The 59,546-nt window shown below is 38.8% G+C and overlaps 1 protein-coding gene across 1 annotated transcript; it reads right to left on the bottom strand.

Annotated features, from left to right (window-relative positions):
• Positions 1-6,888: 6,888 nt before the first annotated feature.
• Positions 6,889-55,543, bottom strand: LOC149084140 (very long chain fatty acid elongase AAEL008004-like). Its single transcript, XM_089234486.1, has 7 exons — positions 54,983-55,543; positions 17,662-17,852; positions 10,935-11,015; positions 10,793-10,849; positions 10,597-10,702; positions 10,338-10,474; positions 6,889-8,342 (listed from the first exon to the last, which is right to left on the bottom strand). The coding sequence occupies exons 1-7, from the start codon at positions 55,035-55,037 to the stop codon at positions 7,929-7,931; spliced, it is 1,041 nt and encodes a 346-aa protein (XP_089090612.1). The 5' UTR covers positions 55,038-55,543; the 3' UTR covers positions 6,889-7,928.
• Positions 55,544-59,546: the final 4,003 nt, after the last annotated feature.

Raw genomic sequence — 59,546 nt, 5'->3', positions numbered from 1 at the left:
TGAGCGATGGAACGTTTGAGTGAATAAGTGACTGACCGCATGAGTGACCGAATGGTTAACTGCATGAGTGACCAAGTGAGTGACTGTATATGTGACCAGGTGAGTGACGGTACGAGTGTTCAAGTGAGTGATCAAGGGACTGACCGTGTGAGTGACCAAGGGAGTTACTGAGTGATGGAACGCATAAGTGAATGTATGACCAAGTGAGTGCCTGCATGAGTGACCAAAAGATTGATAAAGTGAATGACTGCATGAGTGACCGAAAGATTGATAAAGTGAATGACCGTATGATTGACCCAGTGAGCGATTGAGTGATTGACAGAGTGAGCGATTGAGTGATTGGCAAACTGCGAGGGTGGAGTGTCTGCAAAGATGATCCTCCTCATCCCTCCCTTTTTATAGGTGGTTACGTAGCACTGAAAGACCAAGTGACTCACACTTTAATGGATTCTAAGAATTTGGAATTTTCAGTTTAAGCATAAAATATTTTTCCCAAATTTACGACTCACACCGGTGTGGTCACTCACACTATCATTCATATTTTCACTCATACGGTCACGCGTACGGTGAAGGTAGGCAAAATGACAGGGGGGTCAATTTCCGATTCACTTGATTACTCACTGAGTAACTCATATGGGTCAATCATATGGTCAGGGCAGGTGAAATGTCCGGGGATAAATTTTCAATTCAGTCGATCACTCATGTATTCATTCACTTGGTCATTCACGCGATCAGGGGAAGCAAAATGTCAAGAGTAAATGTCCAACTCACTTGATCACTCATGTGGTCACTCACTTGGTCACTTGTACCATCATTCATATGTTCACTCATGCAGTCACGCGTACGATAAGGGCTGGCGAAATATCAGAGATAAATTTCCGATTTACTTGATTACTTACTGAGTCACTCTTATGGTCACTCACTGAGTCACTCATATGGTCAGGGCAGGCGAAAGGTCAGGGCGAAATTCCCGGTGTGAAATGTCCGGGGCGAAATTTCCGGGGGCTAAATGTACCGGGGTGAATTTTCCGGGGGCCAAATGTACTGGGGACGAAACGTGCCAGGGGCGAGATGTCGGGGACGAAATGTCGGAGGCGAAATACCGGGGGCAAAGGTTCCGTGAACCTCCTATATATCTCTGGTGCGTATAGAACTACACCTACGAATGCTCTTCATGTGATCTTGGGGCTCCCGCCATTATCACTCAAGATAGAATTCCTGGCAAGAGTCATATGTCTTCTATAGCTTCACAAGCCATGTCCATTGTTAGAGGAAACATTAGTCCCGGACGCCTTCGAGCAAAAAACTATAGGCATCCTGCAGAATCTCTGCAGGCCAATCAAGTACTCCTAGACCCTTCGGAGGATGATACACCTGAGGAGAAATCCGTCGTATATTACACGGATGGCTCTAAACTGGAATCAGGTACAGGAGCTGCCTATATAAAAACCGTGCGAACGGATGTCGTGGATAAATGGGTTGCTAAACTAAAAGAAAATAATTCAGTATATCAAGCTGAGATGCTCGCTATATTTACAGCAGCTCTGGATGCAGCTACAAACAGGAGGCAGACTGTAATAAGATCGGATAGCCGTTCGAGTATCCAGGCCATTCTAAATCCACTCTCTGAAAACGCAATGGCCAGAAGGATCAGGAGTATACTTGTATCTCAACCTTCAATACGCATCTCCTGGGTAAAAGCTCGTTTCCCCACAACGGCCAGTGGGGAAACGAGCTAGCGGATGCGGCGGCTAAAGAAGCGACCAATACGGGAGACTTTTGCGAGAAACTCTTATATCCAGCTTCGTACGCCAAGTCTCTCCTCTGGAGGGACATGATAGCAAAGTGGCAACTGGATATACCGGAGGCATCAGGAAGCACCTCATGAAGTTATAAAGAAAGTTGATACTAGGAGCAGGGGCTGGTCACGCGAGCTCATCTTATTTGTCACCGGTCATGGACCTTTCCCGGTAAACTTACATCGCTTTAAAGTGATTGCCAGTGACAAATGTTCTTGTCTTGAGTCTGGCACGCCCTTGCACTACGCCACATGCTGTCCAGAAACGACACCCTATCACTTCCGTTCGCCAGCTGTCCATCTACACAGACCATGGATGCTTGGCATACTACGTCGAGAGGAATCAAGAGAAAAGATAAGAAAAATGGTGAAATTCCTTGAGGAACATCCTGGGAAGATAAGGGATCCGTCTCCTCCAACTCCGGTACCAGCACCTCCGTTAAGGAGATCGCCGCGTCTTCACCCTGACAGTGCGCTGGTGGCACTGTTTGAAGGCGGGGAGCAGGATGAATCCTAAATCTATAATGAAGTGTCTCGGAGATATTTTAAAGACCTTCAATTGTGATCAAAAGTGAATCGGACAGAGTGTACAGAACTGCCCGAGCGCAATGGGGTGCTCTGCCTTTCTGTCAAACAATCTTCGATCAATCAAATTTATTTATTCAATTTCATTTATTTAATTTAATTTCATTTATTTATTTAATTTAAATTTATTTATTTATTTAATTTAATCAAATTTCTGATTGCGCCTTTGCGATATGATTTCATACAACTTTCCATGATTATTTATTATCCGTGCCCGTTGCACTTTGACTTTAACTTGATTAATTTGATTCTTCCTTTTACATAATTTTTAATTTCTTTTCACTATATGTAATCTTTGACGTATCAATAAATAATGGTTTTGCCGGAGACGCTCTGGACCTCCCCCCTTCTGGGGGGGGGGGGCGAAGAGCTTACGTTGCTTCTTGCGACAGAGCCTGGGTATCTCGCGGTTTCTCCAGTCAATAACGCCCGACGTAAAGCGCTGTCGTGAGCCGTATTGTGCTCTGTAGGAAAACAGTCATGCTGCTTTTTTTATTGGTGAGTGGACGGCGTGTCGCGCTGGGTGAATCACGTTGTGCGCGGCAAAGGAAACCTGCTACTAGGAAAACCCGGCTTTACGCAGGCCCGTCATTTAGAGGGGGGGGGGGCAGATGAGGCCGCAGAAGGAGGGCCCCCCCCCACGGCTTTTGAAAATACACTAAAAATGGTATATATATATACATATACATACATTGAGTACATGTGCTACCCCCCCCCCCCCCGTAAAAGTTGAAATGACAGCCCTGGGTTTAAGGTTGCAACAGGAATTTTGCTGTTTTGCTGTCATCTAAGAAATATAAAATTAACTACATATCAAAGATAATAGTTTTTGATCCGATATTTCCTAGATGGCAGCACAAATTCCATATCATATCTAGGGTTGTCAGGTTTGAAACGCCGAAATGAAGATGTCCGTCCGCTTCAAACCGCTTTGGTCCGCTCTAGCCCTCCGATTAACGACTCCCTTACCTATGTTGAACACAGATGGCACTACAAAACTGAAAAAAAAAATCATAATTATAATTATATTATGAAACATCAATTTTAAATTAATACCAATTTATTTTTAATAAAATTTTCTTATTGAAATCTCCTTCCCCCTTTTTTTAGCCCATGGTCCCAACCATGGGTCTTTTTTTAATTATCATCTCGTGACCTCACAACCCTCATCCAGAAGTAGAGGCAAACGGGGGGGGGGGGGAGCACAGAGGCCTCTTGCCCCTAGTGCAGTCTTAACCACTGAGTTATAGCTCAGTGGTCTTAACGGATGGGGTCACCCGGGTGGGAAAACAAAAATTTAACGACTGAACAAAAATGTTGACATGTGAATCTGTAGACCCCTGGGTCAAAAGCGAATCCAGAAGAGGAAGGGGAAGATGATCATATTCTTCCCAAGAGGCGAATTAGGAAAAATTGGTGTTTCATAAAATACGGGACGATCGAACGAGCCCGCACAATAAATCGCCCCTTCCGATTTGTGTGTGCATCCTTTTTTACCCTTAGCTAAAGCTCAGTAAGTTTCTTTCCTTTGGGGCTTCATGGAGGGGAGACTCAACAAGTCCTCAGGCAAAGTAGGAGGGGGGGGGGGGGGTGGAGTGTTGCTCCCCGCATTAAGACATCCCTGGGTCAAAGGACAAAAATGAAATAGTTCTGTTTTGATAGAAATGACATCAAAGAAGAGAACGTCTGGTAACCCTATAAATGGCAGCATATTTTTTGGAATGTGTGGGAATTTAGTCAGAAAGGCAATTTTCGAGCAAAATTTTGCTTGACGGCGTTATCATCACAGGTTGTCAAAAGTTTTGGAAATGAATTAACCTAAAAATTGAATAATGCAAGCTGTCACCGGTTAGTGCAGGGGTTGCCAAGCCGTGCCACAATCTAGATTATTTCCCAAGCCCTGCCACTCTAAGAATTTTAACAAGCAGATCATACATCCCGTTTTTACGGGATACGAGCATCATCTCCGTTCCTGCAAAATATTGTTCGGCTGTCCTTTTATTTTCGTAAACATGTTCAGTTTGTCACTCTTTTGAGTTCTAATTGTTTCGTCATAAGTTCGATTACCGCAATGCAGTAGCGGTACGTATATCGTTAGAAAAGCTAATTTTACCTACACCGTGTTGTGCAGACACACCGAAACCTGAGAAGGACCGTTATTTCAACTTTTCCCGGGAAGACAAAGAACATACTCTCACATTACTGAACTTACTCTCACTATTTCTAGTGTATTTGCTAAAGCTGGGGGGGGGGGGCAACGGCCTGCGACCCCCAAATGATGGATCTGGAACTGTGTATGTTTGGATGCCACCCCCTCAAGAATTCATGGATATACACATTTATTTGTGTACGTCCGCATGTCCCCTTAATCTCATGAACACGAGACGACAAAAAAGATGAAAAACGAAATACAAACGTATTGAATAGAAAGTCATCAACGATTATTTTATAAGATTGCCTACCATACTAAATATAGTTCGTTTGGTAGCCCTACAAGAGCATCATTCATAAAAAAATTATTGTTTAAAAGTTGATTTTATTGAACAAAAAATGGAATAGATTTTGATTTCCGAAAAGCGTTCGCTCCAGTCACTCCTGATATCATGGTACGCGTGCCGCGGGTTGAGCACCCAGTGTTAGGTAATCGAGAAATTTTCATCGTTCTCCAATATGACAAATGTTTCTCAACTTAATTTGCTAAAACAATGTCAGATGAAGAGTCGGGGGCAAAAATACTTTGCCGATTATTTTGTCTTCGTGTGAAGATCGAAATTCAATTTGGAAAATTTTTTCATTCATTTAGCACTCATGGGGTAGACCAGGGGTTCCCAACTGGTACTCCGCGGCGATTCGAGGAAAATTATATAAATCGGTTAATTTGATAAATAAAAGAGGGGGGGGGGGCTACAAATTATATACTGGATAGGGCTTCGCGAGTCAAAAAGGTCGAGAACCGCTGGGTAGACCATTTTACTGGCGACTGTTGATCCTAGAGGTATACTCATCATAGGTGCAAGCAGAATTTTCTTGAGGGGGGTTACCTTTTTTTCCTGTAAAAAAAAACCACTAATCTTGGCTCAAGGGGGGGGGGGGGTAGAACCCCCTCTTTGCGTACGTGTACTCATGTTTCAAAAGGGGTTGTACAGTTACTAAAACAAATTTTATTCAGCCCCCGTGAAATCAAATTAGAAAGTTGCTGTTTCGCCTGATGTCAAAAAAAAATCATGTTCTAAGTGAGGGACCTGGATAAATATGCATTTTTTGGAAGGGTGGTCAAAGTAACAGAAAGCTTTTCTAAAGCAAATACTTTTGTGCCCATTAATTTAAAATGCTTCTTAAGGGTTAGTAACATATTTTCCATTAGTTTCATTCAATAAAAACATTACGTATATAGTGGTGGTGTATTAACAGTAAATTTGACGTTGGAAGCGTATATAATATTCGATTATAAGAAACGAAAAGTTCTCCGCTGAATGTTTTGTCTGTGGGAGAAATTCTCTGGTGACGGCTGAGATTTTATCTGGACTATTTGCTTACTTTTCACCGTCATCAGGCAATTGAATTTGACATTAATTCAATAACGGCCACATTCACCGAGTGTTTAAACTACAATCGCAGGTGAAAGGATTGGACAGAGACACGGATTGGTTGAATTCAGAATTTTACCAATCCGTGTCTATCTCTAATCCTTTAACCTGCGACTGTGGTTTAAACTGTCGGTGAATACGGGCATAAAGATTCAGAGGTTTTCCGACCGTTCCTGCGCGAGCCCATTGCATTTACACACCACTTTAAATAACCCAACACAACACACATTCCTGAAATCTATTTCAAACTTACTCTCCCGTCAAGGCCGCAGTCAAAGCACTTAGATAATTTGTTTCAGACATGTCTCTAATTGGAACAGAGAAAATGGGACCAAAAATAAAAAAAATTTACATATATCTCTTACATTTATACTTTTAATTTTCTTCTTTCCCCAATGTCGAATATAAAGGGTTAAAGTAAAATGAATTGCTGTTCATTTCCAGCATTAAGAAAAACGAACAGCTCAATTTGGCTTTAAAAAAATTTTTCTTCTGTGGAACTAATCACGAATATTGCATTTCTCTTGTTGGGACCTAGTTAATTCTTCAGGTGAGGTGTAGAGTTTTTCATTTATATCGGTCGAAAGCGATTACTTCATATACCAACAGATTCGTGTGAGAGGCCACAGCCAACAAAAATTCAAATATTTTCATTAAAAAGTGAATAGTATTAAAAAAAACATTTTCATTAGATATATTAAGCACTTTAATTCACATGCTTTTTGAAGATTGTAACGCGAAATTTATCTGGAACAAATGTCCGTATAAAAGTAGATTCTGCATAACAGTATTCTAAAACACCCACTTTATCTAGTATGGTGGTCTTTGCATGCGTAAAAGGATTTGTTCGACTACCAGCCGTTAAGAATCAATTGCTGTAAAAAGTAACGTGCGCAAAAATTGAAAACCAAGACGTACTACAATAAACAAGACATTTATTAGGATCCAACTGGCATAGGAAAAAATTACAATATTTAAAAAATAACGATAAAAAGGCCTCGTTGGGGGACAAGAAAAATATACAAATGTAATGTACAAAAAATTACAACAGTGGATTCTTTATTTTCAAAAAAAATTAAAATGCCACGTTGAAAAAATATATAAAGCTTATCTTGCGACGCAGTAGTTTTTCAATACATCTTAAATTTTATTTTTCCAAATTTAGTTCACATTTCATAAAGGAAAAAAAAATTGCTGTCGCGTTGAGCTCTTGTCAGTTATTTTCAACATAAATACAATTTGGGAACATTATGCAGCACATATCTTGGGAGTATATAAATAAAACAAGTTGTTAGTACTAATAAAAATAATAAAATAACAGCTAAAAACGAAGTTTTCCTTCTCTTTAAAGAACACTATAAAAAAGGGCCTAAAATACATATAACTTAAAAGAAACATCACACAGAAATATCTGAGCGAACTGTAACTTCGGTTTTAGCTGATACATTTGTTTCCAAGTGCTTTTGTTTACATAAAAAAGAATGGATAATGCAAGAGAAACGAACAAATACAAGAGGATATGGTTCGGGCAGAAAGTCTGTGTGGACTTATAACAGTCTATCATTATGTCCGGTGAAAAATAACATTCAGTCAAGCAGGGTATTTATTTCCGCCGTTTCTTGAAGGCTTATACAAGGCCTTAAACACCATTTGATACTTCGAAAAAGCGCCACGGAAGAGAATACCATTAAAGCCGGGTTTTCCCCAGGAGCAGATTTTTTCTACGGTGCGTGCAGCGTGAAAACGTTGATTGGTAAAGCTTGAAATTCGGGATTTTTGACCAATCAGTCAGTGTTTCCACGCTGCACGCTCTGTAGAAATCTGCTCCTAGGAAAACCCGGCTTAAGGTTATCATTGATGTTCCGCACTTTGAATAGTCTAGGAGCGATGCGTAAATCCTGTACAACGCATAAGTGACGTAGGTGCGTATTATGTATGCATATAGTCTTTCTCGGCTCTCAGTGTGCGGTATGGCCGTTCGTCACCTTCGTCCTGTGTACAAGTCCGTTGGAATATCCGTTAGCAACGGAACCGTTGGCGTGGCCGTTGGAGTAACCGTTCTCGGTTACCGAGTGACCGTTGGAGATTCCGTTGGTGTGGTGGACGCCGTTTGTCTTTGTGTAACCGTTCGTGTATCCGTTGGTTTCGGTCTTGTGGGTAACCCCGTTGGATTTGCTGTTCTGATATTTTGCGGCAGCTGCGGCGGCGGCAGCAGCAGCACGTTTCCTGCCGTAGGTGTTCTTGTAGAAGTCTGCGAACAAGAACCAGAAGAGAACTGCGTGGAATCCGATCCACCACATGAATCCTCTAGGATAGTCACATTCACGGAATAGCAGTTGAAAGGAGTGAACGAAGATGGCGATGAATTGAACCTGCAATGTGGAAAAAGGTTTAAAAATTAAGCGAGCATGCCAAGTCTATTTTTTATCAATCACAAGCAACCCATGCAGTGTTTATGAAACGCTGCGGTCAATTCCATAAATGGTCTGAAAAGCACCTGATAAAAAGGTATCGGATTCCGAATCGAGATTTCAAACCAATGAAGTCGTCCAGGAAAGCTGTAATGAAAAAGTTGTATAATGGGACCGATAGATGACTGCACGGGAACTTCGCATTAGAGGAGTACTCTAAAGCAGTGTTTAATCGAAAATAATTTTGAAGAGCAAGTTCATTCTTTTCCAAAATTTCTAGGGTATTTTTGTAAAAAACACCTTTTTACTTGGGCCTATTAAAAAATTGTTTAAGAGTATTTTCACTCAACGAAATTAGTAAAAATTTAATTGGATGCGTATTGGCGAACACTTTCTCTATAGATGTGGTTACAGTGTACACGTGACCACGATGGCGCGTGTATGAATGGAAACGTTCTGCACACATTAAATCAGACGAAATATACTTTTATTTAATAAAAGTATATTTCGTCTGACCTCACAATTGCTAAACTAATACCTCATTTGGAACGTTTGGTGCTATTTTAGCATTCTATGTAAATAGCTTGTAGAGATAACTTGGGATAATGAAACTGAGAATACCAGAGGAAAAAATGCGACAAAAACACGTGCCAAGGCAGTACTGACAAACAATTCAGTTTCCACCATAAAACGGACCCACTTTCCAAATAGTATTTCAGAAATTCCGGTTGGCGTCTCAAGAGCATCATGGCCCCGGGAGCATGGGCGGAGATACGGGGGCGTGGGGGCATTGCCCCCCCAGCGTCAAAGGTGGAGTCTACTGATTAAATGTATATATGAATTGACATGACCGTGCCCTCCCAAACTTCAAAGTCTATCTCCGACAATGCCCGGGAGAGGCTATTTGCTGACGCTTCCTTCTTTGCTAGCCTGCCTACCAATTTGTATGCTCACTCTAAGGTTTTAATCAGTTTTCTTTTTGTAAAAGCCCCTCTTCACTTAAAGGTTCTCTTCCTCCACTGTGTAAATCAGCCTACGCTTATGCATACACATTTCGACATGTACCGATTCGAAGATGTCACTCTTCGCTATCTATAAGGTGGTTTTCAACAGCTGGATGAATTTGGTTGATGAGTGAAGTTGTAGTCTAGTGCTCTCACCCGGCAAGTGAGGACGTGGGCCCATAAGGGCGGTTGAATTCTCTTCCCTAAATTCATCTTCGATTCAGCCCGCTGTTGAAAACCTTCGTATGCAAAGATTAGTTAGAAATTCTGCAACAGAATGTGCACATGTACAGTAAAGTAGCTGTACTTTCCATGACTGAATATAATTTAAATGTCGTGCTTGTATGAGTATGCTGGCATCAATACCCGCTTGACTACAATACCCACACGCCATGCGGATGATTTTATTGCAGTTTAATTTCGAAAATTCTTTGGTCTTTGCCGATACAGTCCCACAAAGGCATAAGCCGAGAAAACTTTGGCGGGAAGCTACTATTAAGCCACACATATACCTCGGTCATATTCCTCTGTGGACATTCTAACGAGTTGGAATGTGTGTCCGTGTTGTGAACCTAACGTGAAGCTTGTTTCTGTAATGCTTGTTACATGTGTGCTGCCATCTGCTACCTATTTTTCGAACTACGCTCCAAATGAGCACCAACTCGATAGACAATAGCCAAAAAATGCTCAGCTGGTTTTAACCCAAATGAACATCGTTGCGGGACCAATGGGTATAAATAACGACTTTTTTTTTGGATACTTAACCATGCCCAATTCCCATGCCTTGTATCAATACGTTGCGGTTTATCGACAGTTCCCACGTTATCAAAGGGCACGAGTCAACAATGGAACATTTTAACTCTTCACCATGAGAAATAAACCTGATGAAACCAGAGACCGTAATGTGAATATAGGTCAATAAAGTGATATAAATTAGATACAGCAATCTCACCATCTGGAAAGCGGTCATGTATTTCTTCCACCACAAGAATTTGTTCATCTGAGGTCCAATAGCAGCCAAACCGTAATAAAAGTACATTACAATGTGTACAAGGCAGTTGATGAAGGCGAAAAATGTGCTGTGGCCACCTATGAATTGAAATTGAAAATTATTTGCGTTTCTAGACTTAATAATTCAGTTGCCTTTCTGGACTTCATTTGTTAATGTGTGGACAAATGAGAACGGTGCGATTATATTCACTAATACTAACCTGGAGTGAATTTGACTCCCCACCAGACACTCATGGGCATGATACCGTGGTGGATAACATGAAGAGTTGAAACGTGACTGAATTTTTTCCTAAGTACGAAGAATATCTGGAAGAGACAATTCAAATTTAGCAAGATTCCAATTTACCTTCGAAATCAGACAAAAAAAAAAATTGTAACATTGTGAATAACACTTACCGTGTCGGTGAATTCAAGGAACTTTGTGAGGTAATACCACCAAGCTAGTTGCGCCATCTAAAAAGAAAATTGAAGTGTTTTAACAAGCACATCGTGTAACTAGTACTGCATTTTGATTTTGACCAATATTCGTAAAATTTACCTCTGTGGCCTCAGGACTGTCTGAATAATCAACAGGCTGACATTTCCAGTTGTATTTGCCGAACCAACCGATGATACCCAACTACAAACAAAAAAAAGGTTACTTGATGAAATGGAACTCTAATAGGTCTATCAATTCAAATCGAACCACTAACTCGAAATCAATAGGAATTTTTGGTGTTTCAAGTATGGTGGCTTAACCATAGACTTAAGATATAAATAGACCGCGCACGCTATTCATAAAACTTGTCGAACGTGAAGAAAAGATGAGCAGTATTGTCGGGGAAAGAACAGGTTCTGCGCTATTACATTTGGCGCGTTTTCGCAGAAGCTAGGATGTTGCTGTAACGAAATTTGACTCAATTCGATCAAGTTGATGAAAACTTTCCTTCATTTTTTCAATGAATTTCACTCATTTTTATGTGAAACTAGCTGATACCCGGCGACGTTGCCCGCCCTGTAAAAAATTTGCATATATATATAGCTCATTAATTATTTCTTAATCAAAAAAAATTCTGCATTAAGTAAAAAAAAAATTTACTTTTATTTTTAAATATTTTAATTAAAAACTTCAGGCAATCGCTTGTGGATACACAATATTTTTTGTTTTTCCATCTGGTGTGCAGATGTACAGATTTTTAGGATTACCAACACACGAACAGGCGACGTAAAGCTGTCCGTGTGAAAAACAGGGCTCAAGTAGGTTGATACCTGCCACTACTAACGACTGGCCTTGAGCTTTGTTGATTGTCATGGCAAAAGCTAAACGAACCGGGAACTGTAATCGCTTTAAAGTGAATGGCATTTCTTCAGTGATAATTGGGATACGTTGAATGAAGACGTCTTCTCCTTTGCCACATCCAGTTAGAATCGTTGCTTCGATGATGTAATTGTGCAATTTCTTCACGCAGAGTCTGTTGCCATTGCAGAGTATCGGTATCTCCAAATTTCTTAAAATCATTATAGGTGCTCCGACTTTGAGGGTCAAGTTGTGTGGTGGCACACCCGGAATATCCAAAGTGTTCAGAAATTCTGCAGGATACAGAACTGTCTGCGCTGTGTCTGTGATAGTGTCAACCGATTTGTAAGATGTGGAGTCTCCAGGAATAATTTTTAGGATTTTCTCGTTGATCTTGTTCACACTGTCATTTTGCGGTGCCAGAATTGCACTCTCACAAAGCCACTCATGGTTTCGGTGATTTTGCTGAATGTTTGGGAAGACTTTGTCTGCAAGTTCTTGAACTGAGTTTATATATATAATAACTGGCAAAATCCATTTGGGAACGCTATCAGTCCAGTGCTTGGGTCTACGGGAATTCTTCCATTGCCAAGTTTGATCAACTGATGTGAAAATGATAGCAGTGCTGAGTCATTTTGCAGTTGAACTCGCATGTTGGTGGATAATGATAATTTTTTAGCTTCGTGCCAGAGTGTTGATGTCCTAACAAACTCGAGGCGACCACCGATAGACAGCACCTTCACTTCCAACCCATCTCACTAATGGCAGTAAATTGCAATGTAGCGATATGGCCAGAGTTGGTGTTTGGTGAAGTAGAGTGCTGATGATTTGAGGCGAGCATTGAGTTCATCAGTTGGCGTTGAACATTTTTATTCCCAGTTTTATCGCCGTAGTTGTTGTTCTCTGTTGTTAGTGACGTCAGATGTCCAGCTTCTGCAGCGAATATTATTCAAACTCCTTTTAAGCACTTTCTAAATTGAAACTATACCTCAACGATGGGTGGTTGATGAGATAAAGGCCACATTAGCACTTACAGGACACCCTGTATACATGCAAGCAAAAATATCTGGCTCTTCCAGGGTTTTCTTCAATTACTGGGAGTATTGGAAAAGAGCCAAACCATTATAAAGGAATAAACTGTAATGATGGCAGCGTTAAAGATGTGACAAACCATTATAAAGACATATACACGTCTGAAACGCATTGTTGGAAACCACGGTAACCAAAGTAAACGTTCCGAAAGTAATTGTTGAGGCCCCAAAACCATTGTTGCCCGAAAGTTTTTTGCCCATTTCGGGCATTTGCCCAGCTCTGACGAACTTTTAAAGTAGCCTACGGTTCAATCCCGGACCTATTTGGTATATATGCAAAATCTGGCGACGATCGGTCTAAAACTGTAGATTTGTATAAAGAGCATACATACATACACTTTCACATTTATATATAAGATATTTAGGGAGTATCAGATTTGAAAAAATAAATTCTATAAAATAAACAAATATTGGAAAACGCAACAACGTATATGTTGTAAAGCCTAATTCATTTATATTTTTAAATATTCTCTTCATTCACTTTGTCGCTTTTAATTTCGAAAATTTATTTATACGAGGGGTTATTAAAACAAATATATATCTTTCCAGAACATTACAATTACTCTATATACTCATAATTAATGTATAATTAATTATAATGCATCATATTATGTTACGTAATGTAACACATTCACACTCATACCATATTCAGTCATGAAATAATATTCAAACAATAAGAAAGTTTCATTTCTAACATTCCTGAAAAACCTTTTATAACCTCATCACACAAAACTGTAAACACTTACATAATATTTCAGGATTAAAATAGATTTTACTCAAGAAAATTACAGAATCTCATCATCAATTTCTCTAAATTATAAGAATTAAAATTCCATGTATAGTATATATGTAATAATTTAGAGAGAGAGAGTGTATAATATTTTAGGATATAATAAATAAATAAAATACACACACACACACACACACACACACACATATATATATAATGTCATATAACATATGTAATCTCTTCGCTCCAAAAGTATGCATATGTTAATCTTAATTTAAGGTATTAAATCGTTTTTAGAATGATTCTTTTTCAAGATAACATCTGAGGTACACAATATATGACTTCAGGTCTTAGTACAGATATTGACTCAAAAAAATCAATTGAATAGTTAATTTTCTTGTTTGAAGCGGCAATTTCACATACAACAAACATAAATTAATGAATAAAAAAATTTCTTTTCTGTAATAGTTTTATCTCAGGTGTGAAGAGGGGTAAAAATACTAATATTTTTAGAGGTTGTTATGCATTTTTATGCAAAACTGCAATTGTCTAGGGGGGGGGGGAGTTTTCCTCACATTCTATTTAAATAGAATATTTTTCATAAATTTCTCCTCCTGAAAAGCATATTTTCTTCCAAGTTGAGCAAAAGTCGAATGAACTCACTAGCTCGCCAAATCTCGCCAAATCTTGCGGAGACGTATATTTCAGTTAAAACTTCATAAAACTCACAATTTCAATCATTTATTGCCAAAAATTCTATTAAAACATTTAATAATGATTCATGACATTTGAATTTTACCAAAACTTGGAACTTTAATTGAATTAAATCCAAAATGGAGTCGTTAAAAACTGAGATTACGTCAGAAATCCATTGCATCGTCAATTTAATATTCCAATTTTTAATTTATAAGAAGGGGAATAAGCAAAAAAGTATTCCCTTGTGAAAGGATACTGGTCCCCCTTTCCTAAACCGTTCAGAACATCCGAAAGCTGCGCAAGTGTTGGCCATTCTAATCAAAAATAAGACAGCGCGTGTAGATTGTCATACGAGTAGCCATAAGGAAAGCATTGCCAGCGAGATTCCCTGACCAGCCTTTCGACTGGAGTCACGTGACTCCGGATCTTTGCTTCACATTGTAACCCCTCGCGCGCACTCTATAGTATTATTACTCTGTGGGCTTAACGTCCCGGTTGATTTTTTAGGCTTGTTTAGATGCCCGGCAGACTAAAGTTTCCAGAAAAGAGCAAATGAATTTAATTTGGTCGTACTACTTGTTGTAAATTGTCAATTCTTCGGTAAAAAAATTTACTTGATGTGTTCAGTCTTATTGAAATGTGGTCGACCCAAATCTAGGCAAGGTAACGGGACTTTGGCATCTGCCTCTGTGCAAAACTTTAATAACCTTAATGATCGAAGGCAGCTCCTGAATTCCAGGAGCCACCAGTGGTCAATACTCGGCCACTGGAGTGATCCAGTTAGAGATCTTTGTTTCAGACTGATACGAAGCTGGGCTCCAAAGTGGATATACCTAACAGTTTGAGTGCGTATCTAGTGTTGTCTGGCTTCCAGGACTGCCACCTATTTTTCTATTATAATCTATTATAATTGTTAGTGGTGTAATGATTGAATATTTGTACGCCTGTTGGTCTGTTACGAGATTTTTTAATAGGGAGATCGGTGCGCATTTGCGCCGAAGTTGAGGAACTACAGAAAACAAACTTCAGCCGATCACCGTGGCGCCGGTAGAGTTCTAACCAGGGTACTCGCGATGAGAGTTTATCACTATGACCCAGGGCAGTCTTAAGAAAATCATGGGCCCCGGGAAAATTGATTTATCTGATGCCCCCTTCCTCGCCCCAATCTGACTAGAAATGCCTGCCTACAAATTCACGTGCTTAATCTAAATTCTCAACCAGATCTCATTATCAGGTCGCGCGCACTCGAAGCCCCGGGAAGGGCTCGGGTGGGCCCCATGCTTCAAGACGGCTCTATAACCCCTCAACTACAGCGGCAGAGATGGCTCCTAAAGCTGAAGGCTCATGCTTCCCAGAAAGTTCAGTAATTTACTTGGGATTCGATACTAACTTTATGCTACTGAATTGCAAATGAATTTGATAAAATGGTTTTAAAGCAGCACTTTCAAAAGCAGTAATTAGAAAACTGTCCCGTAAAATACAGGTCATATGATCAGCCCATATGCAGAATGGTACGCGAGTCAAGAACCGAATGAGTCTTGAAGTGAGAATGTGGAAGGGTAGTTACACAGGGTCATTTCCTATGCGATTGGGAAAAAGCGCCTAAGAGTATTAATGCTACCATCTACCTTTTAAATTTGAATATTGAAAGTAAATTTTCACAATGAAATAAACGATTGATAACTACCGAAACTACGATTTTCAGACAAACACAACGTTGAAAAATATCAGTCATTCACTGTTGATACATTATCTGTAGATCTATGCGGTACGAGAATTGAAAAATAATTTGACTAACGGAAATGGTAGATTAGCCGCATTACTAAAATGCAAAGCGATTTTGGCACCCCCAGAATTTTCTGTGACTGACTACAATTATTAATGACCCAATGTTCAATAATCTTTGACCCTAGATATATAGCTAAACATTCGTCTAATAGATTAGTTACTGAGTAACACTATTAGGTAGTCTAAGTTTAGTTATCTAGGGTTAAAACCGAGTATGGAACTGTCCTCTTGGTTGCAACTCCAATAATTTGACGCTGTGACTAAATAAAGACAAAAATTTCCAGGGTAAAATTTCTGAATCGAATGGCAACAAAACTACAGGTTTCTTGTTATCGGAATTTCAGCATGGCGCTTTAGGCACTTTCACCCGATACTGCGACAAGGTTCTACAGGTGGAGGCACATTAAAAACGTTTAGTTAAAAGTTTCACGTAAGCTGGACAGATTTTTGCAATCCATTACCTAGAATATTGCCCCCCCCCCCTTCCTCCACACGTAAGTAAAATGTTTTACGTTTCACCCAAGGGCAGTCGCGTTCCCTTGGATCTTCCTTACACAGCTATTCCTTCACAGACGAAAACAGTGGAAGGGAGAGGTTAGCAGAAGCATTGCCATGGGATTAAAAGTTCCTGTCCAACTGTCTGCGTGTGAGAAGGTATTTTCATTGGAAAAACCATTTGATAGAATCTGATTTTTTTTCTTCCTTCTCGGGGAAGCCAATGATTTGCGCTAGAAGGATTATTGGACTCCTATTGGATGTATGGTGTCATTTATCGTATACGTCCGGAGTGTTTCAGAGAAGGGTGTTTAGAAGAAATTGTTTAAAATCTGCAAGAAAAGAACTTTGATAGTGACACATCAGTAAAAGTAAACTTTAAGCGAGAAGTGGCAGGCTTGTTTGGAAGAAGGGGCAGTAACCAAACCTCCAATCAAAAAGATTGTCAATAAAATTAACCCCACTTAATTTAATGTCCGATTAGATTTTCGTGTAACACTGGTTCAATAAGTTTCTTGGGCTGTGGGGCCGTAGGGAGTTTGAATATCGATTCGACGTTCCTTCAACGATTGGCATCAGTAGCTATTGACAGGTCCTGCACCAGGGAAAAATTCTTACGGGGTAATGAACCGGGATTGCCGTGTCAGTGACTAAATTTTAATGCGTAAAAGTGCAAAAAATTCCACAAAATAATGAAACTTCGAAGAGATTCAAATTTGCCGATAGATATCGGACCCGTAGTCAGAAATTTCGTGAGTTTTCTCAAGTCGTCTCCCTCCCCATCGCTACGGACTTGGAAATTCTATGTATGCGATATAGTCTGTCCAAATATACCGAAAAAACTTACAATCACAGGCGTTAATTTACTGCAACTTTTTTTGCCTTGTATACCTTTCGCGAAACACCCTGTATACATCAAACGGTGTTGTAATCAACTCAACCTCAAGACATTTCTGCGTAATCAAGACGAGAAAAACCTCAATTACATTTTCATTAAACGCACATGAATCTAAAAGACCTTGTATGTATATGGGTATACGAGTATGTCCGCAGGGAGTCCAAGGACTTACGGTAGCACTCGATCGAGAAAAAAAATGAAATTACATTTATGATTAAGAATTCATTCAGTTATCCGTTATGACGAATGTGTTTTGATGGGTCAAGGACGAATCAAAAATAGAAAATTCACCTTGACGAAGATATATATGCTAATGATGACCATAGCGAAGTTGTATATAATCATCAGCAATCTGATGTTAAGAGGGTCCCTGTTCTTCATGATCCTTGGACCGATCACTTTGACGAACATCACGTAGGAGAGGCATATGCTGATTGTCTGTACGGGGCTCTTCATGAACAGCCAGTTCTGAACTCGAGAGTCTGAAAAATTCATAGAAGTTAAATTCAATGATTGTCATGTATGCAATATCTAAATGCGACATTCATAATCTCATCCCGCTATGCCCAATTACGTGCTAGGAGTTCTAATAGGCAAGGGTTTCAAGGTTCATAAAATACGTGTAGATAAAAACATTGGTAATTCCAAAAGAATTTAGAGCTACATACTGGTTTATTTCTCAAGGAGATGCGCGTAACATACGACCGAGCAAAGATAAATCAAGTGCAGAGAAGATGCTCCATTCTGCTTATTACATACGATGCTTCTCATCTGGGAAGTCGTTAAAAAACCTATTTAGTCACAATCAAAAATTATTTCGTTTACTGAAGGGCATGGAATAGGCTATATTTGAAAAAGTCTACTTTTAATAGAATAAGCATGCCCGTGACTTTGAAATACGTCATGGATGGCGATCCGAGAACTCCACTTGCGTCACATTGACTGGTTATAGACAGGTGTTACCGAATATATAAAAAGACATGAAGTGTAGAGGGATTTTTCCTCGTAAGGAAGTAAATTATCAAGAATATAACTGCACGAATGGGAGAATCAAAACGAAAAGCATTGAAAATAAAGACCAATCATTCCAATGATAAACCATGAAAGTCTTCGGTATTTCTATTCGCCTCTGAAGGGGAAAAATCTTTGAAATACAGTACCTCAAGACCTCTAAACCAGAGACATGCACCGCGTGTATATTCCTCTGTGGAACTGCTAACGAATTGGTGCATGCTGGAATGTATGTGTGTATAGTGAACTTTACATAACAAACATTACTGAAATTTCACGGAAAGTGATATGCACATGAAGTACCTCAAGACTAGTGATTATTAAGACACTTATTAAATAGAGCTCCTGGAAATCTAGGCGGGCTCGTCCATTATATTTGTGACATCAATATTATCGCTGCTGATAGGTGTTATGAAGTTTCTAATGATTAGACGTTACTTCTGAAGTATCATAACAAACTTTCTGTTCAAAAGATGGTGTTTATAAAAAAGGTGTCAATCCAAGAAACTGCCCAATGCACAAATATCTGATTTGTTCAATGATGGAGGGTACGAGTCCGCTCGGTATATTCCAGGTGCCTTACCTAGACGGATGACGAGTCCGTTCTCCTTTATATGAATTAAAACAGGATTCCCTCCAAAATGGTTTCGGACATATTAACAAAAAGCAGGATAGGAACAGCTAGGGCTCTTGGAAACACTAGAAAGACTCATCTACCATCTTTAAAATCACTATAGACGATTACTGCTAGCAAGTGGATTAGACGTCACTTAAGTGACGAAACTAGCTTTTTGTTCAAAAAGATAGGAAGGCACGTCTATCTAAAAATCAGCGATTGGCTATATAGCTAAGTCATACTTTAGCTCATAGATTGAATGTCCAAGCTGACTCGTGCACAAAGCTCTTGAAATTGTCTTCAGTGGAAAATTACACTGAATAGCTTTCGTTCAAAAATTAGTGACTTGAAGTTAGACAGTCGCACCTTTTCTGACTGTGGGGGGCGCACAAACGGTGACAAACATGACCATGGAAAAAAATTGCTACCGCAAGTGTCATCACCGCCCCCTCCCCCCAGGGGTTGATACAATTTTTTTGCGAAATACGTAAAAATAATTAAGCAAAGCCGTCGAACGCTGCAGCGGTTTGCAACAACGAACTGTGGATCCCGGCTTAAATAAGCCTCGAATGCAGAAAATGACCGCAGTACCGCAAAAATGATCAAAACAGCATTTCGAGTAAGTTTGGCAAATCGAATTGAGGAAAAAGTCACCTACTGAGGCCCCATTTTAGCACCTATATGATAGATTTTGACCATCACCTCGGGAAACTGCAACAGATGCCTACGGGTAATGCATATTCCCCGGCAGATAGCTAACCTCACCGAGGGGATGAATATTCAGGTCACGTCCATCGCACCTCAGTAAAAAGATGGATAACATAACAGATTGCCTTTACGGCGATATTCAGGGCTGCGATTCATCATTGGTTGATTTGGAAACTTTTCATAGTCTAAGCTTTCCTGATTAGAAAACCACGATTCTCTACCGAGAGGAAACTCAATCAGTTGACAGATGGTCATACAAAAGCCTTCACATGCATCCCCCCCCCCCTCCGTTCAAGGAAAAATTTCCCAATGGAAGTGACCCCTCACCGAACAATATCCACCGCAGCTTATGTTCCGGCAGGAAGTGATTACGTACACACTTTCGCCGGCAGCAAGACAGTCAGCTGGACTATATTTGTAATTACTGCATGTAAGAACGATTTGTTATTTGAATATATGCGCTATATTGAATTTCATTAATACTTGTATAATCATTAACATGTCGTTTGAATGGGGTTCGGTGTTTATATACTTTCACTAAGCCGGTACGAAAAATCAGTCACATCTCGTACGAGTTCCATGAAACCTACTGGTCAGAGAGAAAAGAATTTATATTTCCTCAGAAAAAAGTAACCGAACGGAAAGACATTCTGGGTCATCTTCCACGAGGGGGAACAGGTTTCTTTCACTGTGGATCTCGCGCGTACCCAAGTGATCTCGTGCCGAGGTTTGACCCTATTTGCACTCCGTTAGTAGGAAGTGCTTTTCTTGCAAATTTCATTAGCGGACGAGAAATCGAATTAAATGCATGAAGGAACGGAAAAAGACATTTGACACCAAAAAAGAAAAAAAATTTAATTAAAAATTAAAAGCAAAGCTGTAATTGATGCTTCTCTGAAGGGAGATTTTTTTACTAATTACAATGAGAACTAAAGACCAAGCTCCTAATTGATAACATTGATGAATGGCCTTGCATTGCCTCTACCTCCACGAGAGTGCTGTAGCAAACCGGTAATAGATTTCTACCATGGCACACTATAGAAAGAATTCAAATTCAGAGTATAGATAATATTTATGCAGGGATGAGTTTAGAAGAAATAAAAATGTTTTTAGGCGATATGACCGGAGTTGGTGTGGCAAAGTAGTATACCCCAATTACATTGTACTTACTGAAAATCTGAAGTATATTTCATAAACTGAGAATGACATTTAATAGGGGGGAAATAGCGATTTCTGTGCCACTTAAAGGATTAAGACAGCTACACAACTGCAATTTTGACAAGCTTAGCATGCGCAATTTTCCTCTAGACACCATACGGTACAAGTATGCTTCCACAAGAGTTTTTCTTTATGTCAAGCACGGGTGATGTGTACGAAAGACAACAGAGTACAAGGACAAAGCAACACCGAGCATAGCTGAAGACTAGTGCAAGCTACCTGCATTCTACACGCCTTCCATTTCGGTTTGTATAAGCAGCGATATAAGCTTTAGGCATATATTGCGAGGTACGGGGAGATGTCGTTCATCAGAAAGAATTTAAATTATAGCCTTAGTCAAACAGCCTGTCGAGCTAGCCGAGAAAACAGCATTTACGAATTTTGATTTCAGCTTCGAAAAAAACTTTGATCTGTTGTAGAAACTTTGATAACTGAAGTCTGAAGCTTTTCCTGGATGTCTAAAACAAGACTAGTGCCTTAAATGAAGTATTTATACCGCGGTACCGTTTCGGAAATTGTCACATTCGATACTAATCGCTATTAAACAAGAATAGTCTTACGAATATCTTCATCGGTTCAAAGAATGTGACAAGCAAACCAACCAAGCTGTTAGAGGGAGGCTCCTTTGCGGCATGGAAGACTTTGCGACCTTTATGATCACCAGTCTCGTTTCAAACTATGACGAGCGCTGAATTGCTAACACTACTTTACGTCTTTAATCAAAAATGGACGTTCGCGTCACTCGTTAAGGGAGTTAGAGAATGTGGAAGCGAGTCTACTTCCCAGACGCGTATTAACCCATGGGCGCAGATATGGGGGGCGTCAAAAGTGGAGAGATTTAATGTGTATATATGAATTGACATCGTGCCCCAGCAATAATGACCTTGTCCCCCCCCCCCAGACTTCCAAGTCTATTTCCGCCTATGTATTGACCACGCCGGACCGCAAATTTCCGATTAACACATCTTCTACAACTCAATTCCCACGTATTATAAGTGACATTAATGTCAATGACACAAACAAGCTGCATTATTTCCAAGTGATGACTGAAAGAAACCTGTTACCAACTAGTCCCATTTCCGTTATTCGGCATGGTTCAACCAATATCAATATTTGTTATAATAAAAAAAAAAAAACGTAGGCAAAATGGGTCAAGTGACAGTAGGTTTCTTGCTTGCGAAGTAGTCTTCACTTTAGGTAAGGAACAAGCTTCAATTCTCCACTTGATCAAACGTTACAAGATATGCGGAAGTAAACACTCTTAACTTTTTTTTTCCATTAAAGTAAAAAAGGTAGAATTCGTACAACTTGGAGAAATTTCTTGCAGCCAATGAGAACTAGTTTCACCGTGACCTGAAGACGACCTATGCATAATTATTTTCTATTCACGATTAAATTCAAAACCGGGGGAATCGGAGTCTAGTATTGAATAGTTTCAAGACCGTGGATTAGTCATCACGTGGGTGTAGTCCTAAAGGCGTATCGTTTGGCTTACGATTTGAGTCTCGATTTAATTGAGTGCTGCGCTAAAAGCAATTCAAATTACACTATCCCAACCAGTACGAAATCCCTGTGATATTCGGAGGCTGGGTTCGGGGTTTGAGAAATCTAATAATATCTGCCATATAAACAGTTTCAACGAATAGTGGAAAGCAAGCAAACTCAACTGCCACGTAAATAACTGAAGGGGACTTTGAATGAAAGGGGGAATTGCGACACTTGTCCTGATGCTTATCCTGGGTGAACATTTTCACCGTTACACATCGCCATGTCCCGTTTTACGTAACCGAACCGATTTTTGGGTGTTCAGGGGAGATCGCTTTCCTCGGATCAGTGTCGGTACTTGACAAAAAAAAAAATTCTACAATACCAGTTCAAAGACCCTTGCCCAACTGATTTTCAGCTCGGAACCTCGAAGTCTAACATTCTTTTTCAATAAACCAGCCTACGAGTCATACGAACTAAAACAATTATACATGGGGGAAAACCAAGGGATCTAATGAGCTAAGATACCATGAATTTCGAATTCCATTTTCTTATAAATTAGCGTAACTGAATTTCATTGATGTTTTACAACCAGATATAATTTAAACCACCCACGACAATCAGTTTTTATTGGGGTAGTTGACACCTCTTGATAAGGATCAGCTACGTCACCAACACGAGAATGACGTCTTGAAAAATGTTATATAAATAACGTAGAATTTATATAACGTGTTACAGCGATGCCAATATCCGTTGATATCTGCTATCGTCCTCGATAATGGATAGCCATGGAACTAAAATTCGTTCCTCAGAGAATGTTTAATGAAGTGAAATACATTCCAGCCCCGTTTTACGATTTTCAAAGTGTCAGAGGTTCCACTGTACTAATAAAAAGCATTAAGATGGAAACTAGCACGGAACTGCTCGGAAAGTGCAAATGGCATAAAACATCGGTAGCTAAAATATACGAGAATATCAAAGCTTACTTTTCCCATATTAGTTTATTTGGCAGAAAAAAAAAAGCTTGTGAGAAACTACTGAATTCGAGTCCATTAACAAACATTAAAGCTATCCATTAGAACAAAGAATATGGAGCCTTGTTTGTTTCAATGTAACAACCTGTTCCTTTGACCCGAACACGTCACGGTACGATGCCGATTCACTTCAAGATGAACTCATTGATGCATTTAGGTAAGTACATAAAGTTTCCGATTGTAAGAAACCGTTAGCGGAACAGAATTGGTTTCTTCAATGAAGCATTCAGCCATCGGAAGAAACGGTCTCTAGAAATTTCTATCAACTGATCCCCGAATAAGGATAATCATTATGTGATAAAAGTCTTCACTAAAGGTTATAGGAATGCTCAGATTTGTTAATTTTGGATTTCTAACTAATTTCAGACACAATAATAGGTAAAGTGATGGAAGATTTCAAAGAATATTTTTAGATCAGGTAGAATCCATCGCACTTCAAGATAAAATTTGACTACTAATCTGTAAATAAACTTGAATTACGAGATTTTATTGATACTCAAAATTCTAAAAATTTCAATTTATGCAGAAAGTTTTTCGGGAGTGATATTACGGTACATGCGCACTATCGAACGGAGACGTACGCATATATGCTGTAACAGTAATTTGTGCGGTCTTACGAATGTCGAACTTATCGTCTTTGAGCAGTTCGAATCGAGCTACCAGTTTTTAAATGGACCCAGAGGAAAGAAAAACCACAAAGTTCGTTCGCATACCCACGAACTCATTCGGACCGCTTGAGAAGGTCCAACGTTGCAAGTTCAGTTCGATAATGAGTGCCTTCACAAAACATCTGAATATGTGTGGCGATGAAACCAAAGCAATAAATAATTTTATATAATGTTACGAGAAATTGAATGCCATTGAAATAAAGAAATTAGAATAGTTTTATGGAAAAATTATGGTCCAGAAACAACTTTTACTTTATAGTGGGACATCGAGAACAGAAGCTTCAAACACTAGTATTGATAATTCTATAGTTACCTTAAATCTGAAAAAAATCCCCACAAAATGAAGTCACCTATTTGTACCTTTGTTAGACATTGGCGGGATTAAACTTTGAATTTCACCGTACATGGTTTCAAAAAGTTGGAAATCGCCAAAATTCCTTATAGACCAGTGAAGCAACATCTGCTCTCTTCAGGTTTACTCCAAATTGAAGTTTTTAAAAGAAAAAAATCGCTCCTATTTTCTAAGCTTCTTTGAAACAATTATTCTTACCACAACAATGTTGTATAGTATGACAAAGCATTCACACAAAAAAATTGTCCTCCCATCACTTCTTTTAAGCGCATTTTATCGTTACTCCCTTAAACCAGTTTGAAGGGGACTTTAAGGACCTAGCATTCCAGAGGCAAGAGCTTTGTAGCAGAATGGCTAAATTTACAGCACAATTCAAAAGTACACCCATAAACGAAACTTGGCTTTATCTATAATGCAAGAATATCCATATTAGCGTATAGAATCTATATGCTAATATGGATACTCTAAGATAAAAATTCAAATTAATTATTAAAATGAATTGTTAAATGAGACATTGTCCCGAAATTAAGAGTAAAGCCAAACCTGCTTTTCCGAGGAGCCACATCTCATCCGGAAATTCAAATTCTATATTCGTATCGGTGGAGTTTCCAAAAATGGATTCCATCACTAATTCCAGTTACCGGAGTGGAAAAAAAAAATCCGAACAATAATTTTTTTTTCTTGCCAATATCATAGAGTCGGAGGCAACCCTTTCCTTGTTACCTTCCACAATGAAATTGTGGCAGAAACAGAATCTAGCAAGGATCAGCTTTGACTGTAGTTTTAGGGTTTTGATTTCTCTTCTCCCCACTACCCTAAATGTACGAAAGTGGGTAAGTATGTAGATGCTGCCAAATACCAGTCGAAACAAGAACCTGACCAGACCAGCATCAAGTATCCTCACTTGTTTGTCTGTTGACGGAAGTGTTTTTTTTGTGGGATCCGTAACACGACCTCAGGGGGTTCGGGATTCTGTGTTTATTCCATTTACTTCCAGAGGGGAGAATTGGTTGGTCATTAAGGACCAGTTAAAATATGGGTCGGATTTGTTTTACTTCCGACAGCGCTGTGAAGTGAAAGAAAAGGTTTACTTTCTCATGCACGAGAATGATAGGATTGAAGGAAAATAAAGGCCATCAATTATCTTCGGTAGAAAATGCACGAGACACAAGATGGTTCAAGAATATGGTGAAATAAGAGATTCTGGAAAATCGCACACTCGTGCTCGTACACGTGACTCAAGAAGAAACGTGTACGAACACACGCTAAGGATGTGGATCATGCGAACAAATTGTCACTGCAATAATCGTTATTGAAACTGTCAATGCAGATCAAAAACACGTTTCTTCGAAGGTGTTTTCTAGATTGAAACTGAACGCACGTTAAGTTGTCCGAAGTACTTTAGATTCCATTGCTGGAGGCGATCTTTCCTGAGAATTCTGGACAGTGACAAATGTGTCATCACTACACAATTAAAAAATTTTATTCCGGTGTCCGAATTGACTATCTACACCTAGATGAGGGCAAATATCTGGATAGCAAACCGATGGACAGTTTTAAGACATGTGTCAAGTAATTTTGGTACAATTCCTTTTGAATTTTGTATCAAAACTGCTTTTGTTTATTGAGTACACACACACACACTACATGTGGGAAAAATCGAATTTTAATAAGTGAATATGAGAGGGGACATAATATTTTTAACCGTCATGTGCACACAAGGGGATGACCATTGCCCTCGAAATTTGTGTTAGGGTTAATGAACTGTTGATTGTACTTCTAATTAGAAAAAATACGTAAATAACATGTACTGAGATATCACTCCATATTTTTATTTCCATAACCTTTTATATAGTCTCGGTGGGCCCAAAAACAATTAGAAAAGTTGGCCTGTCCCTGATGCCAACTGAAAATTCAAAGTTTCTGATTGCAATATTCAGATATTCGATTATCAGTGAATATTAGATGTTCATAAGGTCTTTAAATCACTTACGAAATCTCCTGATGTGTCTCCACCAAATTTGGAAAACTAATAGCAATAATTTATTTTACCTTCACTTGGAGATATTTAGCAGCGTTGAGAGTTCGTAGCCTCTGGTCAAATATATGGGGCCCACCACAAGAATCACGACCTTGGACCATATATCTTTCACAACTCGAAAAAAAATTTTCCCCCTCAAAACTTGCAGACTAAACTCGTGAAAACGAAACCGCATCAAAATCAGAATTTCAATGAAGAAATCATTTAAATTCAGCAAAGTAGGAAAGTCAAGTGGGTTCAAAATTCCAGATACCCTACTAGGTATGAGGAGTGACCATATGCCCCGTAATTCCCGAAATTTTGGGTATTCACATTTTTATAAACAATGTCCCGTTATTTCCTATATTTTTAGTGCCGCCTACTCAATTTTTCGTAGTATATTCATTAGACTTCATATCTGCGATGCTTCATTCCTCCGCCATTGGCAGCTTTCAACAATTTGAAAATTCGCTTATCTTTGACACCTTTTCGACGAGATTTAGCATTATCCCGTATTTAGGATTGATTTTTCCGTATTTCACCAAAGAAATACGCTACCGATACCTAGGCTGACCATGACCAATGTTCATTTTAGGTGGGAGTCCCTAGTAGCTGAAGCCTTGTAAAATTTGATTACGCACGAAAGCGTGGATAACCCAGTGGAGATGAAGATTAAGTTCGGAAAGAAAATTCTCATCTCTGAGGAATCAAGTCACCGAACTCACTGTCCGGCTCTACAACTGAGGACATTCTTTCCTTATAGATCATATGTTTGAACGCTGAACGGGACTGAGCATGGATAGGCCGATAGCTCTTAACGACGTTATCTCCCAGATGGCGACATATAAAGAAACTATGCCGGTCTCCGCTGAAGGTTTAGGCTACCCTACACAAGCTATTTGGGGGTAATAGCTTACCCCAAAACAGTTATTTAACCGCCTTCAGAAAATTTTTAGGAATTCAAGTTCTTGATAGATGCACACAGACTACAGACAAACCCAGACTGGGAAAAGAACCACTTGTAATAATTCTATTTGAGCTGCTTATAGCGGCAGGACCCTTTAATCTTGATTATGGGAACGAAAAGGCAGTAATCGAAGATATTTTCAAAAATGGATATTCAAATCCATTTAGATGTTTCACTTTCGTTAAATAAAACTGACCATGAGAATTACATCAGCTCAAGGAAAACGTTCGACGTAAAGTTCCAGCGACACGTGCAGCAACTGGGGAGAAAAACGAGGCCAGCCAAAGGATTTTTTAGTCCATAGTTCTTCATTATGCAACTCTTGTCACAGAAAGTGAAACGAAAAAAACTCCACCTTCAAAACTTCGAAGATTCTCACATCGAGTGAAAGAAAAAGCTTTTCATCAATGTAAAAACCTGTTCAACTGGAACAAAAAAATACCGCGATGAAAGAGGGGAATGCTCTTAAAATAATTGATGGGTTCCATTGAAGAGGGAATGCCAAAAATCAGAACCAGGCTGAACACGAGCGGACAAAAAAAGGGCCAAATCACCACCACAACTTCCCGCTTAGGAAAAGATTGCAGAAAAGTCTGAAATCAACTCAAAAAGAAAAAAACCCCTTCTGGAATCTGATAGTGATGGCGAGAGAAAAGAAAAATACCTCTAGGCTCGCACACGAGTCGAGAAACGTGTCGCGGAAGAGCCGAGGGGCCTCTCGAGCCTTATAAAAAGCCAACCGCCACATCGGCCCGTGGTCAGTCACGAGAATGGGTCATTTCCTAACGCTCGTCTTTGTTGCTAGTCAAATGAATTTGCACCGAAACTTTCCCCAAACAGCTCGAAACGGATTAGATACGTTTATTCAGACGAAATGTCATAGTCCCATTGATGCCTGGATAAAGCAAACTGGTGGTTCTGAAATAAGTCGCAGGTCACGAAGGTCGGATCGACTTGTTTCGCTAGTAAGAGCAGAATATAAGATTAAAACCTCACGGTTCTCTCAAGTTAACCCTTCTTAAAGCCGTTGGAAGTATACATCCCACTTACCTCTTATTAAATACTCCTATGAGAAGTGCTTTTCTCAGATAGTTGCGTTATTTGACTAGGATCACGTTGTCACCTTAAGATATTAAAATAGGGAACTTCCCCTGCTTAAATCGAATACTACTCTTCACACATCACCACTATACAAAATGTTTTTATTGAATGAAACATTTGAAATTGATAGAAAACGTTACCAGGCTAAGATAGATTTGAGAGTAGGTATTGGCCTCCATCTAGTCTTCAACACGTACATTTAACTATATTTGTTCCCTGTTGAGCCAATAGAGGGCGTAGCTTTTCAAATAAGAAAATCTTAGGTATTGTGATAATTGTAATTATATTATGTATAATTCATTTTTGATATCAGATTTATTCGAGAAGCTTTATTAATATTGATTCTACATCAGTTTGATATACAAACTATACTAACGTCGCAAAATGGTGATCCAAGTTCCCCATAATCGGATAACTCGCCGAATCTAGCATTGTGTGCTAGAATCGTTGATATCGGATCAAGCCGGGCCGACCATTTCTTTCAATGGCATTCTCAAACAATAAAATCAACCGAAGAAATTTCCAGAAATTCGAAAGAATAAAAAACTGCCCTTCAAATGATTAAACGGAAAATTACTAAGGGTCGACGAAGGCTACACATCAATACGAAGACCGATATCAAGAAAAGACTACCTGCCCTTTACGATTACACGAAGGTCCTTATGAGCTATACAAAAAAACAAGCTAGTATCTAACTACAATAGCAACATAAAACAAGCCAACATTTCGGGGCTTTCCTGAAATCATGATTGTGGGATTTGGGGGGGGGGGGGAAGCGCCAGAAAGAACTATAAAGTAACAAAACTTCTGAACCACAAGGGGTTAAACCATATTTTTCTGTTTGCTCCCATTAACTTCTTCACCGCATTGACGAGATGTCTCAAATTTTTAAAAAAGTCCTCACTAATGACTAGCCCAGATATTTAAGACTTACGATGCTATATCTCTATGAAAGAAATTTTCCTATCCTCTTTGTACTCGCTGACAAACGGAAGACTGCCCTCTTCATAAAAACCTTGCATTTTACGAGGGGTGGGGGGGGGGGTGGGTATTTGCTTTGCTGGTGAAAGGATTAACCAATGTCCCCAACATTGATAAAGACTATTTCTACACGATTTTCGAGTAACTTTATATCTCACAAAAATTTTATAAAAACAGGACACATCTCCGTACACCAGGCTAGTTATCCATCAACCAGGAGATTTTACGAGCGATTCTACTAGATTCTAAAAAAAAAAAAACCAAAACACCACTTCCCACCATATTTCACTTAACCTCTTCGTTCCAGAGGTACACGTACACCTCATTTTTAACGGTTTTTAATGATTTTTTCAAGACCCGTGGTACACATGTGTACCTAACTCAAATGGTCCAGTGAAAATATCCATCAAAATTAACTTCTCTTTACATGTTACAGTCTACATGTTTTTCCCTCCCATAGGTCCGTGGGTCCTCTGTCACGCCTCCGTTATACTTTATGCTCACCAGGGTTTTCTGGGAATATCCCAGGGACACAACATGACTGTTTAGAAACTTTCCAACATTATGGGCGTTTTTGGTTTTTAATGAAAAGAATGTCTGCTTCAAAATACAGACATTCTTACTATCAAGTTTAGGGGAATTCGGGGTCACTACACTGTCTCTCAGGAAGGGTAGTTTCCATCTACGGGCGTTCAATGGATACAAAAACCAACCGTCGTGCTAGCACACAGAATATACTGCTACTGAAAATCACCATGACAATCCAAAAGAAGTCATTGCCGATCTATGAAAATCGCCGTCTCCTTGACACGAAACGTCAAGTGAATATATCTAAACACACCCCCTTTACGGCCAGAGGCACAATATGAATCCCTAGCAATCCATTTCTTTTTTATATCTGTATCCGAGTTTCAATATTTTGGCATCTTCAATGCCATTAGAGAAACTAGTTTCATTTAAGATCATTCTCCAAGGGGGAAAAAAAATGTTTTTGTATGTCGAAGCTGTCCAGCAAAACTCATCATCGACCTTGGTTATGTTTACCAAAAAAATTATTCATTACATTCAAGGTGCATCGCCATGGTGGGATTGCATTTCTTTTTTCCGAGACATTATCAGTAATGGGAGTAGTTGCAAGCAAAACAAAATATATCCCTGAAAATATATACGCAGTACAGCTGTTGCATGACGTGTTAAAGCGCACGATGTGCATTCCAGATAATTTAGAGTTAAGGGATTCATTTTTGGCCATCAGAATGTTCTAGATTCCTATTTTAGGAAAGTTGGAAAGTGTGGGAACGATACGTTCGGCTACATTGGTAGTGCCCTCAGGGCAGAGCAAACAACCTTCTCCAACGATCTTATTCAACCTTCAGATATGTACCATGGAAACCCTCACTAAATATTATTAGTCTTAATGGAAGTAACTCATGCGTACATTCAGCGTATAATTACGCAAACTGCGATTGCGAATTTTGCGCCAAACTTCTGAAATGCGACACGAGTCTAGGGGTCAGTGACGGGCACCGATGGGTAAGGAGAAAAAAGTATAACTGGATGAAATGCTGGGAGAATTTCTTAAACTCTACCGACATCAGCGAGAAAAATCTACCATCCCGTTGCAATAGGAGCGAGTACTCTAGAGCAGTATTTCAACCTGGGGGCCCCATGTCCTCATTGTGATACTGGGATATTCTAAGGGGGGCTAAGGGAAAAATCAAGGGGAGCCGTAACAGGTGAAGGGGATCATAACAGGTGAAGGCTAATTACGGAGAACCAAGAACATACCTCAGCCAAGAGCCAGTGCAGTCTTTACGCATGGGCCCATCCGGATACGGGAGCATCGAGCGGGGGGCTCATTATTAGAACTGGTAAAGATTTGACATTAAGCAACTAAATTGATAGGCAGGCACGTTGTCAGTCGGGGGGTCTTCAGAAAAATCACTTTCTCAGGGAGGGAGCGGGCATGAGGCACTTAAGGCCATGCCCCAAGATTTAGACAGCCCTGCATAGAATCCATAAAACAGGAACTCGCTGAATTTCAGCCGAAATTTATAAAAAGTTCCGCAAGAATTTGCTAAAAAATTGATTCAATAAGTGTAGGAGGGTCTTGCTCCTGGATGAGGCAACCATATGACAAGGGGCCATGAGAAAATATGGTCCAAAGGGGGTCCCATGGGCAAAAAAAGATACGGAACACTGCTAGAGCAGTGGCTTTCAACCGGTGCTCCATGTGGGTTCCGCGGCCTGTCGAGGAAAAATGGAAAAATTAAAAAAACAGCAAGTTTCAAAATTTGTAAGTGAAAAAAAAAAGCCAGTAACTGATTAATAAATGAAAAGTACGCCAACGGGGCTCCGCGAGTCGAACATTGAGAACCGTTGCGCTGGAATATTACGTTAAAAAATCTGATATTTTCTTTCCTTTAGAGGAGCGTTTCTCCAATCTTTTGAAGTCCGCGGCACCCTTTAAAAATTTGGGGCACCCTTCCTTGAAAACATAATGCAGTTTACTACAACAAAGATCATCAAGTAAAAATACTTCAGAGTTTTGTTCGATTAATCATTAAAGTGAAACTTGTAATTGATGTTTGGAGCACATACTTGAAATCAGGCTTTACAGTTGGCAACGAGACACGTAAATTGTTCTCTAGGTCTTGCAGTTTATTTCTTGGCAGATGGCAGTACTACACATGCCAAGCATTACACAGAAACAAACGTCACGTTACGTTCCCAACACATACACGCCCATTCCGGCATGTACCAATTTGTTAGAAATTCCATAGAGGAATGTGAACGAGGCGCATTTTCGGTTGAGTAGTTTATTTCTTACTTTGTATTTTATTGTCACCATATCAGAGAAAGCTTGTTCGCAGATGCCGAGAAAGGGCACAAGTGCATTAATTACTTTCATTAGATTAGGATACTCCTCTCAGTGCAAGCCAAAACAGCAGCTACACCAACGTCTCTTGGTGAACTTACCTTAGTGTGGAGTCGGCGCAAAGATTAAATACACATCGTTCACGAGCAGTGAAATTATTTCCTCAGCAGTGTCTGCGAAATCAAATGGTGAAACAACCCAGTCGAAATTCTCAGTGGAAAAAAGATGGAACGTAAGAAGATTGCAAAATGCAAGATATGTGTAAGTGTTGACAAGTGAGGTTTTATCAGCTTATCCGAAGGTGTGCGTGTGTCACTCTTCGTTATTACTTCGAAGGTTTCGGCAGCTGGCTGATGCGAAGATAAATCCAAGAGAAAATTGGCCTTGCGGGGAATCGAACCAACGTCTTCTCGCTTGCCGGGTGAGCACCCTAGACCATTAGAACTAGAAAGCCAATCAAAACGAATTCTTTCCTTAGAGATAGTGTGTGCTGAACGGGGCCGTACATGAACAGCCAGACCAAACTCAGGCCAAAGCTCGCATTGCTGATATTGCCACCGATGGAGATTTATCCGATAAATCTGTCACGCATGAGTAATTAGACTTAATTTATTTTAAGTCAAAAAAATATTAGTTCACTTAAGGTCTTATCTCCATGATATCTCGCGGCACACCGGTTGGGAAACACTGCTTAGGAAGCCATCATATAGGAAGCCATCTACTGCAGTCCCGTTCAGCATACACATGGTCTTGCCATAGTCTGCTATCTTTGAGCAAAAGTGACGGCAGTACCCTCAAGCCACAATCGCTGTTCCCTATCCCGCTTTTTTACCAATTTCCGAAACATCATTTGGAGCGGCAAACACGTTCTTCGCTCATAGGTGAACAATTCATCGTTACAGGCGTACGGGGCGGGGGGGGGGGCGGCGGTTGCAAAGCAACTTCCGTTACCTCAAAAGAGGCAGGGTAAGGGGAAAATGTAGGAAGATCAAAAAAGTTGAATTCTAATAGTTATGTAACCATTAGTTATCTGTTGAAGGAAGCACCGGATTTCACCGCATCCTCATCATTGAAACCCGTATTGAATTTTTAGGCACCTTATATGAAAACTTATCGAATTTAACGGCGAAAAGGTCACTGGTTCGAGTCCCGTTCTATACTTTTACTTTTCAAAAGCTAATCACGTATCCAATTTTAATATGTAATAAATTTCAATAACATAGTATTTTAATTTTATATTGACCACGAAAGAGTTTTCAGCGATCGTCTATATCAAGTGTGCCCAGCATGCTATCGATGCAGCAAAATACAGGGTGTCCAAAGTTAAATTTTTGCGAATTTCCAAACTTGACGGATCGTTCTAAACTGGTGATATTTGAATACTGTTTGTGGAAATATAAGTTATTTCCACACTCCATTTTGTTTATCTGTTCAAATTTAATTTTTAAATATATATTTCTATGATTATTTTTCTCTTCCAGTGGAAGATACCAAGACCTTGACTAAGTGTTCTTAATTTTGCGTCCCATAGAAAGTTATGCCAGTGAGATTAAGTCTTATGCCCATAAAATGAAGGTCACTAAATTCTTTACAAACCATTCCGTATAGAAATGTGCAAACGAATTAACAGAATAATGAATTGCCGGGCTGTTAGACCGTGGTCAAGCTATTTTTCCCAATGCTTCGCCCTGCAGCAGTAAGGACATATTCAGAGGAGAGTCAATGCTGACGAGATGCCCTTAGCAACAATCTATAGCAAGTGGAGCCGGAGAAGTTGATATCAGCACTCACTTGAAAATATGTATTTTCAAGCTTTTCAGGCATTTCCCTTTCCCGGGCTCTAACTTATTTTGGATCACTAGTACTTTCTAATTAATCTGAAAATGTAGCTGAAATTCCAGAACTCGCAGGACACCCTGTATACTGGAGCTGCGCAAGTCCTAATGTGGCCTATATCTTATCAACCATTCACCGTAGAGGTGTGGTTCCAATTTAAAAATACTAAAAGTTCAGAAATCACTTACTAGTTTTAAGTGAAAATACAGTGTAATACTAAGTGCAACAAGCTTAGGTATTTGAATTGAAAAAAAAAGCTGGGAAAGAAACTGCTTTTCGTCATTTATGCTGTTCTTCCAACTTTTTTCCGATTTTAGAATTCGAACATCTCAGCGAACACTGCACTTGAAGTTTTGTTGGTTGGCTTCAAGGGACAGGCAACAGCTTTCTAATTGGGTTTAAGACAGGGTGGTCAAATAAATTTATCAGTTTTGAGTGAGAAGTTCAAAGTATTCAGAAATCACCCTGTGAGCATTTTTAAATTGGAACCGCACCTCTACGATGAGCGGTTGATGAGATAAATGCCGAATTAGGACTTACGGGAGACTGTACGGGAAACATCCTGGATCAGACGTGCTCTTGGAACCGTAATCAAACGGAAGGACTTTAATATGGAAACGTTTGCTAGACTTAAGGACATCATTTTCCCAATATTCAGAGACAGAATTCGATTAAAAAAATGTATCGATTCCCCCCATCGAGGACAAAATTCGAAGCTGGAAGCATTTTAGGAGCGCGACAGAGGGAAAAAAACAAATTGCGCAAAAAATTATTTTATCCCACCCGTCATCAGGTCAGGGATAAATGTCTTAATAATTTGGATTCAGCAGGTGAAGGTAGAGAGAAAAATTGCAAAAAGAACGCATCGAACGCGAGCACGTCGAAACGAAACAAAAATCGGCATGTCCGTCCGAGACGCGCGCGCGCACGCACGCACGCAACAGTCAAACCAGGAGGGTAAAATTTAGCCCCGAGAGGATGTGAAATATTAACCTAGATGCAACAAACAGCTCGTTCGGGTCCTCGTATAAAGAGTGTAGGGCTCTTCTTTCTACGAGTTGCGAGAGGAAAAAGAAGTTCGAACATCGGAAGCTGAAAAAAGCAAGGTCACAACGAACTGAAAGGACGGACGACGCTAGACGAATGGATGAGAGAAAGATTACGGACAATGACCTTGATTCCTGTTGCCCTCGATTCCGAACCGAATACGTAAGAAAAACCAAAACTAAGAAAGTATCGTAGAAGCATTTTTGTTTGAGACTAGAAGATACCCTAGATATGTTTATAGATTGCTGAATGTTTTCGATTGACTAGACCAGGGGGGGGGTGCACGACCGGCAGCCCTTCAAAAGCCCGCGAAACTTATTCCGGTAGAAAAATATCAATAGATATAACGATATAATACTTAGGCTGACCGTATTTCCTTCAAAAATTCGGGCATCTATGTACGGGTATATCGTCAGAGACAATGTCGTCAGTTTCAGCTAGAGGCCGGGATTACACTATTAAAGTTAGATAAAAGTTCTTTTATAAAATTTGAAAAATTCAACCAGTAAAATTACGGGTTGCATTTGCTTGAACGTAACCTAAGGATTTTCAAGTTTTATAAAAGGGATTTTATCAAACCTTTATGTATTGTAATCCTGGCCTAAAGAAAAATTGTAAAATGTTTGTAAAGTTGCCAGTTATATCGCTAGAGTTGCTGAAAAATCACTTGTGATGGAAAATAGAGGACCAGAAGTCTCATTGAGTTAAAATACTATTTACCAAAGAACGTTAATGAGAAATGTGTTATCAATACATTTATGGTGATCATAGTACGATTTGACTATTAGGAAAATAATCATTCTTGATCAATTCAAGCTAGCCTCTTTGGAAATACGGGGAATTTTATGAATTGAGAATGCCTGAATTAAGGAAATGTTCGATAAATATGTCATTGTCACCCTTTACGTACAAGTTCGTGGCCCCACGAGCGGCAAGAACACCGCATATCTGAAAAAGTTTAGCACCCTTGAACTAGACATGATTTTCGCATAACTCATTTTCTGCACACGAGGGCTAATTAGACCAAAGCTTATAATTTATTGCCAATTCCGAATGTGTGTGGCAGCGATCGACATTTAGCCTCTTTATTCTACTCACCGAGTGGTTGGTGTGGGACACCCTGCGGTAGCAATCGTTTTCTGAGGTCATGCCACCGTTTCTGTTGTGTACTCCCGTGTCAGGAATGTTTGACGAGGACGAATCGGGTATCGAACTAGCGACACCCGCTAACATCCTTTGGTTCCTTAGGAGAGCATCTTATCGACCTGGGCGATCGCGCCCACTAGACTTTCAGCGGCACTCGTGGCGCTGCTGCTAAGCGTGTACATGCGATTAGCGAAGAATCTTATCGTATCTCAATTTGCGCTGTTTTTTGGATTTCCGTTGGCGGCAAAACAGTGCTGCCCTGCGTTGAGTCGCGAACGCGGCTCAATTTGCGCCTAGCTTTAGAGCAGTGGTTCTCAACCAGGGGTTCCCTGGACATCTCGGGGTCCTGAACAGCTTAAGGAATTCGTGAACTTGATGAGAAAGCATTGCAAAACAACGAGCCAATTGCTATGTACTGAAAAATGTGTGATGAGGTCCGTGACCTTTTATTTGAGCAAAGGGTTAAGAACCCGTGTTAAAGTAAATTAGATATAAATCAATGTTTCTCAACCAGTCGTCCGCGACAATGACAAGTGCTCCGGAAGCAATGTTATACCTTCATGGGATAACATTACCTAAAGTATGAAGGTTTTTTTTAAATCACGAAGAAAAATACAGGTGATTTCGATCCTAAATACGATATATCGCTAATTATAGTAAAAAAAACAATGACGAATTTGCTAATTAAATATAGCACTAAAGATGGGAAAATGTTTACCGCGATTTGCGGCAGCCAATGTCAAGAAGGGAATGACTAGCCGCTCATATTCGTTGAGAAAAATACGGGACATGGAGAGTTGTCAAAAATTCGAGAACCCGAGCGGTGCATGGTATGAAATGTGCAGAAATGTCACCGAAAACTTTGCTGGGAAATCGACTCAATGGGCAATGAACTCAAATATACGTTGAACACGATTGAGTATAATCTTTATAATTAAGAAAATATTACTTCATATAAGTTTCATTCTAAAAATCTCAAATAAGCTACGTTGAAAAAAACGGGACGATTAGAAGTCTGTCGCCCAGAAACACAGGAATGTCAAGTAAATACGAGACATGCCTGAATTGATATGTAGTCTTTTTATAAGAGAAATGGGGTCACTTCTCCAGTTATAAGTCCGTCTAAATTGTTTCGCACATTTTATTGATCCTTGGGCTCACAGAGGTTGAGAAATGTCGATATAAATAGATTCTTGACTATTATCCTTCAGAGGATCAGAATCTTGTTAGGAAATAATGAAGCCTATCTGAACGGTCACTCGTGTTTAGAAAGTAAGAATTTCCCGGGGAAATATTTTTTAAAAAAAAAGGTATTAATTTTGGGTGACTTGGTTCGAAAAATTCCAGTCGCGGACGCTCCCCCCCGGACACATTCCTCGTCAGAAAATATATATATTGGGTTCAGCTAAATATTTTCGTCAAATGGCTTGTGCGTTGCATCGAGTTGATGGCTGTCTTCACGGGGAGAACGACGCGACTGATCAGCACCTCGATATAGACCTCTGCACCGTTTGCCATAAACGTCAGACTACCTAGCAAGTTTGCCACATCTTGAAACAAAGCATTCTATTTAGTTTCTTATTTTGGCGGAGAAACTTCCTGATTGGCTCACAAATACCGCATAGTGATTGGATGCGAGGCATAGAAATCGCCAATTCTGAGCCCGATCATTTTTTCTCCTACTAATGATACTCGCACAAGCAGGGAATTTTTCCCTGAATATTTCTGAGGGAAAATGGACTACTTACTGACGTCACAAGTAGAGTGAGCAGGCCTATCTCTAGGAGGTGGACTGATTCGATACTTGCGAGCATGGGGGCAAAGGGAGCCATCATTATAAATCTTCGCTAACTTTTCCGACGCAACTCTGCCTCTTGACGTAACGGAAGTAAGGTGCTTTGCATTAGTCCGGGGTTGTGAGCGGTTCTATCTATCCCACTAGTGTTCACGAAAGTGAAATCACTGTATTAGGACACTAAAAGCAATTCTGGGAAGATCATGCCAAGCGATGATAATGATACTAGCTGAATAAAGCTCGTTTAAAAGAAAAAACTTATTGACAAACGAGTCGTCAGGGTCATTAGTTTTAGCACATGATCATTAGATACCTTAAATTGAATGTTAATAGCTATTTATGAAAATAGTCAAGAAAAAAGTTTGCCAACTGGAAGCAGTTTCAACGTTAGTGACACCGAAAGGGGCAATTAAGTTACTTTTACTCTCGATGGCAACGGAGAGTAACATTGATTGTGAATGTATTTCAACGTACCGGATAGAATTCCAACTTTTACTCGAGATGCCATTTGGATTGCGGTAGGTTAATTTTCTCACCGAATTTCTTTCAAGCCGAGTGCAACTCCGGCAATTTAATGCCGAGCGAGTTGTGCCGTAAGTGTGAATGTATTTAAGTCCTAATCAATGAACTGCTGCTGACCTGGCCAAGTTTGGTCACCAAGAAGAGTCAAAATTTGGTCATCTTCCTTTGTAGAACCAGAGTTGACGCAGATAACACCAAGATATTGATTGCTCACTTACACAGGAGCATTAGATTATGAAGTAATTGCGAACTGGTGCACGGGGTATGGGTAATTTTAGATTCCTAATCGAGTATGCTCCAAAAATTATACTTCCTTGAAAATTCATAAAAATTTGGTGAATTGGAAAAGTTGAATGCGGTTGGCGAAAAAGTTCTCACGGGAAAGTTAGAATTGTGCTAAAAAATTGGTACAAATTTTGCCAATAGATGGTGCGGAGAACGGAAGTGAAACCAGAACTACTTTTCTGAACCTTTCGTCAATATCTTCTGGGTCTAAAACGTTCCTAAAGCTTCCGCCGGAGATTCATGGCTGAGATAAATGGCATGGCCAATAATGTTAATGGAATGGAAACCTGATGTACCAGCAGCAGAAAGATTCAGAAATGAGCCGTTAATCGCACACCCTCAATTTTACATAACTTTGCATATTTCCGGTAATTTGTTCACATGCAGCGGCATCTATCGACAAAAATTTGAAGTTTTTCATACAAAAAAAATCTACGCAAGAACGTCGCGCAAATCATTCACATATAAAAATTCATAAAAATTGTAGAAATTGGTCATGATCACCCAGTATTGATACTCTAAAACGGTTGTACGCCAACATTTTTCTATTTTGAAAGCAAGCCCACCCTCTCCTCACGCCCATGGCCATCTAATAAGAATCAAGGCCCAGTGAAGAAATTGAATACTTTGTCAGCCCGGAAAGTACACATTTTAGGCGATCCCGTGCAATGCAGAAGGAACAGTTAAAGGGTGAATTCGTTGTTCCCTCTAGTTCAGAACCCGGGACACCACCCCGGACAAAGCGATGTTCTGGTATTAGGATTTCAATAAGGGACCCAGATCTCACCCAGAGGCCGTACCCAGGTGAGCAGACGCCTCTTCCATCACCAGGTTCGGAGAACAGCATGGCCACATCGGTCCCACAACCATGAGCGGTTCTGGAAAAGTTGATACTTTCTGGAGAAGCTAGCCGCTAAGTTAACAGCGATAACTTGCTTCTCTGCATTCGGACTACACATTACCAATAATCGGAAACATTTAAGGTAACCTTTTGAAACTCACGAGAAACGTTGAGGGCACTTAGGTGCTCACTGAAACTCGCCCCCTGAAAAGGTCTCAATGTTAGAACCCGATTTTCTACATTGGATGGATTAACAAAAAAAATAGTGTGGCATTCAGGGATTAGGATAATCCTAATACAAGTTTTCGAGAAGGGTGCTCAGCAATCTAAAGTTGAAACTACAACCCTTTTTCAATAGGATCGATACGTCAAGGACAAAAATATATCTTGAGCGCTAAAACCGCCGGATAAGAGGTCAGATTACAGATAAATTCCCACGATTGGATACTCACATTTTTGTACCCAGAATACCGCGACCCGAGTTCTCGGTAGCACCATCATTAAATTTCATTACAAAAACTTAGACTCCTATACGGAGGGCCCCATTTGACAAGAATGTTAGGAGAGTTCCTCGTATGTCGAAATAAGAAAATTATAAAGACGTTGATCAAGGGATGGTCAATTTCAACACGCTTACAACCTACATCGAGACTTCAAGGTCGTTTCTCACGCGAGTTCACGGACTTTCAAGGTTCGCCTTTAGGTTGCACGAGATACGGGGGGGCCCCCTCTCAAAATGCGTCATCTTCCAGATCACGTGATAAATGTTGGTTGGCAACTTTATTAGCTCGTTTTTAGACAAATTCTGACAGGTGAAGAGAACATTAATTGCAGAATCAGAATATCTCGCTGTATCAAAATTGCGGTACTCTCAACTGGAGCTTCCGCGTACATTCCTAATATTTCGATTTTCATACTCAACACATAAAACAAGGTGGCCGTGCTTTAAGACCAGAAAGGACCGACATTTCGCTCTACCTAGGACCAATATGGGCCAAAATTCTCTGTTGAAATGTAGATATTAATGTAGGTAAGCAATAGAATATAAAAGCTTGGAGTTTTCGAAATAAAATTCAATAATCAAATTTTATTTTTAACCACTTTGCTCCAGAGGCGCACACGTTACTTCAGTTTTTTTAATGATTATTTTTTCAAGTCAAGACTTAATTATTTAATTAGTTATCCTAAGTTTTTTTCCCAATTTATTTTTAAAAGGCTACTTTTACCTACAACTAGACAAATTAAAAATTTCTTAATGGTCAGTTTTGGCTCAGGTTCGAGGAAGTTGTTACCTACCCAAGTTTCCCGTTCCATAACTCAAAAACCTTTATAATTGCAATTGTATTCACAGAAAACGCACGATATTTGCATCTTCGTTACAATAGAAACATTTTCCGCATACATATTTTTTACGCATTATCTCTTATAAATATTAATGACATTAATTGAATTATTGCATTGCGGGACTTCACTCTTTCCTGGTACAGTAGCGATTGTTTTAGTTAGAAAAATTCTAATTTCTAAGCTTTTTTTCAGCAAACTTAGACACGAAGGAAATTTTTTTTGTATAAAAAACAAGTTATTGATCGAGAATTTCTCGGGAACACGTCTAATGTTTTGGAAAACGCACGTCGGCAAATAACATTCGCACGGAGTGATTTCGAATCACTTGATCAACATGCACTTCGTTTCGTTGCAAAACTATTTTAGGAAAATTTCTCTCGCTTTGAGAATATACACGTGTATATATTGAATGCAGAATACATTCCTTTTTCTTACCCCGAAAATACAAATATTTAACGACTTTATATAAACGTGCCAAACGCGTTTCATATAAACGACTCCCCGATGATTTTCACGTGAAATTTACGAGATATCTCGTCTTTCTAAAAAGCTCGTTTCATTGCGGAACCAGCTTTGCAAATTTCTGGGCTTATCTGTGCTAAAATACAAGCTTTCGTACTTACTTTGCACTTGAAAATCTGAATACAACCCGCATTAAAAAGATGACATTTTATAGGGGTTAGCGATTTCTGCTATACCGGTCGATGCGTTATGGAACGCTAAAAGTGGGCCCTAAAAACTCATGTTGGCCCAGGGGCGTACATGAATTGTGGGGACATTGGTTAATGGACAGGGTGAGGAACAAGAAATCGCAAAAAATTTCAAAGTACCGTATTTTAAACGTGTATAAGGGAACCCCCCATTTGGCCGAAAATTGTCGAAAAAAATGGGTCATGGGTAGTGTTATTCATATTAAAATTTAGAAAAAAGGTGGAAAATATAAGCCTAGAAAAAATTCAGGGGGTTCCTTATACACGTTAAAATATTGTATTTGAATTTAAAACGGTATTTAAAATTTAATTTTGAAGTGAAATTAGCGTGGGGAGGAGAAAGTCCCAAGCGAAATCCCTCCCTGCGTACACCTCTGGACGTGTTATGAAGTCACTTAGGTACAGGGCCTGAACTAGAGAGGGCAACTACTCCAGGTGACAAACATTAAGGCGGAAAATTTAACTTCAATTACCGAATTTCAGTGATGGAGGCGAAAAAAAAAACCAATTTGGAAGTTTACCCTCCATCACAAAAACCCAAGTTAGTTACAACACTGCTTTCGTAGCCCTGCACTGAACCAAAAACGTTGGAAATCGCACTGCGTAGACAGTGAAGCCGATCCGTCCCGTAGCACCGTTCATGTATAAAATCGCATTCAGATCCAATGACTAAACTTTCGAGGATTAGTCTCGGATATTACAAAAAGAAATAACTGATTATTACACGGGTTTACTCATAATCGTAGTTATATTCACAAGACAATTGTTTTTACTTCACTCATCTTTACACAAAAAAAGGAACTTGTATTACAAGTCACGCTCAGGTAAGTGCGAGGGCTCATTTAACATCTTGTCTGCATCTCCATGCTTCAAAAAGAAAAAGGCAACAGAGCATGGAACACATTTAGAGAAGTCTCGAAAAGCCATTTCCTCGTTCGATTCTCGTTAAGAAAAGCAAGAAATTCAGAGACGACCTTCGCGAAATGAACTAATAGTTTCAATAATGTTCGATGAACATCGTAATTCGATTTCTTTATTTACTTAGGAGATTCTTTGTTAAAGTGATTTCCATAAAAGGAAGCCAGATCGATAAACGTTATCGAAAACACTTATCGTTACCTTGAGACAGTCTGCAGTATTCCTTGAAGTCTGGGAGAGAAATAGATCCTTCCTTAAATGAAGGAAAAAAAAAAAGTACGCGGTGTCCCATAAATTCGTATATAATTTACATATTCATAAAAATTGAATGTATTTGAATACGGTTTGCGGCGAGGAAAGTTCTCACGATGGGAAATTTTTTTAGTACAGAAAATTTAGGTAAAATATTTCGATGGAGTACTGCCAGCACTATCTATGACAAGGTCGTGACGTCGCGGACGTCGAGTCATCTCACCTATAGCCATTGATATACTTCGGGTGACCATACGTTCCGTATTCCCCTACTTGAATTCTCTATTGAAGTTTGAAATTTTATATAATTAACTACAAATAATATCAATCTCGTATTAGTCTTGCTGAACGTTTTTTCCTGGAATTCATTTTGATCCACTGCAATTTGCAGCAATGCTCCATTTACCCCGCCATTGTGATCTTCCAAAATTTCAGGAATATTTGGCAACTTTGTTCACATTTGAAGTAAAGATGGCGCATGCGTCGGCCAGCACATTTTCGGCGGCACTGAACGATTCCTATGTTAAACTACGCTTACAACGTCGAGGGAAAACTTAACACCCTCGGATATACCATTTTTCGTCATTTTGATTCGGTTTTCCCCGACAGGGGAACTCTTTCCTTAAAGTAATGTCCCGTTTCTCCGATGAAGCTCGCGTTAATCCAAATATTAAAATCCAGGTTGAAGATTATTCGTATAATTTATAAACAGTCTCACGATTATAAATACAAAAATGTTTTTCCCCGTATAAAATAATTTTGAATTCCTTGCAGTTCCTGTATTCTTTGAATTTCCTTGCATCCTGTTGCGCTTTATTTCAAGACAACGGGTTTTTATGCAATAATTGTCAATTTACTAAAATTTACACTTTTAGTGAGAATAAGCGATGTCTCGTGGTTGTAATGATCCCAAAAATTTCCCGTACTTTTTCCGATACAATGCGCCGCGGTCCCCAAATTATATAATGAAATAACTTCACTTTTGCATTTGATTGGACACTTCCGAGTATTTTTTTTTTATTTCAAAAAAAAGTTCGAGAAATATCAACCTCGATTATAACGACAAAATTCCAAGGAATCTTCGACGTCGTTACAACCGAGTTATAGTTATATAATCTCAAAAGTAATCTATTTAAAAAGGGAATTCAGTTATTACGAAATATTTTCGTCGTAACGAGTTTAGATATTAAGTGGTCTTACGTATTCTGGTTATAGAGACCGCAAATTATATGGTAGTTTGAAGATATTTGGGTGCAAGAGTTCGTTTCTGACCATTAACGATGGGGATTTCTCTCTAGCAATACTCTGCGGTAAGTATTTCCAGGAATCTATAATGAATATTCGAGCCGATCGATTTGAAGGAATCGCGGAACAAAATGCTCCTCTGACTGAAATCGATAATCAACTATTGCCACAGCAGCCATTTCTACTCGCATTCGGGGATATATAGACTAGGACTTATGGTTTAAAGACTTGCATATTTCATGAGTCTTACCTGGAAAACCAGTTACTGAACATAAGGATGTGAACATAGTGCGTCCGCATTTCCGATTCTGGAAACTCGCGTCTCCGGTTGGTTAAAAATCAGAATTTCAACTTTTCAGCTTGAAAATTGAGGTTTAACTAACCGGAGACGATGCGGGTCTCCAGAATCGGAAATATGGATGCATTATGTTCACACCCTTATTGCTGGGATGCACAAGTCATTTTCATTAGTTGATCAGCTCCTGATGGAAAGCTCAAACAAGAGTGATTTGGAAGGATGAATGATTGGGTGGTGAAGATAGCAATCATCCCCTCCCGTATTATTGGTAGTTTGGAAAAAAAATTTACCGAGTTTTCCCGAAATCCAATTAATGTGTACATGCATTTAACCAGTTAAGCAGCAATTAGAAATCGCTAAACCTCCTCCCTCCAAATGCTATATCTATTTTAATGAAGTAGGCTTTCTTCCTATTTTCAGCAGGTGCAAACTAAGAGGTATAGGGAAAAGTTTTTCCATTGAGAAATCACTTTTACAAAATAACTGGGCGAGTAAATGCGAAAATAAAGGTTTTAAATGAAGGCGACACATCTCGTCAATGCCACTTAAAGAGTTAAAATCTTTGTTATCAGGTGGTAGCAGAGTCTTGTGACCGATTTTTTTAGCTACTCGAGTCTAATTTATGAAATCGAAAATTCTTATTGGCCTCGAGCCCCAACTGTTGGAGCCATTGGCTAAATCCTGTGGAGAAAAGGCAATGAAACAATTAGTGATCATATCACCCATCTAATTCGTTAATCGCGGTGGGGAATTCATGATTGTATGGAGGCAATGCTTTTCATGAAAACAGGAATTATTCCGTGAATGAATCTGAATCGCGTGTTAGACAAAAATTTGCTCTTGTAACCTACTTTGCTTTTTCAACGATCAGAAGGTTGCCGAAACTACTTAAGAAATTTCCTCCTGGAATTCCGAGTCCGGATAGACCTTGATATAGAACCATAACTTTCTGAAGAGATGTAATCTCATGCATTTTAGAATCTACTCAAGCGTTAAATGGTGATGGCCTCAGCATTAATTGGATAGTTACATTATACGCTATGTACCAAAAGCTTATGAAAACTATTGCATAAGCAAATTCGAAACTTGGAGGTTTGAAGGAGGTCTTCCCTCACGTTTACAAATGGCGTTAGACGGAATAAGGAACAAGATAATCTTATTTATTAGACGGCAAAAGCGACGTAGCGTTCTGTGGAAGAGATTAACAAAATTTTGAGATTGAAGTTGAAAACATGCAATAGCTTACTTTGCAATGGTTTTGAATCATTGCAGAAGGGTAATTTAGCCAGAAAGACGCCTTACCGTCCAAAAATTACGTTCTAGAAGACTATACTAACTTCAACCCGATCATGGGCTGATAAAAGAATGACATCTATTCCCGTGATGTTTTTGTGAAACTTCTCGGGCCTCTGGTTTGAATATATCGCCAGTTAAGGCTTCAAGAAGAATTAAAAACGAGTTTTATGGTTCATATGGAAAATTGTCCCTAAACTAAAGCTCTCAAAGCACCATATTCAAACACAAAACGCAGAACAGACTCAAAACCACGAAGTTTCCGGGGAGAAATGAACGTAAATGACGAAAAGTAATGATTTAGATCTGTCGATGCATGTACAAAATATTTTCACCATCTGAGGGAAAGCTACGCTCATATTTCAGCAGACATCAGGGTGGAGGTTTTGCGATGGTATGAGCGACTTCCACATTCAATGGACACGCATCTTTAGCAATCCTAGATAAGAGACGGGATGCACTTTTTTTTCAGCAGGACAATGCTCCCATGCTTATCTTTAACGTTGCGAAAACCTATTTCAAAATGAAAAAAATGTGACTACTGGACTGGCCACCGACGAGTCCTGATCTCAGCAATATACTGATTAAGTTTCTCCAACGAGTGACAGTTCAGCTCGACGAACAGCTTTACCATGGAAACTGAATTCGGACCCAGAACTCCTACAAAGCTTTGTTCTTTCAAATGGAAGATCCTTGTTTGATGCCGTTCAAAATGGGAAAATGACCAGTTTTTGATTAATACGCGTTTGTCAAATTATGCCTTTATTTCATAAAATTTTGGGACACGTAATTTTAACAAATTAACGACTATAAATACAATTTTATGAAAATATATTGAAAAAATGCCTTTCCTTTACTATGAAAAAACTTCGTGGTTTCACCGAGTGCTACAAAAGTTAGAAAAACAAAATTCCATAAAATTTTGGGACAGTATATTACCCGAAAACGGAAGCTTCCCTCCACGAGACATTGAGAAATTAATCAAATGGGTAATTCTATATAGCCATCTTCCTGGCCTTGGTTAGCTGAAGTCTTTCCTACGTGACACTTTAATCAACAAACCAACGTTTGGCCGATGATCAGATCGGCTGTAAACGAATGTTCACCAATACATGCGCCGATTTGAAATTGCAAAGAGGACATTAGTTTCTCCAATGACAATTCTCAACGTCGAACCTCGATATCGATTTTTCAAACCACCTCAACACGTCTAATCGAATACAGATGATTACCACCGCGTTACGAAAAATGACTTTTCGCGTAAAAAATTATTCGTTAGACCTTAAAAAAAGGCACATTTCATTCTGTTGGTATTTCACATTCCGTTCACCGTGAAGGCAAAGAAGATTCTGGAAGTAAAAAAAGGCGAAGGAAGAAAACTTGTTTGCGGGCCAAGTTCATGAAACAAAGTGGGTTAAAAGTTTTTCTTCATTCATACTAATATGCTACATAAAAAAATATTGTCGGAAGGGAGGAGGTTAAGGGCAAGAATCGAAGGATGGTCCACTTTCGCCACAACCACCATCAGGGAAATACAGCCTTGATATAACGGGGAAAATGCTCATCGACGACACCCCGGGTTAAGGTTAATTCGACCTTAGAATATTTGAACGCGAATCTTGACCTCATACCGACAAAGTTTGGATCAGTGATATTTGGTGCTCCGTTTACAAGACACCGATGCTGAATCAAAATAGTCCAGCCTATTGCATATAGCTGGGTTCACACAATTCAATAGTACTATATTCACACAAACCACCCATGGGCAGCAGCTATCATGAGCCTCAAATGAGCACATTGAGTGCCGATTTGGCAAACTTTCTTGAATTAAGTTGCAAGGAGAGAAAAATTTGGGTGGTACCTATCATGGGACCTTAAGGACCCCCAGTCATGTATCCACTTTCATATACAATCCAAAAAAAATGTGCAAGTTCAGGCAAGAAAATCAGGTTATACGATTAGTTTGGGAATCCTACTACTAAACCATACATGTACCTCGTCTACATTCCCCTGCGGAACCTCTAACGAATTTGTACATATTGGAATGTGCGTGTAGTGAAACCTGACGAAGTTTGTTTCTGTGTAATGCTTGTGTATTGCTACCATCTGCCACCAGTTTTTCTAACTATGAATCAAGTGTAATGATTGAATAATTGTATCGTTGTAGGCCTGTTGCTCTGTAGCGAAACTTTTCAATGAGGAGATCGGCTCTTATTTGCGACTCGGAAGTTTGGGAGTCCTAGTAGACTCCTCGGACGATATGCATTCCAGTGAGATTTAAAGCAGCATACAATTATGTATGAACAAAAGTGCAAGACCACACAATAAAATCGGGGATTGCACTGGTGTCGAACCTAAAAAAGACCCCTTCTCAAGTCCGCTGTTCATTCAGATACAACTTCAGAAACGATGTGCGAGGTCAGGCATACCGAAAATAATCAGTTTATACACGAACTTCGGGGACCCCCTTTGACGATACACATACAAATACGGGATTCAAAGATTTAAAAGTATGAATATATACATATGAAAAGTGCGGGACTACAAAAAAATAAATTGAGGGGCCCTGGCTTGTGACCTAATGGCCTCCCGAGAGAATAGTTCATTCATGTACGACTTCAAAAAGCATGCGCAATGTCACGCACATGCGAAAATAATCAAGTTGCACAAAGATTTCGGGATAGTTCTATTTTAAGGTGCTCAGAAGTCCCATTAACAATATGCATTCAATTAACAGGTTTATACACAAAAACGTATGTGTATCGATATGTACCAATCAAACCTTACAGCGGAAATCCCGAGATATCTCGTCCAACTGTATCCGCTTTATTTCGGCTACTTAAAAATATCTGGTTCTTAACACTATTTCCAATGTGGCAGTTATAATGCGAATCTGGAAAATTTCAAACTTGCTTAAAAAGGGATAACAAATTTATCAATCTGCAGTGTTCGACAGAAAAGTTGATCGCGAATACGAAGCCAAGCTGTAATCGTGAGCAGTAGGAATCTTGCAATACAGCAGCAAGTGAAGACATCAAGTACGGATTAAGTGGAGATTCCTAGAACCCTTCCTGTTAGAGAAACACTAAAAATTAAAAATCACCCTCGATTCCGTGCTAGTCTAAGCTTGTTTTACGAACTTAGTTGTCTGTGCCTTTTTGTAATTAAACACAATTCAGCGCGATTAAGCGCGATCATTTCCCTTCCTAAAGACCGCTACTCATTTTCATACGAATGCCTGTACAGGTATACGATAGAGCTTGGAACACCAGTCCGACTTTAACCGCCATCTTTGAGGGAAGTGTTGCGTCAGTATTATATTTATTGCTAATCGCTGTTCTTATCCCGCTTCTAACGATTAGACGTTAATTGGAGCGGCAAAACCAATTTTTTGTTCAAAGATAGAAGAGAATGAGTCCGCTCTCCGTTATAGGCGCATCAGGTACACCTGTGCAGGCAAACTTCAATGTGTGTGGGGACTCCCCATTAGGTATACCTGCACACTTTATTTGAAGATATTGGCTTCTTCATTCGACGTATCTACAGGTGTATCGGTACGGTATGAATGCATCTAACTACTTGGTGTGGTGAAATATAATTATTCTTTCTTGACACTTGGGGTATGTCCTGTACAGATATACCTGCACAGCCAAATTCAACGTGTAGCACAGGTGGAAAGGGAGGGGCGATCCATTCCCATTCAGTAAAAATATTCGCATAGGCGGAAGGGTGCAGATGAACATTCGCCACCCCCCTACGTTCATTATATGCACCATCGGCGATTAGCTTCCCTTTGAGGAGCCGATATCCACTTATGGTCTGTAGTGGGCAATGTGGTGCTACAAAGTCTGAAATCGGCCAGTTCGTTATGTCAATGTCCGAAATTCAGGCTTTGGCCAGCCAGTTCGTGATGTGGCTGGAGGTACCTGGCCAAAAGAAAAGGCATGATCCGGGGGTCATCGCCAAGTTAGCGTATTTTGTGATTATTATGGACAATTATCCTAGGGTGAAGTGTGATGCCACTCCGCTATTCATATGAAGTTTCTTCAATAGCTCAGCTGGGTGCAAGTGAGAATGTGGGCTCCATTCCCCGCAAAAGGCAGTTTAATTCTTTCCTCGATTCAACCAGCTATTAAAAACCTTCATATATTTTTGTAATTATGGTTAACTATGGCACCTAAACGAACTTAACTAAAGCACCTAACGATTAAAAGGAATAGAGGGACATCAATATCTTTGGCCGAAAGTGACGGGATAGATATTGGTATTATTGGGATCTCCACTTTCCGAGATTCTGGAGTTCGGGACATAGCGACCGGGACTGTTCGATAGGCAGTTGGACTAGGTGAATAGCTCGTGATCAATGGAACAACCTGTTCGTGAATAGGTAAAGCTTTGAAAAATGGCATTGTCCGGGGCTAGAAACATGTTGGCTCGGAAAAATCAAGTTGCGACTGTAGTAATCGACCAGTCGGTTGTATAAAGCACACGAACACCTTTCAAAATATACAGCGACAAAAAGTATTGGAAACTGAGTAGAAATAAAAAAAGAAAAAAAAAAATGAACCCTAGTCGTAATACTAGAATTATCCTTGAATTATATAGTATGCGTGTGGCTGTGAAGGACCCGTGAAAGGATTTTCGGTCGAACAGTTCAAAAAAGGTCCGTTTCTACCAGCTTTTTACGTGTATTAGTAACCAAAAGGAGATGGAGGAAGAGAAAAAGATAAACATAAGTAGCGTGACTTGTACCTAGATACTCAGCGACCGGTATTCATTGTAATGGACATTTCTCACGGAAAGTTGTTGAAAACACACCGTAAATATATTTTTTCCCTCTTAGATCGATAGCGGTTTGATGTTATGGTACAGTGATAGCTCATACGGAATAACTAAAATTCTTTGGTTCAACGCGAGAAGATTTCTGGAAAAACGTTTCACGTATCGATTGAATCTTTGGATTCATATGCAGACCAGCGTTTCTCAACCTATGAAGGACGGTAGCAAAAATCACAGTAAACTAAAAAATGCATTTATGGAAATAAAAACATTCCATCATTGCTGGGGTCCACTTTCATTGGACGGAGTGGATGGATTGAGAGTAACAACGTGCCACCGAATTCATGGTGTTGACATAGTATTTAAATCTGTTATACTTTTGAAACAAAGCGCAACTTAGGTCTAGCGCCTTGGGTAAGGAGTTGTGACGAATTTTTAAGTGCTGCCATATTTTTCCGAACTAAGCAATGATAGATCAACAGACCTACAACGGTAAAAAAAATACAGTCAATAACCTCGTTAATAAGTCTCTTGGGAGACCAAAAATATGACCTCGTAAGCGGAATGACTCGTTAAACGGAGTTTGCCCTGACCGCGCTGATTCCCGTCTTCCTATATATATTGATACATTCACAAAGAAAGTTATTCAAACGAGTTCAGCCATGAAAATTGATTACTCGAGTTTTTCCTTAACGTTTACTTGGCCACATAATTACATATTTGAATAATACGTAAATACAAAATATTCTTTTTCTTCCGAAAATTTTTCCTCATGTTTATGAAAACCAAAGTATGGTCCTGTAGGTCAGTTCAATTCTTTTGGAACATCATAAATGGAAAATTATTTTTTTTACGAGTCCGCAAATTATTTTTACTTTTCACTGAAAAAGCCTGAGGAGAGTTTCGTTTGTGTGGAATTGGAAGCAATCTTTCTCCAAAAGATAGAAATTCGAAAAATCTGCTTTTCAGGCCAGATACAAATTTTCTTAATAGGTTGATTTTTCACATTCCTTCACTATAATGCTTTGTCATTCAAAAAGGGAACTTTATTCTTATACAGTAGGGTGTCCTCCAAATTTAAACTCCTTTTTCAGCAAAAGCTGACCAAAAACCACAAATCCCAAGAAAAAAAGTAATTCCATCTGAACCATCTAAAATAAGAAATAACCCAATGTTGAAAGGATCTCAAGCTTGCAGTGGAGGTGAGGGGAAATGTAGGCTTAAGTAAGTTCTTGAAATACTTTGCGATAAGAGTGAACGTTGTGAACTTATCCTGCATACTGTACTAAGAATTTCCGATTTGAATGGTAATTTTCGAAAGAGTGCTTTCACAAAAAGTGACTCCTTAAGCGGAGTGAAGTGTCGCATTAAGGAGTATAACATTAAAACCCCGTAAAGGACAATTAGGATTTCTAAAAAGTGATCAGGTAAGTAGAGTTACACGTTATCCTTGTAATACTAACGAGGAAATCAACTCGCATTGGCACATTAAAGTTGATTAATAAAGTTTGATTATGTGTGTTGTCACTAAAAAGGTTTACCATATTACAGTGTGGCGATAGACATTGATTTTATTAGAGATGTAAAAAGTATCGTTGTAACGTTTTCCCAAACTTCAAAAAATTTCATCACGCAGCGATTTATCGCAATAAAGAATTGCGATTCACTAGCTAAGGAAAGATTTCGAAAAATAGTTTATATAAAAAAGGATTCAGCATTATATCGAGTGTCGTTGTAGCGGGGGCTTCACTGTAGTTTGCTACGCGTTCTGACATAGTATAAAATAGACGAGTCTGCATGGAAATTCAAAGATTTTCCAGGTATTTCTAATAGATTTAGACACCGAATGAAATCAACCCCGATCGGAATTGGCTATTATATCGCAATCGAACCCTTCAAATCCATTTAAAACGACTGGAGCAGGTGTAACATGGATAATTCGAGTTTCAAGATAGATCAAAATTAGTTACATTGACGATTTTTCATCAAATCTTTACGTGGTTGATTATCTGTACCCTAATTTCTAGCATAATTCATAGAAAAAATTTCGTTCATCAGTAATAAGATTTAAGATATCGAATTTGATTTTCCGGCAAAAGACGTACTAATCCAAAGTTTTTTCCTCCATATATTTAAAATTTTTTTCGTAATATCTTGTATATATTCTAACCTCTTAAAGCCGCAGACAATAAGCAGCGGTTTATAATCCGCAAATTCCGATCTTTCGCATATATTCCGTGGATACGTTCGTTATAACAACCCACGGAAAACGGACGTTATGTTAGGAAGTCATTATAACGAAAGTTCAAATTAACTGCAAAATATAATTATTTGGATATAAAAACTATTCATTGTAAAACTAACTTAGTTTCAAAATAGCAATATGTTAGAAAAAACTGAAATTTTAAATACTTCAGTTTCACATATCACTAATAATTCAAATTTTGACTACGTGTTAAAAGTAATCGCAAAGTATAAAACAGTTTCAAATCAAAATGCACCAGGTTAAAAAAAAAATGTAAAAATTGTAATTCATTGCATACACGCACATATTATACCGAATTCTCCTTTATCAAATGTCAAGGTCAAACACAATGTTGACAAACGAGAACACGGATTTCGTATATTTCTTTTCAGAGAAAATATGGAGCATAGCTGCATTCGGACGTTGTATTGAATTGAACGGCCTCTGTTGGTAGTTGCATTGGATAAAATACCAACAATCGTTATAATGGAATGATCGCAATAAATCTAGGTCGTTATAACGGGAGTAGAATGTATTTAAATATAGTGATTGGGAGCAGAATAAATCTACAGAACATAGATAGAAAAATAGTCAACCCATAATACTTTAGGAGCCTTTAGAGAGACAAATCAGTGTTCCGATCGCTTGCCTACTATAAAGGGATGGATGCGGCCCAACGTGCAAAACTAACCTAAAAATTGATAACTGTTCTAGTAAATTGTTTTTTTTTTTGCCATTAGGAGTAAGTTTTAAATTTTTCCGAATCGGAATGGTAGGTTTAAAACTTTAAAATTTCAAACGAGAGCTCATTGAAGCAACAAGGTATAACCTAAAAAATCAAGGTTCGAAATTTTAAAAACAGCCCTTTCCTGCAACGACGTACGAAATTTCGGATGGAATTTCGAAAAAGGCTACCATAAACTGGAAGGGAATCAAATTTGATGTCCAAACCTTGAAACTTAGTTACTCGGAAAAACAGCAGCTTTATGGCAACAATAAGAAATTTTGCCATTTGAAAAAATTTAGCGCGAGTTCTTTTGGAATAAATTGGTGGGGGATGAAAAAAAAAAATCTTGTTTAACATAAAAACACAAAGTAGCTTTTAGAAAATAGAAAAACGCAATAAAAAATTACATTTTAAAAATTAATAAAAAATCAGAAATTACGTGGTATTTGCTAAATATTGGCATATTTTCAGTAATACGCTATTTATAACAAAACTTCAAAATTTGCTCAGACACAAATTCCAAAAATTCAGAAAGATTGTAAATTTGAGTTTAAAATTTTGGTAAACTTTTTCATAAATGACGTACGAAATTTTTGATCGGAATTTCAAGAGCGCCATAAACTGGGGACGGGAAATCAAATTTAGGGCTTCAAAACTAGATTTTTGCCCGAAACGGTGCTCGTAACTCGAAAATAATCAACATAAGGGGTAATAGAGTACTGATATACGGCCATCATTGACGTCCCAGAAAATTTAGCGCGAATTTTTGAATATTCTATAAAAATCTTGGGATATCGGTTTTAAAACTAGAAAGTGTTCAGTAAAAATTACATTAAAAAGAAATTGGAAATCACTCACCGTACTTGATAGTAATTTGAGTGGGGTGCATTTCCGATATAAATTATAAACTTTAAAATTTACTAGCATGCACCAGGAGTTAAATTACGAACAAAAATTGTTTTTGGCGTCACTCCTTTCCAAAAATTTAAGGCGTAATTTTGTAATAAGAGTTTTTAATGAAAAAAAAAACAAAATTACCTAAAACTTTGAGTGGTTTTACTCCTCAACGAATTCGGAACAGTAAAATTCAATTTTGACGAGTGAATCACTCATCTAGATGCGTATTTAGCGAACACTTGCAATGCACCGTTAAAAAAACTCCCCAATATTTAGAAATTCACAAAAAATTAAAAATTACCTGAATTAGAAAAATTTCTAGCAAATGCAAATATCGGAAATTCACTGAAAAAAACCCCAAAAAATTTAAAGTTTTCAAAAAATATCACTCACCTCCATTTTCCATCAAATTCGTGTACCGATTGTGTAATTCCGACAAGAGATCCATCACAAAAAAAAAATAAATTACTAAAAAAATTTAAAAATTCTAAAAAAAGGGGTATAAAATTTTAAAAAATTTCAGTGGCCCAAATTCCAATCGCACGTTTTTCAAATGATATATAGGTAAAGGCTACTATAAAAAGGAGGCCTGACTGCCCGGAAACGGACAAAGAGAATGATGTGAGCCCTTCCTCGTCTTCTTCACGACTTGCCACGAAACTCTCCGCCGATGCGCGACCTGCATTTAAATAGAAGGCCAGCCTCGCGGCTCTACCTTTTTTTTTTTTACTAGGCCTTATTATTATTATTATTTTTTTACTGGTTGTAATAAGGCCCTGACGTCATGATGTAGAAGACGCCAAACATAGCGGAGCAAGGTTACCACAGCTGTAGGTTATGTCCATATTGTAAGTTGGAATCGGTATCATCATTATGGAGGGCTGGATGAAATCGATAATTTTTTTTTTTTTTTTTGCGCCGCGAAATTTGAAAAGAAATTTTAGCATTTTTTTCCCCCTTTTTTCTGTATTTCGAGATTATTAGGTAATTAACGAGGGGATTTTTTCCCCCTTTCTTTCTAACCAGGATTTTCGTTGTTTTTTTCCTCACGTTTGGAGCAACAAGCTGCAATAGTTTTGTTGAAATGCGCTTAGTGATTTTTACTGAATTTCTGTATAATAAATATTTTAATTACTTGATTCCCCCCTAAATGGGTGCCCGTGAGATCGGTCGGGGTGCTGAGAAATATTTTAAGGATGGAATTGGATTGAAAATGAAATTATACGTGTCGTGATGTAAACCTTTTACCGGTGTGTAAGGGTATTTCCGATTCCGTAAGTCGGCGCCGTTGCTGCTTGGTTGAAAACCTGAATTTTTTGTGTTTTTAATCAATCCGTAACGGCGCTGACTCGCAGAAACGAAAGCCAACGTGTGCTTTGTTCGTACCCTGACATATTAACCCTTCAACCGGCGTAACAGAAGTCACTAAACCCTCTATAAAATGCCCCCTATGCATTTAGTAAAGTAGGTTTTCTTCCGATTTTAAGTAGCATAGAGGTATAGGGAAAAATGTTTCATTGTGAAAAATCAAAGTTAGATATATTATGCTACCCAAATTATTACGTATGCGTAACGTGTGTTAGGCCGGCATAACACTACAAAAGCTTTGTAAAAGCTCTTTGATAGAACTTGATAAATGCAACAAGTAAGCATACTGGTTAAATTCGAGCGAATGTAAGCAATAGGCTTATTGACTGTTTTGTAAAAGATTTTTTATCAAACTTTTATAGTGTGGTTCCGGCCTTACCCAGATATTTTACAAAGTATTTGAGCTTGCCAATATTTAATTTTTCTTGAAAATGTGTAGGGGTTTTTATATATACTAAATTTTTGTGTTAATGTTTAAGTTTTGTAATTCTCAAATGGGTATCCGGCGCCATTAGATATGTCAGAGGAGTTGAGAGATATTTTAAGGGGGGGGGGGGAATAATACGGGCTGTGATTTTCTATTAGCTTGTCATGGTTTTAACCCTTTGATCGGCAAAACAGAAATCCTGAAACCCTGTATGAAATGACATGTGTTTTTTTTTAATGAAGTAGGCTTTCTTCAATTTTAAACAAGTGAAAAATAAAGTGAGTAGGAAGAATGAGTTCAATTTTGAGGAATCCATTTTCAAAAATATCTAGGTTTCTCAATAATGAAATCAAAGGCTTCTAAGAAGTCGAGATGTCTCGCCAATGACGCCAAGAGGGTATATATTTTTAAGGCCCGGAATTACAATCCCTTACTTTCTTAGTAACACAGGAAACATTAGCACGCCGGTGATTGGTTACTGTGAGCAAAAAAACTAGCAAGACGTCAGGAGAGGCGGAGTTTTGGGCGAAACTGAATTTCAAAGTTCATTAACGGAAAACGAAAGGATTTTTTATTGAAACAGTAAATGATAGATGGGCCCAGCTTCGCGAGTCATTATTATTGTCTTCTCGATGCACGTGAACCACATTTGATTAAATCAGAAACAAAAATGGAAATATTTTTTAGTAAATCAGTAGATAGCAGCAAAGATGGAAGGATGGGAAAATAAATTTGGATGCGTTTCTCAGACAGAATCGAACACTTCGGTACGTGGGTTTCGTACAATAACCGTTACTCCAACGATAGATGTCGGGTTCACAAGCACAATTAAATGTATCTATAGTTAAACGTCGCCAGCAAAATTTTCACCATGAGTGACGTAATGGTTCATCACTCATTTCGGCCAATCACGATGCGATAAATTTCTACAATGTAGCTAGAAATGTAGGGATTGTTTATAAACGGCCGGCGTTACACAAAGTTTTATGAAATATCTTTTACAAAACTTGAAAAAAACAATCAATAAGAGCATCGGTTACATTCGCTGTAATATAACCAATTTACTTATTGGCTGCATTTTCCATGTTTTATAAAATACCTTTTTTCTAGAACTTTTATAGTGTAATGCCAGCCTAACATCATTTTTAGCATGTTATAAAAGCAATATTAGCATTTCTCCCTTTTTTTTTCGAGATAATTTGATAATTAACGAGGATTTTTTTTTTTGGCTTTCTTTCTGACGTTTAGTGCAACAAGTTGTAATGGGTTTTTGTTGAAATGCATGTGGATTTTTACTAAACTTTTGCATTAATATTTTGGTTCTGTGGTTCCCAAATGAGTGCATGAGGTGGCGTCAAATCTGTCAGAGGTCTGAGAAATATTTTAGGGATGGAATTGGAATGAATGTAACAATATGTGTTATATGGTTCAACTCTTTTACGAGCATAACAGAAATCACTAAGCCCTCTAAAAAATGTCCTATATATTTAGTGAAGTAGGCTGATTTTGTGCAGCAAAGTTAGAGGTGTAGGGGGAAATTGTGTGTTCCATTATGAAATCAGGATTTACATGCATGTTACCCATATTATTACACGTTACCTAGATATATTACAAAAAAGCTGTTCTTGTCAACACCAAAATTTCTTGTAATGAATTTGTCAATAGTAAAAAAGAAGCGAGATATCTCGTCAAAGCCGCTTACAAGGATGATATTTCTTAAAACAGTTTTAGCATGTTATGAAAAGCAATTTTAGGTTTTTTTCCCCCTTTTTTCGTTTTTTCTTCTTCGAGATAATTTGGTAATTAATGATGATTTTTTTGGCTTTCTTTCTGATGTTTCGAGCAATGAGTTGTAATGGGTTTTTGATGTTTAGCGCAATGAGTTGTAATGGGTTTTTGATGTTTGGCGGAATGAGTTGTAATGGGTTTTTGATGTTTGGCGGAATGAGTTGTAATGGGTTTTTGTTAAAACGCATGGGGATGTAATCCCAGCCTAATGCCGGAATTACATCATAAAAGTTTAATTAAAGGTCTTTTACAAAACTTGAAAAAAGCAACCAATAAGCCTATTGGTTACATTCGCTGGAATGTAACCAATACACTCATTGGTTGAATTTCTCAAGTTTTTTAAACTAACTTTTATAAAAGTTTAATACTATAATTGCGGCATAATTCCAGGCCTTGATCACAGTATATTACCCATTCCGAATTCGAATTCCTTGTTTATTTGGGTACTATTGAAATACAAGGGGTACTATTAGAAGGTTAAGGACTCCGGGGGGGGGGACCACGAGGATTAAAAAAAAATTTAATTAACAGAAATTGATTGAAATAGCATACAGTCGAATCCCGTTTTAACGAATACCGTTATAGCGAAAAATCTCGTTTTAATGAACACTTTTCTAATCCCCTAGATAGTCTTGCATAGGAACAATACAAAGGCCTCGAATTCCTTTATAACGGAATTTCGTATTAACGAAGTGGTTTTGTCAGGTTTCTTGGAGTTCGTTATAACGGGATTCCACTGTATAAAACATTTATTGAAAAAAAATTCATTTTTTAATGACAATATTTAAAAAAAAAAAAAAATTTCCTGGGAGAGGAGCACGAGCGCCTCCCGCCATGCTCTCCCTCTCTGACTGAAGGGGGATTATGGGTTTTGGGTTACCTATGCCGCGCACATAGCGCGACGACCAAGTGGTACGGGAGTGTATAACATAGACTATAGCGACGAAAACAATTGTATTGTTTTGCTCTACACCGCACATACTCGAGAGGCGAGGCGAAGCAAAGAAAGAGGCCACACTCAACGAGGTACGCGACCTGAAAAAACCTGTTCGTTTTTACCTCGATCTGCTGATTTTCGCTATTGGTCCCGTTTCTCCCTTTTTTCTTTCCCCCTTCTATACAGAAGGATCATCATCATCATTACACTCCTTACATTTCAGAACCCTTCTGGTCATTTTCTCTATCCTCCTCCTTCTTCTTTACTATGTGCAGACATCCGGACATCTCTTCCTCCACTCCTATGCATTTTTTTCCTCCCTAGTCGCATTCCTTGTAACTCGTACCTCTTCGCTCCATCATGAGCGCAGCCTTAGGTGTTCGATCGAAGGGTTCTCGTGTGAGTGCTGAGTTGAGAAACGATCATCTCTGGGGTAC

Source organism: Pholcus phalangioides, unplaced genomic scaffold, assembly GCF_987345545.1.
Source record: "Pholcus phalangioides strain wild (caught in Gottingen) unplaced genomic scaffold, Ppha-v1.0 ptg000008l_1, whole genome shotgun sequence".
Taxonomy (NCBI): domain Eukaryota; kingdom Metazoa; phylum Arthropoda; class Arachnida; order Araneae; family Pholcidae; genus Pholcus; species Pholcus phalangioides.
The sequence above is the reverse complement of the archived record's forward strand: the minus strand, read 5'-3'. Positions and strand labels throughout refer to the sequence as shown.

Bases quoted from the DNA above. Each gene is read 5' to 3' on its own strand.
- LOC149084140 (XM_089234486.1), bottom strand. From the start codon at position 55,037: ATGGATCTCTTGTCGGAATTACACAATCGGTACACGAATTTGATGGAA. The intron at 10,850-10,934 runs GTAAATTTTACG...TTTTCTTTTTAG, and splicing joins ACAGTCCTGAGGCCACAGAG to ATGGCGCAACTAGCTTGGTG. The intron at 10,703-10,792 runs GTAAGTGTTATT...TGTCTCTTCCAG, and splicing joins TCCTTGAATTCACCGACACG to ATATTCTTCGTACTTAGGAA.